The 72,089-nt window shown below is 37.7% G+C and overlaps 4 protein-coding genes across 5 annotated transcripts; 1 reads left to right on the top strand and 3 right to left on the bottom strand.

Annotated features, from left to right (window-relative positions):
* Positions 1-13,124: 13,124 nt before the first annotated feature.
* LOC110915477 (probable GABA transporter 2) lies at positions 13,125-25,298 on the bottom strand. The gene is made up of 3 exons (XM_022160217.2): positions 25,113-25,298; positions 24,900-25,030; positions 13,125-13,313 (listed from the first exon to the last, which is right to left on the bottom strand). The coding sequence occupies exons 1-3, from the start codon at positions 25,294-25,296 to the stop codon at positions 13,125-13,127; spliced, it is 504 nt and encodes a 167-aa protein (XP_022015909.2). The 5' UTR covers positions 25,297-25,298.
* Positions 25,299-38,483: 13,185 nt separating this feature from the next.
* On the top strand, positions 38,484-43,026 carry LOC110915451 (lysophospholipid acyltransferase LPEAT1). Of its 2 annotated transcripts, XM_022160177.2 has the most exons (9): positions 38,486-39,120; positions 39,769-39,888; positions 40,006-40,043; positions 40,541-40,605; positions 40,879-40,947; positions 41,362-41,495; positions 41,561-41,701; positions 42,405-42,468; positions 42,726-43,026. In XM_022160177.2, the coding sequence occupies exons 1-9, from the start codon at positions 38,635-38,637 to the stop codon at positions 42,743-42,745; spliced, it is 1,137 nt and encodes a 378-aa protein (XP_022015869.1). In that variant the 5' UTR covers positions 38,486-38,634; the 3' UTR covers positions 42,746-43,026. The 2 variants fall into 2 exon arrangements, with proteins under 2 accessions (XP_022015861.1, XP_022015869.1); XM_022160169.2 differs by lacking the exon at positions 42,726-43,026 and having other exon boundaries at positions 38,484-39,120; positions 42,405-42,696.
* A 4,019-nt stretch (positions 43,027-47,045) lies between these two features.
* LOC110889639 lies at positions 47,046-47,946 on the bottom strand. Its single transcript, XM_022137204.1, has 2 exons — positions 47,304-47,946; positions 47,046-47,185 (listed from the first exon to the last, which is right to left on the bottom strand). Exons 1-2 carry the CDS (start codon positions 47,944-47,946, stop codon positions 47,046-47,048), a joined length of 783 nt encoding a protein of 260 aa, XP_021992896.1.
* Positions 47,947-48,099: 153 nt separating this feature from the next.
* On the bottom strand, positions 48,100-50,700 carry LOC110889633. The gene is made up of 3 exons (XM_022137197.1): positions 50,024-50,700; positions 49,492-49,792; positions 48,100-49,029 (listed from the first exon to the last, which is right to left on the bottom strand). Exons 1-3 carry the CDS (start codon positions 50,698-50,700, stop codon positions 48,100-48,102), a joined length of 1,908 nt encoding a protein of 635 aa, XP_021992889.1.
* Positions 50,701-72,089: the final 21,389 nt, after the last annotated feature.

Raw genomic sequence — 72,089 nt, 5'->3', positions numbered from 1 at the left:
GGGAGGATGATCCTAGATGATCCTACCCCACCACTTATATATATATATATATATATATATATATATATATATATATATATATATATATATATATATATATATGTGTGTGTGTGTGTGTGTGTATAAATCTTCCACTATTTTTAACATTTAACAAATAAATTAAGAAAATATTTTCATTAATATTAAAACACAATACATAAACTTAAAAAAATCCAAATAAATTAAAAAAAAACATAAACTTAAAAAAAATCTACCACTTTGATGCTTCTTCATGATGTCGTTTTGTAGTTTTAGCAAAGTCGAACGTTTCGGCTTGGGATAACCATCGACATCCATCGTTAATATTTTTCATTCCTTGAGCCGAATCTTTTCATCGGACAATCCATCATTAACATTTCTCATTCCTTGGTAGAATATAATTTTATAAAAGTGGAAGATGTTTATAAAAAATGAGAGAGAGAGATGAGTTGTGGTAGATGAAAAGTGAGAAAATGGTGTAAAAATTGGAGGTTTTATATAGTTTTAGGAGGGATTTGGGTTAAATTTTTGAATTTGAACGTTTGTTAATTTTTTGAAATTGAAAATTTTCTTTTTATTATTAAACGGTAACATCGCCTAAAAGGGGGGGGGGGATTTTGTCTTGATATGGCCCGTCTCCAACGTCTTCATCTCGACGGTCTCGACGAGGACGGGGGGCGGCACGGTGTTGGGTTCGGCGACGGGGTTGGACGTGTGGGGGACGGTCCCCATACCGTGTAGCCTTATCCCACCACCAAGATATCACTAGGCAATAATGCCTTTGTGTAACTAAAGGGATAGCATGGAATTCCAAAAACCGACTTGGTTTATTAATATTGAAGTGAATTAATTAAAGGCTTTAATTGCTAATAATTTATGGAAATCGAAAGCAATTGTTTACAATCATATCCCTTGCTAACGCTTCTTTCTCCCAGCTCTCGCAACCACCCGGTGCACACAATCATCACTGTGATCGAAATCAAGCCGGTGCTTTGGCACACCACCTTCACTTATTGGCACCTCAAGAAGCAGTGGCCACAATCAGTTGTGGCATTTGCGATCACTGATCGACGATTTATCCACCATCACACATTCGTTGTTCCTCATCTTGTGTTTTGTTATGGCTCTGCTAGCTATTGAGGTAATAGCTCTAAACTGCTTCTTACATGTCTTCTGTCTCGTACTTTCTGTTGAGTATGATTATGAGTTCTGGTTTGTTTCTGATGACCAAGAAAATAAAAATAAATATACACACTTAAGAAAATAAATATATATGTTATGGAAGGAATCTATCTATACTTTCTATAAAAGGAGAAATCCAAGTGACATAAGAAAAGCTGATGTGTCAGCTTGAGAGCATGTCCAACAAGGCTTTTCTTATCTCATTATTACATCATAAAGCCTAATATTAAAAGACTTTATAATTCAAAGTTGGCCCACATTTAGATTCCAAAGGTCTGCCCATTCAAAATCTCATACGAACCACTGTCCATTCAAGCCATTATAATCAAAACCATTGCTCATTCAAAGGTCTGCCCATTTAAACGAATGTAATCAAACCACTGTAACCAAACCACTGATGATTAAAAATTCAAACTTCAAAATCTCTGACGATTCAATATTATGGCTCCAAATTCAAAATTCAAAATTACAGTGGCTCCAGATATATAACATATCATCTTCTTCAATCAATTACTCTCTCTAATCAACATCTTCTCCAATTCAAATTCTGGCTCCACATTCAAAATTCAAACAATTCTATAAATAAGACATAATTATCTGGCTGCACATTCAAATCTCTCTCGCTGATATCTGCAAGCGTGTCTCTCTCTCTCTCTCTCTCTCTCTCTCTCTCTCTCTCTCTCAAATGCATCTTTCTCGACTCGAATGATTTAGCCGCTATTCTCCGATTACACAATTTTGTTCGAATGGTTGATGATTCTGTTTACATGTTATCGTTCCGGTATCATTGTTCCAACATCGTCGTATCAATGATGTTGGCCATCACACATCAACCTTTCAATGTCGATGTTACAATATAATTGTTGCAACATCATGAAAAGTTGCATGTGTTACATTCTTTGATGGGAGAGTTGTAACTTCAACCGACGATATGTATCTTCTATCGTGAAATGGTCAGTTGTGCTACACCAGTTGAGAAGAGATCTTTGCATTTTAGGTTTGTTTCTTATTTTTTATTAACTGTAAGATGTATGTTTATATTATTAAAATGAACTACTACAGAGAAAAATATTGAATTTGAATGAAATATTTATAAAGTATTACACGCTAGGATTAACATTGCTAAGATTTCGTAGACTCTAGCCTTTCTCCATGTGATTTCATGCTCTCTTTTTAATTTCAGGTCAGTTAGCATGTTGCAGATTTTCTGATCCTGTTCTAGAAGTTGTGTAAGAAACTCTTCTGCATTCTCCTGGAAGTCTGATTGAGGAGAGTGGAGGACTTCATCGAGCAATGCTATGCTGTTCCAGGTTTTGTTGTTATTAGTGTTGTTGATTATGTCGATTTTCCTGTTTACTTCTTGGTTTGTTCTTTGTTCTTTGAGTGACCACATCGAGAATTGTGTTTTAAGATCGCTGGTGTTTGACCAGTGTAAGAAACTGAACTTTGCCATGTAGATTTTTTATAGGTTTTCTGATTTGGAACTATTTTTGACAGAAAGTGATTTGTAGGACGAGTTGTTGATGTTTTAAATCAAAACGAATCAGCGGCTTTTTATAGAGTTTAAAAAACGCGTTTACATGGAAAATGAATCGTTTAATTGTAGTTTTCATAATATGCTTTTGTTCTTTGAATTTCGATATTTTATCCCTTGGGTTTCTTGGTATTTAATTTTACGGATTTCCCATAAAAGTTGGGGTTTTGAATTAGTTTTTTGCATTAAAAGACTGTTTAATGAAGCAGATTATGTTTATATATATTAAATCTACATGTTTCCATAATTACAAAGTTCAGTATATAAACTCATAGTCACTTCACCTGTTTTTTCATCACGTTTTCCTAAGAAGATATCATACTTTCAGGAAAGTCGAGTTATATAGTTTATTCAAATGGCCTCATTCACAGATGCAAAATCGGATGATTTCAAGCAGCGTTTTGTCAGGCAAATCGAGGAACAGGTGTATGAAGACAGGGCTACTCTTCAAGAGTTGAAGAGATGTTTTGATGGATTGCAGGTTGGTCTACTCACTAGAGAGCAGGTTTCCAGAGATCTTATGCGCATGCCTTCAACTTTCGTTCGTGAGCTTTGTGTTGTTAGTAATATAGAGTGCGGTGATAGAGACGTGGAGTTCATGGCGATGCTGAAGGACATACATCGAGAGGTTCAGCAATCGATGGAGTTGAAGCTAAAGTTTCTTCATTCTTGCTGTTATTGTTAGATTTGAACTTTAATGTTGTTCAGTATGTGATGTAATTTTTGGACTTTTAATGTCATGAATAAATGAATAAATTTTAAACTTATGAATCTATGTTGCCTTTTAGTTTTATTTATTTAGTTTTTTAGTTTGAATTAGTTTAATTATTGGTAAGTCAACACAAGTTTAATAATATGAAGGGTTGGTTTGATGGCGAAGAGATAATGTTGATGTTGTATTGTGTCTGAACATCTGTTTGGTAAGTCAACAGAGGTCTAATAGTATCAATGGTTGGTTTGATGGTTAACAGATTATGTTGATGTTGAATTCTGTCTGAACATCTGCTTGGTAAGTCAACCGAGGTTTAATATCATCAGGGGTTGTTTTGATGGTGAACAGATGAGTGTAAAGATAAAACAAATGTTCAGAATTTGATCATTGATAGTAGTTTTTTTGAAAAATCTGCTGATGATGAAACAACTGTGTATGCTAACGACTGTTTGATTTACCACTGTTGACTAATGACATAAATTTAAATAGTATTAATCTTTGATGGTGAACAGATGAGTGCAAAGATAAAACAAATGTTCAGAATTTGATCATTGATAGTAGTTTTTTGAAGAATCTGCTGATGATGAAACAACTATGTATGCTAACGACTGTTTGATTTACCATTGTTAACTAAATGACATAAATTTAAATAGTATTAATCTTTGATGGTGAACAGATGAGTGCAAAGATAAAACAAATGTTCAGAATTTGATCATTGATAGTAGTTTTTTGAAGAATCTGCTGATGATGAAACAACTGTGTATGCTAACGACTGTTTGATTTACCACTCTTGAGTCTTGACTAAATGACATAAATTTAAATAGTATTAATCTTTGTTGTCGCATCTTCATTTTAATTATTTCAGTCATTCCTAACAGTGGTTGGACTAATAGCAGATGTTAGACTTACCACTGTTGAATTACACTGATTGAAAACAACTGTTATTGAAACTTATGCTTGCCTAAAAACACATCCACTGCTAAATGGTACCATCTGTTATCATAATTTCTGCTTTTCCTAATAACTGTTCATTTACTATAGTGTTGACTGCTGACTGTCATGCATTATGATAACAGAGGTTCTGACGTGGACAGATGTTAGCTAAAAATAAAACAACTGCTGAAAGTTATCATCTGTTGTCATAACTTCTGTTTATGTAACAACTGTTTGACTTACACTGTTTCCAACGACCAACAGAGGTTTCCAAACACATTTTGTTAGACATCTTTTATTAAGTTTGTAAATGTAAATAACAAATTCAATAAGGGGTCTATGTGTAAATATTTTTCATTTGTTGAAAATATGGGAAAACGAAAACACAACCGTCATTATTTCTTTAGCATCATTACACATCAAACATCTATCATCTGACTTCTTTCAAAAATCTCTTCTTCCCAGTCATTTTCTAGGGTTTCAACTTTTTTATTCTCCGTCTTCTACACTTGAATCACTGGAGGTTTTGTTGTTTTTTCTTCAACAACTGGTATGTAAATTCATATTGTAATACTTTATATTGTTTAACCGATTTTAATTCAAAAAAAAAAATTCAAATCCTATCTTGCTACAAATACGATTTTAAGTTTATTGCTATACATTTAAGAAGGCTTTAATTAGGTGTTTGAATCATTTGTTGATAACATATTAAAATAGTTATTATCTGCAGAAAATTTTTAACTCATACTCTGTTTCTATGATTAATTTCAGTAGATACTCTGTTAATACAAAAAGTTAATGTTCATCTTCGAAGCCAACTTTTTAATTTCAATGTTTTAACATCTTTACTGATTCAGGTTTTGTCATGTATACTACATTTGTCAAGTTTCTTTATAACCCAGAATCTTTGAAACTGGTATGAAATGTTTTTATATACATAATTTATTTTTATTGAGATATATATTTAACAGTTGTTATGGTTTATATTTTCTTACACTACTTAAAAATTATATACAGGATGTACCTATAGCCTTTGCTAATCAAAAGTGGGGAGATTGTTGGCAAAAAAAATAAGTTGCGAATCTATCATGAGTCTGGTAAAAAATGGGTTATGAAGGTCAGAACAGAAAATTCAACACCAATAATAACTGACGGTTGGGACAATGTTGTTAAAGATCTCAATCTGCCGAGGGATACTTTGTTGGTTTTTAAAGCGTTAGGTGATTTTGGATTTGAACTTTCATGTTTTGTTGATGGGATGTGTGGTGAATCTTATTTCACGTTTAATCGTTATGCAAGATTTGGTTTTACGGTATGACTATTGATCTTAACTTCAATCTTTTTGCATCTTAAACGTGTCAGCACTTATTCTCATAAGTTACATACTTCACATATAGTATTCATTATTTTTAATTTTATACAGGTAATCGAAGACTGCTTCATTAAACAGTTTTATGTAAACAGCCCACCAAGTGGCAAATTTCAAATCTGTTATAAGGGTTCCTATTGGAATGTTGAGGTGTCTAAGGTTGATACAAACTTTGTATTTGCTAGAGGATGGCCTGAAATGTGCAAGGATGTTGGGATACTTGAGGATGATTTGCTTGTGTTTAGAAGAATTGATGATGTTGTTTTTGAGGTAGTAGTTTATAGAGATGAGATTGAGATTTGCTTTTCAAAGAAAGCTGAATCTGATGATGATAGTGTACTTGAGATATCGAAGGCTGATTATGTTGAGAATGCATTCAAGGTACGTATGTATTTAGCATTAGCAGTAAAAGTTTTAATTATTTTAGCATTATATTAATTATTTCATTAATGTTGACCAGGACATCTATGAGGATGAAGAAGTTGTGTCTGTATGTGAAGGAAGAACTGTTACTCAGGTACTTACTAAATTATTAAAATTATTTATTTTTAATTTAACACATATAAGAATTTAATGTTTTTACAACTATTAGTAATGTTGTTTACTGATGTTACATTTATCCAATAATGTATTATTTAGAAGAAGTTACGAACGAATGTCGAATGCACGTCAAAGAGACGCATGTCTTCATGATTGAATAAAACACAAGATGTAAGTTTACCGTGTTAAAGATTGTTATATTACTATGGTTATTAAAGTCACTGTATGACAACAGGTTAAGAAGAAAGGTAAAGTTACTTCTGAGAGAAAGGAGACGGTCAAGAATATGACTAAGGGAAATGTTGCCTTACCTGTCGACACAAGTGATCATATTGGATGTTCTTCATCTGCTCATAAAGTTAAGGTATCTATACTCACCACTTAATCAGTATATCTTATATAAACTGTTTTTTTTTTTTTTGTTCATATATTCAACATTCCTTTAATTCACATGTATATGTTTACTTTTTCATCAAGGGGAAGAGAGCCGCCAATGTTCAGAAAAAGCTTATCTATAGAAATAAGATTATAAAGACTGCAAAAAAACATTCTGGACATCTTCTCGACCCTGAGTTCTTTCATTTTGATCGCAAAGGAGACTATAGGCTGGTATGCCATTTTTTATAACAAACTAATGATTTTTGTTTATTTGTCTGACTATTATTTTTTTCCACACAATACATGTAGCGTCTTCCTGTTGAAGTTGCCAGACGAGCAGGTCTTTCTGTTGATCTTCATCCTTTGAAAGTTCAAAACATGGTTGGAGTTGGGGAGGTTAATGATGTTAAGTCGGAGTTAAATGATTTGAAGCCACATTATGCGTTGGACGGTTGGCGAAAGTTTATGACTGAGAATAAGTTGAGATTTGGTGATATGTTGCACTTCACATACGTGTCTTCGGAACAGAAGATCATATTAAATCAAGTTACCTCAGTTTAACAACGACATTTAAGTATGTTCTGATATCAGATATTATAATTATGAATTTTTTGATGGTGAAATTGTATGTTTTTTTTTAATTATTAACTTGATGTTTTGCTGCTATGTATAGCTAACATGATAAAACACTGTTATTAGCACTTTATGTTTTATATATAGATGATATCATGCTTCTTTTTGCTAATAGTAACTGCAGTTAGTAGAAACTTGGTTTATTAATCGCAAATGTGACATTCTTCTGCATTTATGGGTTTATGAATTCAGAATAATGGATGGATGTATATGACTGTATTTGGCATGATGATGTTGTGTTTCATGTTGTCACAACCAGGGTTTGAACATCTGTTTGACTTTTGGTCAATAGTTAATGGAAATACAAGAACAAACAGTGGTTTGAACATCTGTTTGACTTTTGGTCAATAGTTAATGGAAACCGATGTTAGGTTCAACAGTGTTTTGAAGAGGAAAACAGTGTGAGAAGACAGTAGATCTGATTAAGTTAAACATCTGTTCAGATTTAAAAAGATGTTTGGCCTTAAACAGATGTTTGGCCTTTAATAGATGTTTGGCCTTTAACAGATGTTTGGCCTTTTATATTAGAGGTTTGGACTTAAACAGATGTTTGTGCTTAAACAGATGTTTGGTCATAAACAGATGTTTCACCTTGAACAGATGTTTTTCCTTAAACAGATGTTTGGCCTTGTATATCAGATAATTGGACTTAAACAGATGTTTGGCCATAAACAGATCTGTGGCGTTAAACCAAACATCTGTTTAAGGTCAACATCTGTTTGACTATTGGTCAACATCTGATTGACTTTTGGTCAACATCTATTTTAATTTTGGTCAACATCTCATTTAGTATTCAACAGAACTTTGAATAACTCAATATCTGTTTAATTTGTTGTTTCGTTTTCTTGAATTCTATGTAATTTTGTAAAGTAGTACAAAAATAAACATTTTTCAAAATCCCAAGTCACCCTATCATTAAATAATTTTGTAAAGTAGTTTGTTCTCAACATAATGGAATTGTTGTTGAATAAAGCTATTAATCACTAATTTATATCAATTTTATAAGTCTGCATTAATTACTTTTTTACTCTCTGTCAATATGGGCTATGCATTGTTTTCTAAGAAACGACCACTTTGATAATAAAAGAAACCACTTTGAGGACACTTGTCATCATATTAGGCCATGTCTTTTGGATAATTATAATTTTAGTTTAATCTCTTCTAATTAATTATAGATAATCCCCCTACTAAATATTATTTAGTTTAATTATTACTTTTATATTTATCTATTTACTTCAAATTTCAAACTTAGTTATCTAATTTGATATTAGAGTAAATTACGATTTTGGCCCCTGTGATTATATCACTTTTACCCTTTTAGCCCAAAAAGAAAATTTTTAACATCTGAGCCCTCAACGTCATTTTTTCTAACTTTTTTGGTAGGGGCCAAAAGGGTTAGAAGAAAAGACGTTGTGTGCTCAGATGTTAAAAGATTCGTTTTTTGGCTAAAAGGGTAAAAGTGATATCACCATAGGGGCCAAAATCATAATTTACTCTTGATATTAACTAAATATTTGAAAGTTTTGTTTAGTTTGGTATCAAATAAATTTTACAAAACTTAACTAATATTATTTATCATTTCTACATTTACAAGTTTTAAATAAATGGTTAAATTTATTGAGACTTCGTTACATTTACAAGTTTTAAATAAAGAGTTAAATTTATTGAAACTTTGTTAACAAATTTTACTACAATATAATAATCTATTTATATCAATATAAATATATATTTATATTATACTATATAATAAAACACTAATGTGTAACACCTATCATTCATTGTAAGCATTACCTTTTTTATTATTTACTATACAAAATTACATTTATTCAACCCGTGTAATAGATGAGGTTTTTTAAGATATAACTTTTTATTATTTGATATATAAAATTAGATTTATTCACTTCGTACAATATACGAGGTTTTTTTAATGATATATATTTTTTATTATTTAGTAAAGGAAATTACATTTATTCAACCTGTGTAATACACATACTTTTAAAGATGTAACTTTTTTATTATTTGGTATATAAAATTACATTTATTCAACCCGTGTAATAAATGAGGTTTCTTAAAGATGTATTATTTGGTAAACAATATTACATTTGTTCAACTCGTGTAAAACAAGCGGTTTTAAAGATATAACTTTTTTATTTGGTATATAAAATTATATTTATTCAACCCGTATAATATGGTTCTTATAGATAAAACTCTTTATTATTTAATATATAAAATTATATTTATTCAACCCGTGCAATAAAAGAGGTTTTTAAAGATATATTGTGTTATTATTTAGTATATAAAATTCATTTATTCGACCCGTGTAATACACGGGGTTATAACCTAGTCTTATCTTTATAAGAAACTAATAGTTTTAACTCATTGATCTTTTTCAAGAAAACTGATAAGCGACACCGAATTTTTGCGGAGAAACGTAAACCATCACGACCACGATTTTATGATATTATCTTGGGTAAATTCGTAGTTTGGTTGCTATAATTTTTTTTAAAAAAAACGTTTGAGCTTTTTGTCAAATAACAACGCATTATGATGTAAGTGGCTATCAACGGGATGTTTATTTTAAACTGTTGTGTTTATGACTACTATTTTCGTATTTATGTGTATGTTTATTGTGATGCAACTATGATTTTCATACATACTTGATACTTTTTCTGTCAAATTATTATCTAATTGATATATGTAAGGCTAATGACAAGGTTACGAGTCAAGTGAACCTTCAAAACCGGTTAGATCTTCTCTCCGGCTATGAAAACATTGTCTAAGTGTTGTGTTTCTGACGCAACGCGCGAACACCCTACTATTACAAGATTAGAACATTAAAATAAACTTGATTAAAACAAAAAAATTTATAGAGTACCTACTTAAAATACTTCCAAAGCTTGACGATTATTATGTGAAATACTCCCTATAGATTTTAACAAAACCAATAAGTATGTCCAATAACCTATAAATATTAACTAGGTTATAACCCCGTGTATTACACGGGTTAAGTAAATAAAAAATCAAATAGTTAATAACGGAGATTTAATAATTTAAAAACGATATTTTAAGACGCTTTTCTAATATTCGAACAAAATTTTGTGCCATGTATGATCAAAACTTGTGATATTTGTCAAGTTTATGAATATGAAAGCATTTGAACCATCTATTAGAAGACAAATGTATCATCTACTTTCTCATGAGTTTTAAAAGTCATGTGAACATACATTTAATAACCTAAGTAGTTAAATAATAATGGTCTTAATTTATTAGTTCTTAAAAATTATTGAAATGTCGAGATTAGACATATAGCAATTAGCCAATTAGATAAACTTATAGCTACAAATAATACTTCAATTAATTAGATAAGTATAAATATTGGTAATTATATATAACTTTAAAATTTAAATATCTAGACGTGAATTGCATCTTAAATAAATGGTTATTTTTGGATAAATTCATTAGTATGATAAATGTAGTTATTATTCTTCTTGTATTTTAAATTACGATTTTAGCCCATGTGGTTATATCACTTTTACCCTTTTATCCCAAAAAAGAATTTTTTAACCAACGTCAAATATTAGGGGGCAAAAGGGTTAGAAAAAAGACGTTAGGGGCTCAGATGTTAAAAAATTCTTTTTTGGACTAAGAGGGTAAAAGTGATATAACCACAGGGGACAAAATCGTAATTTACTCTTAAATAAATAAATAATTTGTTAAGCAAGAAAATTGTTCCCTCCACTCTCGTTATGAAAATTCTTGATATTTGTTTCAATTATTAAGATATAATTTTTAACCTAGTAATTAATATAAATAAATAATAAGATATTTTATGGAACTTTATCCGTTATTTCTTAAATGTTTGAAACATATATCAAATTTAATAATTTAAATTTTATAATAATTATCTACAATTTATATTAAATAATAAAAATTATTTACAATTAAGTAGATGGTCTATAATAATGATAAGTGTTCTTTCATTGAGTTAAAAAAAAAGTAATCGATTTACATGTATAGTCATTCAAGTAATCTGTGATCGTATATTTGAATACATGTGATGTTATCCTATCTTTTTTTATTCCGTTAACATTTTATATAATATATTATTAAATTAAATAATATTTAGTAGAAGGGTTATCTATAATTAATTAGAAGAAAATTAAACTAAAATAATAATTATTTATAAGAGATGGCTTAATATGATGACAAGTGTCCGTAAAGTGGTTTCTTTTATTATATAACTAGGTTTTTACCCGGGATTGCTTCCCGGGCTCGGGAAACTTAGTTATATTAATTACTATTTGTTATTAATACAACCATATTACATCAACCATCTCATTCGATTCAACAACAATGTCCTCAAATCACCAGATTAGATCATTAAATATTAATGTCTTCGTTATAAGAAGACTTACAAACTTTTCATTAACATGATGTGTTTAGGGAGCCATTACATAATAAAATTAAAATATTAATAATATTAGAATGTAAATTTAAAACACATGCATCAATGTAATGTTGAATAGTGCTAACCTTCATGGTAACGCCCACCTGAAACACATGCATCAATGTAATGTTAGAAGCTTGAATAACTCTCATCACATTATTATACAGTTGAAACTTATAATATCCTTTTCAACAGATATCATATCAGATCAGTGAAATTACCATCAATTTTCACCAATCATAGTCATAACATCCTTTTATTATAGATTAAGAACAGTTAAGCATCAAATCTAAACTTTAATATACCAAACTAACATATCCAGATCCCAATCCTATCTTAACATATCATCAACTTCCAAATTCCCTAACTCCGACTATATAGCAGCCTAAACAAAACCCTAAATCAAACAAAAACATATTCCAACCACAATCACCTATTCGGCATCGTTGCAGTCTTTTTAAATGCCTTAATCAGTGAAAGATCCAATTTACATCCACTATTCTACCACTGTCCTAACAAAGACGACAGAAAGTCACTCATAACACCATTAGGTTTCGAGGTCACCGCCGTTGAGCAGCACATTCATCAAACCACCAACAAATACCACGTATAGTCAGAAATGTTGAAAGAAAAAGTACATTACTTATACCAATAGAACTTTTGTAACCATATTTACATTAATTAATCACAAATCCAAAAAGGGACAAAATGCCATTGGTAGATGCTAATTGTCATAAAATATATTACATAAATGAACCAGGATATCAAATCGAGCATTTGGATTCCGAAAAGGAAAGCATACTTGTTTGGACAATTAGACCTTATAGCTATCTAATAAATACACAATTTTACCAATAGGGTGGTCCATTGGTAAAGGCAAAGCCTTTAAAGAACACCTAGGTTGGGAAGGGGAATGTCTTTGATTCAAGTCCCATAGACGACAGGGGATTAAAGAAATTAGCCGTTCAAAAAAATACACAATTTTCTTTAGTTTTAAGGCTTGCCATCCAAGTAAAAAAAGTTAAATATAGGCACAAAAAAGGTTGAATCTAACGTTTAAGCATCAAATGAGTTCAGATATTAATTGATTTCAGAAGTTATTTGGTTCAAGCAAATAAAAGGTAAATACACTAATCAACTGCCAATAAAACCATTTCAATATAAATAAAACTGCAACGTAATATTTTTAACTGATTTCATAAATGATGTGGCAATCACATTGTTTAATAAAGTCTACGCCTCGGACCTAGGTTATTAACCGGGATTACTTCCCGGGCTCGATAAAGTTACTTCAAAATTGCAATTGATTGTTGGGCTCGATAAAGTTACTTCAAAAAGTACTTCTCTATGCAAAGCTTCATCCAGTTCCAGCTTATCATCAGAAGCCAAGTCGGGCTAACACGGGTCCCTCATCTGGCATGAGACTTTTAAGAATGTTTGAGCTAGCTTTATTGCCAAACACATAGTAACTCGAGACTGCAGTGGAGTAGAACGTAACAAAAATCACCGAGTAACACATCATAAGCCCTTTAAACATCTTCCCCATTACTGGTGGAGCCAATGTGGCCTGCATAATTCCATTTCTTTATACATATATAACATGTATTTTGAAATTACCGAGTTTAATTGTAACACCCCGTGTTTTCGAATGTCAAAGTCAAAGTCAAAGTCCAAGTCAACTTTGATTTTCTTTGACTGTAGACAGTCGATTTTGTGTTTTAGTTGTATTATGTGGAGTAAGTGTTGTAATCAGCAAGAACCGAAGTAATCGAATGTGTTTTAACGCGAACCGATCTACGACTGTGAATGATAGGAAGTAACAATGCGATAAAGATAACCAATCAGTAATCAAACCGATCTAACAATCAATCGAACTCGAGACTCGAATTATGCGAATTGTGGTGTTATTATACGTGTGTGTGTGCCTTATGTGTTACTTGTGCGTGCTTACTTTATGTTTGGTGTGGTATTCAAGCAAATCAATCGAAAATCGAATCGAAACTCGTAAAGCAATCGAACTCAATCGAAACTGACATCGAAACGTGACTTATAGAAGATTGTATGTTAGATATAGTGGTTGGGATTAAAAGTAATCTGACTAGGAACTCTATCGTATCCGTATCATCGTCCATCGAAATCGAAACGTCAAAAATCGTCGCAAAATACTCGAAGTGCGTGGCGGATCGAACAGGAAGCATCCTGATCGAACAGGCCAGCCGATCGGCTAGCACCTTGCCAGCTGATCAAGCAGCCCACTCGATCAGAGCTCTCAGCCGATCGGCTGCCACTTTCCTCTTTTGGAAGCCTATAAATAGGGCTGTCATTGTCATACTTTCCATTTTTGGAAAGCTCTGACCGAACCAGCTATCTTCTTCACCTTTCCTCAGATTTCTCTCAATCCCGGTAAGTTTTCACTCTAATTCTTGTACGTTTTTGATCATTACTTGATTCTACACCCTTCTACCTTTCAAAACTTGAATTCTAACCGTGAAATCACCAAGATCTAAGTGTTCTTGGGTGATGTCATCATGGTGTTCTTGAAGAACTTCAAACTTTGACATCATTCAACCATGAATAGCTTAGATCTAACCGATTTCCACAAAAACAAGTTAAGATCCATCATAGATCTAAACATTTTCATGATGTGAAGGATTGAAAGAAGGATTTCCAACTTTCTTTCAACTCTTTTACACTCAATGCTTTCAAACCGATAAAAACGGAGCTTGCACCGGCTAACTAATCATTCGAATAGTTAAAAGGTTCAAGACTCAGATTCTATGAACAAGGTTCACCGATTCGGGTTAAACTCTAAAACCGACATTCCGAACCGTTCACCGGCCGGGCTTGGGTGATTCCTGTTCGAGCCAGGGAAACAAGTAGGAACGGAGGTTATCATAGTTCAACACGTTGTCAAGTTACCTTGAAAGAATGACAAATAAACAAACAGCCAAGTGTTAGACGAAAGGCCGAAATGTTGGCCGAACGACCGGGCCAGCCGATCGGCTAACACATGGCGTCCCACCCTTCCAAACTTTTGAAGTATAGTGTTGACGAAGTAATGTTCGATCGAATGGGTCACCCGACTGGTAAACATTACTGTTCGGATCATGAGATACTATGCTTCAACACTTAATCGTTTTCACAACTCGCTCGTAGTAGGGAATGTCAGCCAATCGAATAGACTGTTCGATCGAGTGACATTCAGTGGAGGACCACTCCTGAAGTTCCTAGCCGATCGAGTAAGCTAGCCGATCGAGTGAGCTAGCCGATCGAGCGAACCGCTCGATCGACCGACTTGAAAGGTAGGAACACTTCAGTGTTCTCAAATACTGCAACGAAAACTTCAAAAGTTCAAATCCTCAAACACAAACACACCAGATGAAGAAACAATCCACTCGAATGGTCCAGCCCATCGAGCCGACCGGCCGATCGAACAGGACTGTCCAATCGGATATACCAGCCGATCGAACAGGCCGTCCGATCGAACCTGCCGTTCGATCGACCAGCCTACTCGATCCATTCACACTTGTTTACTTTTCCGCGTTACTTATCGTTATGCTATCGAACTATTCAGGCTAATCTTACTCTCAGCGCTCCCTTCAATCCACAATCAATCACTGTGAGTATACTCGATCCTTTTTTGCTTTTAGCACTTTTGGGTGTTACATACGTTACCTATCAAATCACAATCAAACACAAACTATTTGAACGCTAACCGAATGCATGTGCTATTTGACTAAGTGAATGCTGTTTATTATGTTTACACGTGGAATGCTATCTACCTGCCTTAGCAACATAGTACTATAGTTTGGACTCAGCACCCGTTCATACGGGGGTTGTTAAGGACAAATACTTGCATGGATTACGGTGGTAATCATGTATTGCGAACCGTCTCGGACGGTCAACCCGCAGTCGTTGGTATCGATGGTCCCATGTCGATAATTAACATGCATCGTTTTCCTCTGTGTACGTGCCTGGTTATGCGTAAACTATTCGAACTCTATATGCTATTACTAAACTTGTGTGCTCACCTTTACATTTTATGTATTGACTTTATTTCAACGTATGTGACAGGTAATTAGGATGCTTACTTGCTAGGAAAGCGAGGCTTGAATAAGTTTGTAGAAGCCCCCAACAAATAGTTGTCTGCCAAGAACAAGCGTCTAAGGCATGGTTTTCTGTAGATCTTGACCTCTGGCATTACAGCCAGAAAGTCAACAGAATAGGGGTCTAGAAGCAGATAAACAATTGCTGTAATAATATTTGAATCTGAGTTGCCGGAACAGAATTACTTGTTTAGTTGTTATCTGTAATAATATGTTTGTTTATTCGGGATACGGTATGGGACGTATCTTTAATTGGATTATATAAATAGTTGTTATGGAAACTTCCGAACAATCTGTTTCGCTCAGTGCCGCGCCCCGATGATTCTGCCATCGGTTGGGGTGTGACAGATTGGTATCAGAGCCATAACTATAGGGAATTAGGCAGACACGACCTAGTCCGGGTCGCTGTCTTAAAGACCTAGACTATAGTTAGGAACCATCAGACCCAGTTTATGTGCCTTATTCTGTAATTCTTCACTATCACTGCGCTCAAATTTTCAACTAAGGTCAGGCGATTCAGTCAGGAAGAGGTGTGAAAACCGCAAACTCCCGACTAAATTTCCTGACTTATGGGGATTCTATTCCTTCATCTCGATATTTTCGTCAATAAACGAGGAGAATTATACCAAATCAGGTGTGAAACCCCCATTTTGAAGAAAGTTCTTCTCGATTTTACTAAAAACAAGGAAGAAATTGCTAAGCCAAGGGGTGAAACCCTAACCTTAGCAGTTTGTTCTGTATTTTATTCATCTCACCAAGGCTTCGATGGACTCCAACGACCTGAACTCACAAGTATGATCTAGGAGGCGCGTGTGGAATACCCAAGAATCGAGGCAGAAACACAACCTCTAGAGTCGGAAGTGATGACAAGTCTACTGTGAATAGTCGAGTTGCCTTGGTTAGACGACGTCTAGTAGCCGCAGACAATCTACCTCTCGATTTTATGTGTTCGATTCTGAGAACCGTAACTGTGTACTCTGATGACTTGTGGATTTTATATGTTTATGTGTGCTTTCTTGTTTTACGCTTATGTTTTGGGATGTTATTCGATTTTTGCTATCAACACGCACGACTCGCAATTGCTGTTCTATCTCAATTCGACATTCAGTTATCGCAACTCTAAGACGATATCATACTATACTATGCTGTACGACTAAGTTAGGCTATACTATACGATGCTATTCGATACGATATTCGAACGACACGCGAACTTTGAAGGATAGGTTTCTGTTTTCTGACTACCTCAGTGATTAAATGCCTAGGTAATTTACGTGTGTCTGTGTTTTGTACTTCCGTGCTTCTGTGTTCTAAGTGTTACTGTGCTTATGTGTATCTGTGGTTATGTGCATATGTGTTTATGTGATACGTATTTCGACGTGATTCTAAGCTTTAGATAGTAGTAGACGTGTGAGGTGAGATTCGATTTCGTTGTGTTGAGACTCGTGACGATGTCTAATGCAGACCATGTCGTCGTCTGGATCCCGACCCCGAGCCCCACTTACCCGCCAGGAAAAGAGGGACAGACGTCTCGCTGCTATCATCTCCAAAACTGTGGCGAAAGCTGTGAGTGAGGTGTATGAGAACGCTAGCAAGTCGTCAGAAGAATCCCGAGCCGAAATCCCTAAGGATTCCAGCAAGGCTGCTTTCAGCTTCAAGCAGTTCAAAGCATGCGGGCCAAAAGAGTTTACTGGCGAAGATGGTCCGACAGCCATGTTTCACTGGTTCGACTCGGTCGAAGTCACTCTGCGCCAGAGCGGATGTCCTAAGCATCTCCGTACTCTCAATGCTACAGGCGTCTTCCAGTCCTGTGCTCTAGACTGGTGGACGGCCGAACGAAACAAGCGCGAAAATGATGCAGCTTACGGGCTATCATGGAAGGAGTTGAAAGCAATTATGATCGAAGAATTCTGCCCTCCTCATGAGCGCCAAAAGCTGGAGGACGAGTTCTGGGGAATCAAGCAGAAGGATGGAGACAATGCTGCTCTCACTGCTCGCTTCAAGCAGCTTAGCATTATCTGTCCTGATCAAGTCAAGACCTCAGATCAAGCCATCAAGAAGTACATCCGAGCTCTACCCGACTGTGTAGCCGACTTTGTTCACGCCGCCAAGCCAGCAACGATCGAAGAAACCTACCTACTCGCCGCTGAGATCAACGATAAGCGAGTAAAGTCTGGTTTCTGGGATAAGCAAACCAAGTCTCTGCATCAAGCCACTGCAACACCCACCGCCTCATCTGCTCAATCCTCCAAATCTTCAAGAAGGAGGAAGAAGAACAACAGCAGCTCCAGCAACAAGAGCCGTGCTGCCGAAAAAAACGCCACTCCCCTACAATCTGTACCAGCTCAACAACAGCAGCACCAGCGTTCAGCTCCAGTTATCAATGCACCGCCAGCAAAGCGTGCATACACAGGCCCTCACCCACTCTGCCCGACATGTTCGTATCATCATCCAGTGGGTCTAGCTTGTCGTTTTTGCGCTCACTGCAACCTCTACGGTCATTTCACTGCGAACTGCCGTTATGGTCCCCATCAAGCCCCAGCTCAAGCTACTGTCAACCAAGCTCTACTCCCTGCCCCTCAAGGCCAACAAGCAGCTCAAGCACCAGCAGTCAATGCTTGAGTCTGCGTTGCATGTGGTGACCCTAACCACTTTGCCAACAGATGCCCGAACAGGGTGGTCAAGCAAGAGCCCCAGCAGCAACAGCAACAACAGCAGCCTCAGCATCAGCAGCAAGCAGCCCATGCCCGAACCTTTAGCATCAATGCCCGCCAGGCTCAGGCGGATAACAACGTGGTTAATGGTACGTTCCTTGTGAATGGTATTTATGCATCATGTTTGTTTGATACTGGAGCCGATAACTGCTTTGTGTCATTTGAATTCGAGAAGCTCCTTAGTCGTAAGCGCTCTTATCTATCCTCGTCATTCGAAGTCGAAGTTGCTACAGGGAGAACTATTGCCGTTAACTCAGTACTCCGTGATTGTACCCTCGAACTCAACAATCACATCTTTCTGATCGACCTTATTCCAATGCAACTTGGAAGTTTTGATGTCATAATCGGCATGGGCTTTCTTCGTGAAAACCATGCTGAAGTTGTGTGCTTTGAAAAGATGATTCGATTCTCGCTCGCGAATGGTGATCTCCTATGTGTATACGGTGAAACAACGTCGGAAGGTCTTAAGCTTATGTCGTGTATTCAAGCCAGCAAGTATCTCCGCAAGGAATACCGAGCCTTCTTGGCCAACATCGTAGTAGCGGAGAAGGGAAAGAAAAAGAAAGTTGAAGTCAAAGATGTTCCAGTGGTTCGTGAATTTCCTCAGGTGTTCCCTGATGATCTTCCCGGACTACCACCAAGTCATGATATCGACTTTCGTATCGACCTCATTCCTGGAGCTAACACCGTCGCCAAAGCCCCTTATCGACTCGCTCCCTCTGAAATGCGGGAACTCTCGAACCAACTCCAGGAATTACTCGAAAAAGGCTTTATTCGCCCAAGCACCTCTCCTTGGGGCGCGCCAGTCCTTTTCGTCAAAAAGAAGGACGGGTCGTTCCAGATGTGCATCGACTATCGGGAATTGAATAAGCTAACCGTCAAGAACCGATACCCTTTGCCCCGAATTGACGATTTGTTTGATCAACTACAAGGTGCAGCATGCTTCTCTAAGATCGATCTACGTTCAGGATACCATCAGCTGCGGATTCAAGAGGAAGACATTCCTAAAACCGCTTTTCGAACCCGTTATGGCCATTACGAATTTGTTGTTATGCCCTTTGGTTTAACCAACGCACCCGCGGTTTTCATGGATCTGATGAATCGCGTGTGTAAGCCATACCTTGACCGTTTCGTCATCGTGTTCATCGACGATGTCTTGATTTATTCTAAATCGAAAGCCGAACACGCACAACATCTACGTTTGGTTCTCGAGTTACTCCAGGGGAACCAACTTTATGCCAAATTCTCCAAGTGCGAATTCTGGTTGGAGGAGGTTCAGTTTCTGGGTCACATAGTGAATAGTCGGGGCATCCATGTCGATCCTGCGAAGATTGAAGCTGTCAAAAGCTGGATTATGCGTAAGAACCCGTCAGACGTTCGTTCTTTTCTCGGACTAGCGGGCTATTATCGACGATTCATCGAAGGATTCTCCAAGATCGCTGTGCCGCTTACCGCTATTATCCATAAGGACAAGCCTTTTGTGTGGGGAAACGCACAAGAGACTGCCTTTCAAACCCTTAAACATATGCTGTGCAACGCACCGATTCTTACACTGCCCGACGGAAGCGACAACTTCATTGTCTACTGTGATGCTTCTAACCTTGGTCTCGACTGTGTTCTCATGCAGCGAGACAAGGTTATAGCCTACGCATCTCGTCAGCTCAAGATCCACGAGAAGAACTATACAACCCATGACCTCGAGCTAGGCGCGGTTGTCTTTGCATTGAAGATTTGGCGACACTACCTGTATGGCACTAAGTGTACGATCTACACTGATCACAGGAGTTTACAACACATCTTTAATCAGAGAGAGCTTAATATGCGTCAACGCCGATGGGTAGAACTTCTCAACGATTACGACTGTGAGATTCGTTATCACCCAGGCAAGGCGAATGTGGTTGCTGACGCGCTCAACAGAAAGAGTTACGTGCTAAGTACCCGAAACATCCAAGCCCAACACAACCTCGAAACCCTCATCCGAGAAGCTCAACATGCTTGTTTTAACGAGCGTACATTGAAGAAGGAAAGGATCTATCACGATGGAGCTCAGTTAGTAAGCAAATCAGATGGGATATTCTATTATCTGGACCGAATTTGGATCCCCAAGCGGACCGATTTGCGAAAGATTATCATGAACAAAGCCCACAAGTCCCGATATTCTATTCATCCCGGTGCAGACAAGATGTACCAGGACCTGCGTTATAAGTACTGGTGGCCGGGTATGAAAAGGGATATCGCTCTATACGTTGGAAGCTGTTTAACTTGTGCAAGAGTCAAGGCTGAACATCAAAGACCTTCTGGCTTACTCGAACAACCGCCGATACCTATATGGAAGTGGGAGAGTATAGCTATGGATTTCATAACGAAGCTCCCGCCCACGCCATCAGGTCACGACAGTATTTGGGTCATAGTTGATCGTCTAACGAAGTCAGCCCACTTTTTGCCTATACGAGAAGACTACAAGGTGGAGCGACTAGCCCAAATCTACACCGACGAGATCATTCGTAATCATGGTACGCCTCGTGACATCATTTCAGACCGCGACGTTCGGTTCACTTCGCGATTGTGGGAAACGTTTCAAGTGGCCCTTGGTACGTCGCTTAATCTGAGTACTGCATTCCACCCTCAAACCGACGGACAGACTGAAAGAACGATCCGTACTCTTGAAGACATGCTCCGAACGTGTGTTATAGATTTTGGTGGTAGTTGGAACAAACACATGCCATTGGTGGAATTCTCGTACAATAACAGCTATCATGCCAGCATCCAAATGGCACCTTTCAAGGCTTTGTATGGTAGAAGATGTCGATCGCCTATTGTGTGGCACGAGATCGGTCACTCGCAACTAACCGGTCCCGAGATTCTACAAGAAACGACTGACAAAATCCACCAGATAAGAGACAACTTGGTAAAAGCTCGGAACAGACAGAAAAGTTACGCCGATAAAAGACGCAAGCCCCTTGAATTTGAAGTTGGTGACTACGTACTCCTAAAGGTATCACCTTGGAAGGGTGTAGTCCGATTCGGCAAGAAAGGGAAACTCGCACCTCGATATGTTGGACCTTTTAGGATTCTGGAAAGAATCGGAAAGGTCGCCTACAGACTCGAATTACCAGAGGAACTCAGTAACGTCCACCCGACTTTCCACGTCTCTAACCTCCGAAAATGCCTTGCTGATCATCATCTAATCGTACCGCTCGACGATCTTCAGGTTAACGAAACGTTACACTTCGTGGAAAAGCCCGTCGAAATCATGGATCGCCGAACCAAGCAGCTCAGGCGCTCTCGCATCCCGATCGTGAAGGTCCGATGGGAAGGCAAACGAGGCGTGGAGTTCACCTGGGAACTCGAAAGCGACATGAAGGCCAAGTACCCGCAGTTGTTTAAATAAATATATCTGAAGCACCAAATTGGTAAATCACGGTGTCGTGTAGCCTTCGAGCCTAATTTCGGGACGAAATTCCTTAAACAAGGGGAGGCTGTAACACCCCGTGTTTTCGAATGTCAAAGTCAAAGTCAAAGTCCAAGTCAACTTTGATTTTCTTTGACTGTAGACAGTCGATTTTGTGTTTTAGTTGTATTATGTAGAGTAAGTGTTGTAATCAGCAAGAACCGAAGTAATCGAATGTGTTTTAACGCGAACCGATCTACGACTGTGAATGATAGGAAGTAACAATGCGATAAAGATAACCAATCAGTAATCAAACCGATCTAACAATCAATCGAACTCGAGACTCGAATTATGCGAATTGTGGTGTTATTATACATGTGTGTGTGCCTTATGTGTTACTTGTGCGTGCTTACTTTATGTTTGGTGTGGTATTCAAGCAAATCAATCGAAAATCGAATCGAAACTCGTAAAGCAATCGAACTCAATCGAAACTGACATCGAAACGTGACTTATAGAAGATTGTATGTTAGATATAGTGGTTGGGATTAAAAGTAATCTGACTAGGAACTCTATCGTATCCGTATCATCGTCCATCGAAATCGAAACGTCAAAAATCGTCGCAAAATACTTGAAGTGCGTGGCGGATCGAACAGGAAGCATCCTGATCGAACAGGCCAGCCGATCGAGCAGCCCACTCGATCGGAGCTCTCAGCCGATCGGCTGCCACTTTCCTCTTTTGGAAGCCTATAAATAGGGCTGTCATTGTCATACTTTCCATTTTTGGAAAGCTCTGACCGAACCAGCTATCTTCTTCACCTTTCCTCAGATTTCTCTTAATCCCGCTAAGATTTCACTCTAATTCTTGTACGTTTTTGATCATTACTTGATTCTACACCCTTCTATCTTTCAAAACTTGACTTCTAACCGTGAAATCACCAAGATCTAAGTGTTCTTAGGTGATGTCATCATGGTGTTCTTGAAGAACTTCAAACTTTGACATCATTCAACCATGAATAGCTTAGATCTAATCGATTTCCACAAAAACAAGTTAAGATCCATCATAGATCTAAACATTTTCATGATGTGAAGGATTGAAAGAAGGATTTCCAACTTTCTTTCAACTCTTTTACACTCAATGCTTTCAAACCGATAAAAACGGAGCTTGCACCGGCTAACTAATCATTCGAATAGTTAAAAGGTTCAAGAATCAGATTCTATGAACAAGGTTCACCGATTCGGGTTAAACTCTAAAACCGACATTCCGAACCGTTCACCGGCCGGGCTTGGGTGATTCCTGTTTGAGCCAGGGAAACAAGTAGGAACGGAGGTTATCATAGTTCAACACGTTGTCAAGTTACCTTGAAAGAATGACAAATAAACAAACAGCCAAGTGTTAGACGAAAGGCCGACCAGGTCAGAAATGCTGGCCGAACGGCTAGGCTGTTCGAACAGCCCAGCCGATCGGACACACCAGCCGATCGACCGGGCCAGCCGATCGGCTAGCACATGGCGTCCCACCCTTCCAAACTTTTGAAGTATAGTGTTGACGAAGTAATGTTTAATCGAATGGGTCACCCGACTGGTAAACATTACTGTTCGGATCATGAGATACTATGCTTCAACACTTAATCGTTTTCACAACTCGCTCGTAGTAGGGAATGTCAGCCGATCGAACAGACTATTCGATCGAGTGACATTTAGTGGAGGACCACTCCTAAAGTTCCTAGCCGATCGAGTGAGCTAGCCGATCGAGCAAACCGCTCGATCGACCGACTTGAAAGGTAGGAACACTTCAGTGTTCTCAAATGCTGCAACGAAAACTTCAAAAGTTCAAATCCTCAAACACAAACACACCAGAGGAAGAAACAATCCACTCGAATGGTCCAGCCGATCGAGCCGACCGGCCGATCGAACAGGACTGTCCAATCGGATATACCAGCCGATCGAACAAGCCGTCCGATCGAACCTGCCGTTCGATCGACCAGCCTACTCGATCCATTCACACTTGTTTACTTTTCTGCGTTACTTATCGTTATGCTATCGAACTATTCAGGCTAATCTTACTCTCAGCGCTCCCTTCAATCCACAATCAATCACTGTGAGTATACTCAATCCCTTTTTGCTTTTAGCACTTTTGGGTGTTACATACGTTACCTATCAAATCACAATCAAACACAAACTATTTGAACGCTAACCGAATGCATGTGCTATTTGACTAAATGAATGTTGTTTATTATGTTTACACGTGGAATGCTATCTACCTGCCTTAGCAACATAGTACTATAGTTTGGACTCAGCACCCGTTCACACGGGGGTTGTTAAGGACAAATACTTGCATGGATTACGGTGGTAATCATGTATTGCGAACCGTCTCGGACGGTCAACCCGCAGTCGTTGGTATCGATGGTCCCATGTAGATAATTAACATGCATCGTTTTCCTCTGTGTACGTGCTTGGTTATGCGTAAACTATTCGAACTCTATATGCTATTACTAAACTTGTGTGCTCGCCTTTACATTTTATGTATTGACTTTATTTCAACGTATGTGACAGGTAATTAGGATGCTTACTTGCTAGGAAAGCGAGGCTTGAATAAGTTTCTAGAAGCCCCCAACAAATAGTTGTCTGCCAAGAACAAGCGTCTAAGGCATGGTTGTCTGTAGATCTTGTCCTCTGGCATTACAGCCAGAAAGTCAACAGAATAGGGGTCTAGAAGCAGATAAACAATTGTTGTAATAATATTTGAATCTGAGTTGCCGGAACAGAATTACTTGTTTAGTTGTTATCTGTAATAATATGTTTGTTTATTCGGGATACGGTATGGGACGTATCTTTAACTGGATTATATAAATAGTTGTTATGGAAACTTCCGAACAATCTGTTTCGCTCAGTGCCGCGCCCCGATGATTCCGCCATCGGTTGGGGTGTGACATTAATGAACTTACTTGTATCTCGAGGACAATCCCGTTTCCAAATATGGCAGCGATTATAGAGATAGAAGTGAAGGCGCTCATAACCATTGAAAACGTTGATGATTCTAATGAATAACCTCTTGCAGGTGCGTCCTTCGATAGCCCTGCATTTCAGACAATAAGTGTTTCTGGTCAACACAGCCCGTTTGCCCAACGCGTTTATTTAGACAGAGGTGATAACTGTACCTGCATGGATACAAACGCCGACCACGATGAATGTGTAGGCTAAGCTCAAGAACAGTGAAGCTAAGTTAACTTGTCTAAGAGAATGATACATCGGTAACTGAGAGAGAACCATCATCACCACCGTCACCATTGCTATGAATTGCCATAGATGAAGGGGCCCGTCAGGAGAAATACTCGAATACATTATCTAAATAAATTAATAAAAGAAAATTTTAACAAAACAACTAAAAATGTTTTTGATTAATATTTAGCTATTTTTTTACCCACCGCGCATTGCGGGGGTGCCGTATGCGACGTCATAAATTATAGACTACAATCAACCCGACCCATTTCCGAACTAAATTTGCGTCAAAACATATAGTAACTCAAATATATTGTCGAATGAAATATATTACACTTGACTCGATTTGTTTCCAAACAAAATTTACGTCAAAACGTAGTTCAACTCAAAGCATACATAAAAATAAAACATTTTATAACTGACCCAACTCGTTTCCAAACAGAAAACGTAAGAAATTAGTTTTAGGGAAAACTCAAAACTTTAGAAACTTGAGAGGATCAAAGTGACATTTACAAATAAAACATTTAAACACAAAAATTAATTTACAAACTAACAATAACAGTAGTCTGCAAACAAAAACAAAAATAAAATAAAATTTACCTTTTGATTCGAGCACGAAGGCTGCATCGGCATCTGAACCTGCGGATAAATATTCAACCACTGCTTTAACCCAACAGTGGTTTAACTCACTGTTTTAACCCAACAGTGTTTTGAAACCACTTTTGGGTTTTAACCCAACAGTGGTTAAACTTACTGTCTTAACCCAGCAGTGGTTAAACTCACTGTTTTAACCCAGCAGTGGTTAAACTCACTGTTTTAACCCAACAGTGGTTTAACTCACTGTTTTAACCCAACAGTGTTTTGAAACCACTTTTGGGTTTTAACCCAACAGTGGTTAAACTCACTGCTTTAACTCAGCAGTGGTTTAACTCACTGTTTTAACCCAACAGTGGTTTAACTCACTGTTTTAACCCAACAGTGTTTTGAAACCACTTTTGGGTTTTAACCCAACAGTGGTTAAACTCACTGCTTTAACTCAGCAGTGGTTTAACTCACTGTTTTAACCCAACAATGGTTTAACAACAGTGTTTTGAAACCACTTTTGGGTTAAAACAGTGGTTTCCTTTGAGATACATCTTTCCTACTCTAAGAGTCAAGTGTCTTATAATCGAACATCTGCTTGGTGTCCAGCTTGCAATCGCATACCAGCTGCATCATACATTGCCTACCAAAAATTTTTATTATGAGCTAGCTGCATTTTAAAAAATGACAGATGATCGATTAATGGCATGACATTAAGACCTTAAATAACACCGGCATCCTTGGTCGCTTGCCTCTGTGAGTCATCGGTTTCTCTGCTGGGCCAGAAGTGACCTTGAAGGGCCACAATTTGATGTCACTCTATACAGAGGCATCACTAAACCTTCTACCGATAAGACGCTTTGCATCTGTTTAGTGAAAAATAAATTAATTAATTGCTCAACTCAACACGAAACAAAATATCTATATACACAGCATATGTTCAATCTTTCAACAGCAATCAATACATCTTTCCTACTCTAAGAGTCAAGTGTCTTATAATCGAACCTCTGCTTGGCGTCCACTTGCTCGCACACCAGCTGCATCATACATTACCTACCAAAAATTTTCAAATCTTCTAGTTTTCAGAAACAGAATCATTTGTGCGAACCTGAATCTAACATGTTTGAGTTCCCTTAAGCCGCATGGAAGTAATTTAACAGTGATGTAGACTCCTGGCTCAACTTGTTCCACCCGCTCGTTCTCCGTATCACTTACATTGCTGATTGATAGCTCTCCTGACACATCAATCGAAACATCCATGGATGATCTTTCTGTTTTAGCTTCACCAATACTTGCTGATTGATAGCTCTCCTGGTGTTGTTGGACTGTCTCCGTTACATTTAAATTTCGTACCACCCTGTTACACCAATAAGTTAATTAACCTCCAAAGATTAATTTCAAATAAATTGTGAATAAAATTTAAGATATAATGTTTTTTCCCACCTCGTCTTCGGATTCTGGAGGTGTTGGAAGGGGACATGCTTTTTTGTGTAACCTTTCGACATTGTAAAGTTCCTTTACTTTGTCATAATTCACTTGCCACCATTTTTGAGCTTGCAAATTATTAAACGTCACTCGGCTAATAAAAACAACTACTAAATCATAAATAAAACCCTTACTCATAAAACAGGCTCCCATAACATCAATGCATCATAATGATTTCACATCTTCAAAGTCCATCTATATGATATATTAAACTATAAAGTGAATGAAATCTTACGGGACCATACGGCCAACGGAAACCATGACTTTGTTGCCCAAGATGATTCCCAGGAACTCCAAAGGACATTGCTAGGAAATGTACCTTATAAAAATGCATTTTTAATGTATAAATCACATGTTTTAACCTGATGCAAACAGCTTCTTTTCTGAAAGATTTGATCTTCATATGAACCCACAACCTGAATAAACTGTTCAACTTTGCTAAGGTCTGGCTGAGAATGAATAAAAAAAAGTAATAAACAAATGTTGAACACTCAAAGACTTAAATGACTAAAAGGTAAAAGCCACAAAGAAATAGAATCAACATAAACATATAACAAAAGATAGTCACCTTGGCTGCTCTAAACCGTCTAGAGCGTTGTTGATTCATTTTTGCTCTTGGGGCAACACCATCTATACCAAATTTTCAAATATTTTAAGAATTATAAGGTTTTGCGATAACTTATCAGTCCTAAAATAGCATTAAAAGGGGGTATTTTAGGGTCAATACTCACCAATAGCCATATAAAGCAGTTTACGTGGACGCACCATCACAAAAAGCCGATCTATGTAGTCAAACATGCATTGAAAAACCTCATTAAAAGAGGTTGGAGAAGGCTGCATGCATGAAAATAATCAAATAAAGCTGCAACATCAAACATAAGATCAAACAAAACAATATCATAAAATAAAAACTTGAGATAAACTAATGATTCAGTTTCTAATTCTGGTCTAGCATCATCTCCTCTTGTTTTTTGAGCTTTTGCTTGAGCTTTGTCTCGTTTTTATCCTTTCGGCTTGTCTCTAAACAAAACATTCAAAAAGTAGACATTAATATTTTTTGACTTTTTCTAAAATATTATTAATATATAAATCACATGTTTTAACCTGATGCAAACGGCTTCTTTTCTGAAAGATTTGATCTTCATATGAACCCACAGACTGAATAAACGGCTTCGAAGAGTGATTTCCCCAAATTATAACGTTTTTTACATCACTTACATTTACATTTACTTTCTCTGCTATCTGGTTTAATGCACGATTATGATCTAATCTTGTGAGGGATGTAATATTCTCTTCTGGGATCGAAGTTGCATATTCTTTCAAGATTAGTGCATTTGTATATGCAGGATCAGCGACCACAAGCACCTGCCAAAATTTATCTTTTATTTATATATATTTCAATTTTCACCCATCAAATAAACAATAGACACAAACCTTGCAATCTGGATCAGCATGCTGTTCCAAAGCCGAAGCTTGAGCTTTATGTATAGCAACATTACTAAATATTAAATCCTTGTTATCATCTTTTCTATGAGGGAATCCACCGAGCATTATTGCAACATCAACACCTTTACAAGCTTCATAACATCAGTTGTCGCAATAACACCTACAAGATACATAAAAAAAATCTTCAAGAAGTCAAACAAAATTCATATTCATATTTTTTAATAAACAACTGTACATGAACATTGACGTGTTGAATATTAACCTTTAAGAAGAGGGAAAGCTCCATCCAGATCTGAATATCATCATTGTTCAAAACAATATAAAACTACAAATCGCAATATTCATATATACCCACATCATTAATACATCAGTCCTAACTGAATAAGAACAGAGATGCGGAAGCATAAAAGAATCAGTGAACAAAGTTTACCTTGTCATCAGAATAATGAAATTAGGGCTTCTATTAGATGTAAGATCACCCTCTTCCACTTTCTAACATTTGCTCGTTCTCTCTCTCTCTGCAAACCCAAATCTGTTCCATATCTAGCATCTAATTTTCAGAACACCAGCAGTCAAGATCTAACACCAAAACAAAATGAAATCACAAATCAAAATCACACATTACTGGAAATCCTCGAAAGCAAAACAATCGGCCGAGATAGAGCAGGATATTAAAAATAAAACAACAAAATCGGAAGAATGCTTGGCTAATAAAAAAATAAACATATAAGTTCAAGGCTTCAAGCATCATCAAAAACCTCCATGTAAGCTACAGCCGCCTCAGAATGTTGGAGGACCCTAGGGTTGAACAACAAAAACATACAGATCTATACATATATCAACGATTAACATATGAGAGATTCAAGATGATTTTAGGTTATTAGATGAAAGGTACCTGGAATCGCAGATCTGGTTTTTGAATCGCCATTTGAATCGCCAAAGAGAAGAGAGAGAAGAGGGAAATGAAATCTAAATTGAGAAGCAAACAAAAGAAGAAGAAAAAGAAAGGGAAGGCACTGTTGGGCGGGAAAAAGGGCATTCAGGGCTCTCTGGTGTTGACACGTGGCCCAAATCACCTTTCATTTTTTATATATAATAGATATAGATATAGATTACTATACAAACTTTACAACTAAATATTATATTATAAACTAGTCTAAGTTCCCGTGTGTTACACGGGTGGCTAATAAGAAAAATAACTACTTTAACATTGTTGACATAAATATTTTAATTATATATACGTTGAAATATTAACGAAAATGATAGAGAGTACACCAAATAATTGAAATACATGAATAGAAACAAAATAAATATTAAGGGGGTGTTTGGGAGTGCTTACTTTAGTGACTTGTTAGTTTATTGACTTTTTAAAAAGTTAAAATGTGTTTGGATCAAACTATTTTGTGAGGGGAAAAGTCAATAAGTCACTCTATTGTAACTTATTAACTTTTCCAAAAAGTTATAAGTTGTTTTGAAAAGCTAAACCAAACATGGCCTAATATCATAAACATATTAATACTGAATTGATACAGATTTGTTGATGCATTGTTTAACACCTAGCATTACAAAAGGAAAAATGGAAACACGCAAGAGCGCTGAATTCAATGACCATAGAAACTTTATCACATCAACCTCCCTTTGACTCTTTGACTACTACATACCCGACTACACACTGAATTCAATGACCATAGAAACAACACCCTTGTATTTCAATAACCTTAAAAAGTAAGAATTTAAAAGCACAACCACAAAGACACCATTATCATAATTGCAACCCCAAACCCATATTATAGCTGCTGCAAGTTTTCAATAAAAGAAAGTCAAAGTACACTAAAAGGAAGTAAAACTTTAAGATGTAAAAACATAAATACAATAACAAAAGCTTTTCTTGCTACTGTCGCTGATGGTGGTGGTAGAAGAGCTTATTCCCATTGATGCCATCATACTCACCACCAGGTCCTTACCCTTTGCAAATCAATCCTTGGTCTACAAAATAGCCATAACAAACTCAGTTTCAAGTAAATAAAATACTAATATAATCTAAAAAACATGTTGACAACCCTTTGAATGAGGTGAATCATGTGGGTCATAAACATTGATCCTTTAGCCTGTTTAGTGACATATGTTGGCTGCACATCTGGAAGCTCCTTATGCACATCTTGCACAAATCGTATGCCTATGGGTTCTTTTCAAAGAGATTTTTTTTCCATTTTTATGTTTCCCGGTAAAGTTGTTTTATACAGGAACGACCTTAAGGTCCCTCAGTTATGAGTTTTTAACTTCTCGCTATGCAAATTACACATGAACTAAATGCAAAGTTAAAAAAGAAAGAAGGGCAACAGGTTTATGCTGGTCATCTTGGCTTGGCCCGTTTCAACCCTACTGAAAATGGCAAGTTTCGATCCAAAGTGATTTTGAACCATGACATGATATGGTTAAAAGAGAGTAAAATGGAAAAAAATGAACCTTGGAATGTTGATGTTGTCATCAAACGGTATAAAATAAGAAAAATTGGTGGACATCATCCACCCTATAGTGTTCCTCCACACTGGCAATGATATGATGGCCATTTTGAGTTTGAGAATTTCAGTAGCACCCTTTTGTGGTAAGAGAACAGTGCGTCTAACTTCAAATGCAGCTCTCTGTTTGTATTGAAAGTATTTTTAAAGGAGAAAACCAATCATAAACAAAATCCATAAGCTTATTATCCGTAGTCTTTTCCAGTTTCCTTGTATATAATAAATTTTTATATTTCATCGAGTCAATCAATATCTGAGACAATTTTTAATCCAGAAAGATCATGACTTACTTTCTTAACGGGGGATTTTGTAAGAACTGGATCTTTGCAAAAACTTTTTCCAAAGCTGTTAGATGATGATTGGCTTCTTCCAACTATAAAAATAATGAATCAAAAGATATGATTGTACTTAATATTACTCAAGCATAGCCGGTAAATTTCTAAATTATAGCCACCAGCATTTGTTTTCCCCTTGAGCAGAATATTCAAAAAGATATGATGACCGAGCATAATTAAGCCTAAAAGATATGATGCTGCAAAATCTAATATTTGTATAAACGAATGGTAAACGAAGCATTAGAGATCAGATCATACCTCCATGATTGAATACTAATGCACTATGCAGATAAAGAAAAAGAATTTGGAAAGTGTCTGGCTAAGCTTCTAAAATTTGGAGCATTATATCTTTTTGGCTTAATTTGCAATGAAAGAGGATATATCATGGAGTAGTTTGCAAAATGTGTAATTAGGCCAAGTTATACTTTAGAGTTGGTCTCATAGTCACAGATATGAAAGTGAAAAGGCCAAATTAGTTTAAAGTCTTGAAAGTGAAATGTTAAAGAGTTTGTGGTGGGTGTGTGAGTTTGATGTTTAAAAAAATTAACGTGTTCATAAAGCATCTTTGGCAAATCATACATATGCCTTCCATTAAAGGTCAAAATAGCAAGAGCAACAATATGCTGATCAAAATAATCACAAACCCGTATGATGACCAAAATTATCAACATAAAAAATTACCAAAAACATTATTATTTTTATGTATTAGATAATTAAACTCTATTAAAAATTACAAAATTAATGAATTGATCATACCTTGTCTTTCCTAATGAGCTTGCATCCTTCAAGAGCACCAGTGTTGAAATATTTGTAGAAGTAGGGGTTCAGTTACCTGAGGGCTGTTTCTGGTACAGGACAGAAGTAGCCTAAGTGATTTCTAGCAAGCATAGAGAAATATATCTTTGAAAGAAACGCCAAATTTATGGCAAAAGTTAAGGATTATTAACACTTTATTTATATATAAGTATTTATAAAGAAGAGATAAAAAGCATTTGTGGGTCAACCTAACCCGGTACTAAAAATGAATCGTCTTAAACTGAACTCGATTTGACTGACGACCCATTAGCCAACCCACCCAACCATGGGTAAATAAGCCATTTTGACCGGTTTTCAAAGATCCAAACGTACATGTAACATTAGAACTAACTCAAAACTCTTGTATAAGCACAAACGAAAAGAAACAAATGATAAGAAGTAGCACATATTTTATTAGAATTAACCAGTTTTGAATGTTGATTAAGAAAGACACAGTTTTGAATGGTGATTAAGAAAGACACTGGAGGTAATAATTTTGACCCATTACGTATGAATGGTGGATTTGGGTTGTTTTCTATCCGAAGCAGGTCAAATAAAAAAGATAAAACTTAAAAGTTCATTTAGCAAGCATCACCAACATCAGGAGTCTACAATGTTATAATCCATAGTTAAGTATAACTTTATTGGTAAATATGTGAAGAAGTATTTAGTGTCAAACCGGCTCATACTGACCCATAGCTAAAAATAAACAAAAAAAAATTCTAAGCAACCCATCCATTTTACTGTGTATCGAGATATAGATTTCGTATATGCACATCATCAAGAACATTGCTTAATATTGTTAAAAAAAGGAAGAATCGTATGTTCACCATGGAGTCATTTGGTAAGAAATTCAAACTCTAATCGACCCATTTGAGTATTCACTAAATAGAGCCCCTATAGTAGATGAGAGAATTCATAGCTCCACTACCATGGTATTTTGCCTCCAAATATTTTGTAAGGACACAAGGTATTAGTTGTCAATGAAATGATTAGTTGAGTTAATTAGGAATATTTTGTAATCACTTGTATATTGGGAATAATGGAATATAAAAAGGGCAAAATGCTTGAAAAAAAAGTTTAAATTCTTCTGATTTCAGCAACCAGTTATATATTAGGCACAAAAAAAAATCTGACTTGAAACCTACCTTGTTTTAATAGATTTACTAAATTCTTTATGTGGAAAGGCTGAACGGAGTCGAAGCACCGATTGTCCTTCATTCCTCAAATGACGAACAACGAACAGAAACTCAATGGATCGAAGCTAATTTTCCTTCATTCCTTGCTTTTTGGCTGACATCAAAAATTAAAAAAAAAAATAGATCAATCGACACTCATGCTTTTCAAACTTATATAGCAATGACAGAAATGCAATTAACAGAAAGAATGCAAACCTTTCTCGACGGGCACATCAACCTTTAGCTCTGTTTCTTTGTCCACCCAAACAAACACGTAATTCGAAAGCTTACATGTTGCCGAATCCCTATGCATCTACAGCCAGATTCACCATTTCGGTTGAAAACCAATTAAAACCAAGCTAATCCACATGTTCCAGTTAAAACTGAAGTTCACGTTTATGTTATTTGACTATGATATACAACTATACCATATCTCAACCTCAAAGTATAATTACACCAATGAAAGAATTCATAATAAGTTAGGAATGGATCAAGCATATGATTTATACCTGAGGAACTTCTTTGCAAGCAGTGCAAAACAACTTCTACTATGGCCTTTTCATTTGCTAATTGGTGCAACTTTGATGCAAAGCAAATAAGGTACAAAGTGATGATGTTAACATAACTTAATATCGGATACAAAAAGTATAAGTTTTGAACAAAAATGGTGGTTTGAATTAGGATAAAAAGATATTCTTCTCGGAGTGTTATTGTAAACATCACAAATTTCAAATTAAAATAGTGAATACGCATACAATAAACATCATACCAGAATTGAAACATTACATAACCTTTGCCGGAAAAAATATGGAGGCTTCAGTTCTCTCAGATTACCTCCGCCACCTGGCACTCTGGCTGCCAAAGGAGCACCTCCGCCACCACTCTGCAATACAACTTCTATCTCCCCCTTTGACACCACCCTGCAACGCCAGCAACTCACACCACCCTTTCGGGGACACCACCGCCACACTACCTACCACCAACTCTTGGTGGTTTTGCTACATCTCTGGATTGAATTTTCATAACAGGCAACTACTGATCCTTAATAATCATATTTCAGCAAAACAAAAAATAATTAGTTTTATTTATCCACTCATTGATGTAATCTATTTTTTAAGTTTCAAATTAGATGAAAAAAGCTTACTTAGAAGGGTTGCCAGTTGTTGTTTGACTTCCAATATCATAATCAGATGCCAACGGGCTAGGTTGGCTCGAGTCAAGTGGATCATCACTATCACTACAACATTTACTAAATACAGAAGCAGAAGTGGTTGAGCCTAAGGTCTTTCTTGAAAACTTTGACATCTAGCCACAAGTGTGTTCTGAATGCAAAAGGTTCGTATTTTGGAATACTAAACAAAAGATAAGTCAATTAGCTAATATGAAGATACGACCAAAAGATAAATTACGTACTTTTTTAAACATTATTGCAAAATGTAAGTCCAAGAAAACTTGAAATAAAAGTTCAATAGAAAAATGACGAAAAAGGAATGTTCAATTTTATTGCTAACGATCAGAATTTTGACTTGAACATATTATGGGCCTCTAGTGTATTTCTTGTTTCCAAGTGGTAGCATAAGTGTTTGACCATTTGTTAATTACTTTCTCAAAACCAGATTCCAGGTACAAATGAATCGTGAGACCGTTGCTTAAACAGATCCATTGCTTATATTGTTGTCCATTTTTAAGGTATAAATTGTGACCTCTTCTATCAGTAACATAAGATGCCTAACAATCTTTTCAGTTTCACACGACATTTCATCGAGCAGTTGGTGTGCATTTATCAAAAACATTATAGAAATCCAATATTTGATTCAGTTGAGCCCCATAATAATAAGTTTAAATAAGAATCATCCTAATATGAAGCATTCATTGATTTAATTTAAACATTTTATTGTAAGATCGAAAATAATTAGAACCTGCAAGGATGATAGTCATTCAATTCTTTGAGTGTAGCAGGTATATCAGACGACACTTCTCCACCATTAGCATCTTCTTTCAACATCTCTGTTATGCATACCAAAATCAAATTAAGAAAAATAACTACTTTAACAATTTCTTCATTATCAAAGTTTTTATTTTTTTTCTTAAATCTTGTTTTGATACATTTTAATGCCTACCAATAACCAAAACCCAAAAAAAATCACATTTATATAACTACCCGTGTAACCAATCATCAAAAAAACACATAAAAAAACATGCAACTCCTCCACCATCAAACCATTTTAACTTAAAACTTGTAACAATACCTTAGGGAAATGCGGTTTAAGTCACAACTGGAGTCGTGTGTTAATTGAACACCCTACCTACACATCACATTGATTGTTTAAGAAGACCGGAAGAAAATGAAAAATAACACCAAAAACAAATCACATTGATTGTGTAGAGAAACATAATGTAAGTGTAATCAGCCATAAAAAGAGCTGAATTGGAGGCAACTGATCAAACACCAGGTAGGCAACCACTTTCTTAGACAGTTCTGGCCCGTTTAAGAGGCAACTTAGACCCTGGATTTGACATAAACACATAAACAACTTCAAAACACAATATATGAAATAATACATATAAAATGGGAGGCAATTGATCAAACACCTGGTAGGCAGCCACTTTCTAAGACAATTCTGACCCGCTTAAGAGGCAACCTAGACCCTGAATCTGAAATAAACACAAAATCAACTTCAACTTCAAAACACAATATCCGAAATAATACATATAAAATGGGAAGCAATTGATCAAACACCTGGTAGGCAGCCATTTTTTTGAACCCACTGCAAAAACACAGCCATTTTTTCAACTTCAAAACACCTGGTACACACACAAAAATTGTAATTAGAACAATGTTATATTCAAAAAAGCAGAACAAAAATACAATTTTATTAAATTTTCAAACTCTGTAACAACATGGTAGCATAAATCTGTCTACATAATCAAAAAATAGCGATTAGGGTTTATGATGGAATGAAAGAACTATAAAAATAACAAAAGATGAATAACCAGAAACAAATAGAAATCAATTACGGTGTCTAAGAACAACAATAAACAGAATATTACATCAATCAACTGGTAAAAATCTCACATCTAAAAGAATTAACAGATCCGTTAACATCAACAACAACAACATACAAATCATACAACAAAATTGGGGTTTTCTAATAAAAACTAAAAATCACAAACAAAGGTGGAATATACTTACCGATGCCTGTATTTGGATGTCTGATGATGAACAAAAAACAGAGCACGCTTCTTCAATGATCGATTGAAACATCCGATTAAAAGCAAGATTTTGTATATATGCGATACAATTGGAAACGGTTCCATAATTTCAATCGATTATTGAATAAGATTAAAACCTTCCATATATAATCTAAAGAAGGCGGTTCAAGAATTGAAGGAAATTGAAGGAAATAGAGAGGAGAGGAAAATGCCGCCCAAAATCACAATTCTCTGGCCAAAGAGAATAGCCACCTCATAGTCAAATAGTCAATCTTTATTTTGCTTTAGTATAATAGATAGATTATAAACCTATAAATAAGCAACATATCTTTGTTTATGGTGTTTGTACTCTTGGCTTTGGGAGTTTTTTAAAAGAATAGAATTTCCATTTTTACCTTTAAAGTTTCAATCTTTAACAGTTTAAGTTTAAAGTTTCAATCTTTGTTAATTTAACCTCTTTGATTTGTTTGATTTTCACTTCTAATTCAAAAGTTTCCACCTTTTACAATTTAATCCATTTGATTTTTTTACTTTTAACCCAAAGTTTTTCATCTATTGCAACTTTGGTCTTTTATGCTTTTAATCTTTCACAAGTTTTTTGTTTAATGTTCGTTCTAGATTTTCCAAATTAACACGTCGCAACGTGTGTGTGGGGTTCAACGTTGTTTCATCTACTTTTTCCCATTTGATAGACTAATTGTAACACATGTATTTTTCCTCGTTAGACTAAGGGGCTGTTTGTTTGCATCTTATTAGCCTCTTATTAGTCTCATGTCTGACTGAGTCAGATATCAGCTTGTTTGTTTCATACCTCTTAAAACTTCCCAGCCTCTTATTATAGTCTGACCGAGTCATACATGTGGAGTAGTCTGACCAAACTCTGAATGATACTTGTGACAATTGTGCCCTAACAAAAAAAACCCATCTTCTTCCACAGCCCATTCCTCTCCTCTCATCCACAAATCTCCGCCACTGTCACCTCCTCTGCTCCTCCACATAGCCACCGTCTCCTCCTCCACTGCTCCTCCACAGCTCCTCCACAACGCCACTGTCACCTCCTCCTCTGCTCCTCCACATCGCCACCGTCTCTTCCTCCTTCTCCGACTCTTCTCTCTCTCTCTTCTCGTTCCCGTTCCCGTCCTCTCCTCAGGTGTTTGCTATGGAGAGTACAAGGAAGGTGTTTTTAGAGAGAGAAGCAGAGAGTGAAGATGGGTTGTAAGAATGTTGATGACTTGATGGTGATGAGGTTCGATGTCTATGTTATTAGAGAGAGAAGCAGAGAGTGAAGATGGGGAAGTGTGAGAGACAGATTGTAATCGATCAATTATTTTCTTCAATTGTTTGCTGCTACTTTTATCAAATAGGTACATGTTCTTATCAATTAGATTGTAAGCAATAATAGAAGAAATGGAACGAATTTGGTGTAATCTGGATCGAATCTAGAGAGAGAATAACTTTTGTTTTAAAGCCTGGGTATTTTGTTTTGTTCAGGGATAAAAATGTCATTTTATACATCATTCAGATGTGCAACCAAACAGCGTTTTATTGGTTCAACACTTACTGGTTCAGACCCTCTTATCCATTCAGACCTCTTATTCATTCAGCACTTATTGATTCAGATGTTACCAAACAGCCCCTAAAATTATAAATACTCATCTCAAACCTATCATATAGTTATCCCTAAACTCTTATGGATAACTTGCATAACGAGTGAAAATTATTTATGGTTTAAAATTTATTATTTTTATTAATAATGATAACAATATTAAAACCGTAATGGTTGAGATCACGGACTCACGGTGGGTACTTCCCCTATCATCTCTCAAACTAATCTAACTCCACCGCTTCCCACCACCGCGATCCACCACTCTCCCCCATCATCATATGAACCCCAATCACCCATCATAAATGGCTTCAGAACTCCAAGATTTATCCTCAAAACCCCAATCTCACCCCGATCCCCACGATCAAGACGACCACCCTCTTCTCAGCCCCACCACACCCACCACCCCCACCCCACCCCCACCTCTCCCCACAATCGAAGAACTCGAGAAGAAGTACGCGGCGTACGTTAGACACGATGTTTACGGGACCATGGGGTGCGGAGAACTGCCGTGGACAGAGAAACTTTTGTTGGGTTTTGCTGTTGTGACGCTGCTGCCGTTGCGGGTGGTTTTAGCGACAACTGTGGTGGTCTTGTATTACTTGATTTGTCGGGTTTGTACTCTGTTTGTGGTGCCCAATAGAGAAGAGGAAGATGGGCAGGAGGATTATGCGCATTTGGGTGGGTGGAGGAGGAGTGTTTTGTATTGGTCGGGTCGGGTTCTTTCGAGAGTTATGTTGTTTGTGTTTGGGTTTTATTGGATTCAGGAGAGTTGCAGGGGGTTAGATCAGGTGGGTTTGTTGAGATTATGTTAGTTTGCTTGTAATTGTTGTGTTTTGTTTGTCTAATTAGGGGTGTTTGGGAAACAGTATATTAGGGTTCTTGTGTTTTGTTGGTTTAATTACTAATTAGGGGTTTTGGGATTGTTTTGTTGAAGAAAGTAATGTTTTTTTTAGCTTTTGAGTTGCATTTGATTGTTTGTGTTCGATCATGTTTTCGTTAGGTGTTAAGCTTTGTAGCTTTTTCGGTGGAATTGTGTGATTTTGTGCCTTTTAGAAATCGGATATTAGTTACGGGATGTTTGTGATTGTTTAGTAACAAAATTAACATTTTTTTGGGGTTTATGAGTTTACGTTAGCTTGTTTGTGATTGCTTATTGAAAGTTCGGAATTGTTTCATTTGAAAAGAGTTGATGGGATCGGGCTTGAGTACGTCTGAATTGCAACTTCGTCAGTTGTCAATCTGTCGAATTTTCTGTTGGAATTGTGTGATTTTGTGCCCTTTAGAAATCATACTCTAATTACGGGGTGTTTGTAAATTGTAATTGCTCAGTGAAAAAAAGTAACAGTTTTATAGGGCTTGACTACGTTCAATTCGTTTTGGTTCTTGGTATATTTTGTAATTGTGTTATGATTATCTTGGTATTTTTCGTTCTTCAGGTGGATTGCAACGAGCAATCGGAGGAACTTGAAAGGCCTGGAGTACTAGTATCAAACCATGTTTCACATATGGATATTTTGTATCACATGTCTTCATCGTTTCCGAGTTTTGTTGCCAAGGTATGTCTATTGACGGAACAAAAAAAGATAATTTTATTCAAGGTTGTGTTGTTTTTACCTGTTCGGATTATTAGCGACTTGTTTTCTTATGTTATTATTTTATTACAATTTTTGAAGAGATCGGTGGGCAAGCTTCCTCTGGTTGGCCTTATAAGGTTGGTTTGAAATTTGGATTACACCATCTTTTTGTTCTATTTGTGTACTTTTTTCTTCGGTTTTTATAATATGTGGAGTTGTTGTTTTATTTTAGAGTTAAATGCCATTTTAGTCCCTGTGGTTTGGGTCATTTTGCCAGTTTAGTCCAAAGGTTTCATTTTTCGTCTGTGTGTCCAAATTCACCGTTGCCATTTTATTCCACTGGGTCAACTTCATCTATTTTTTTCTGTTAACGAGAAGGGCAATTCGGTCATTTTATATCTAATTCTATTAACTAGAAGGGCAAGTCGGCCATGTAGAATGACCGAATTGTCATTCTCGTTAACAGAAATAATGGATGAAGTTAACCCAGTAGACTAAAATGGCAATGGTGAAACCTTTTCGGACCCACAAGCGAAAAATGAAACCTTTGGACTAAACTGGCAAAATGACCCAAACCACAGAGACTAAAATGGCATTTAATTCTTTATTTTAAATTACCGTTTTCGTTTTTCAGCAAATGCCTTGGTTGTGTTTATGTTCAGCGGGAGTCAAAATCATCGAGTACAAAGGGTGTCTCAGGTATTTAATTATTTATATGTTTAATTGTTTTTGATGTTACTTCACTGACCAGATCGTATATTTTGGTATCATTTATCAAATGCAGATATTGTGTCTTTTGTTTTTTTTACATTATCTTTTTAAAAAAATTGTGGGATACTATTTTTATACGTGAATACAGTGATATTTTATTGAAAATATATGCATATCTCGGTCTACCTTTCTGTAGTTTTAAATTTTAGAAGGAATGTTATTAATGTAATTTGGTTGCATTGTTTTACTTGATGAATGCAGCGGTCGTTAACGAGAGAATTCAGGAAGCTCACAAAGACAAGTCTGCACCAATGATGATGCTCTTTCCAGGTATGGGACACATTTGAAAAATAGTTAAAAGTACACAAATGGTCCCTGTGTTTAACTAAAATTTTGGATTTGGTTTCTATCTTTTCAAAAGTACACAAATAGTCCCTGTGGTTTGCACTTTGTAACACATTTAGTCCCTAGCTAACAAATCTAAATGTTTCAGCATGTCTAAGTTAGAGACTAAATGTGTTACAAAGTGCAAAACTACAAGGACCATCTGTGTACTTTTGGTAAAAGTTGGGGATTAAATACGTTACAAAGTGCAAACCACAGGGACCATCCGTGTGCTTTTGGAAAACTAGGGACCAAGTCCAAAATTTTGGTCAACCAGAGGGACCATCTGTGTACTTTACTCAAGTGGTTATTTTTGGCACACACTATTATTATTTAATTTTATTTGTTTATTTTGTATAGAAGGGACAACTACAAATGGCGATTACATACTTCCATTTAAAACCGGTGCATTTCTGGCAAAAGCTCCTGTTCTTCCGGTTATTTTGAAATATCCGTATGAACGATTTAGCCCTGCATGGGAATCAATATCAGGGGTGAGTTTTTTGAAACAGAATTCTCTCATATTTTCCCGAATATTCATGTATTCTTCAATTTTCAGGCACGCCATGTGATATTGCTGTTGTGTCAATTTGTAAATTATATGACAGTAACAAGGTTACCGGTTTATTACCCGTCACAAGAAGAGAAAGATAACCCAAAACTATATGCCGAAAATGTACGGAGATTAATGGCCCGTGAGGTATTTTTTTTCCTATTTTCATTTAACATTTTGTAATGTTCAATATGTGCCCACTTTCTTTGTGATATAAGCTTCATTAAAAACAAAGTGGTATTAAAAATGAATTTTACTTGTTTATATAACGAGAACAAATAATTGCATTTTAACCCTATATATTTAACTATTGTGACTTCAAATCACTATAATAAAGTTTTTAATGTTTAAATAAACAGATTTTGTTTTAACTTAAGTATTTGATTTTTTAGCGTCAGCTTCTTGTTTCAAACTCTATGTATAAGGCTGAGCTCAGCTTATTTATAGTTTTCTCAAGCTAGAGCTTGGCTTGTCTTTTATTTATAAATTACTTAAATGTTTTATTTATAAACATATAATAATTTATATATTTTTATATTGATAATCGTAATTTTAATATAATAAAATATATATTCTTATCATAGCTTTATATTTATTTTTGTCATGTATTTTATATATATTTTTTTGTTATATTTATACAAATAAAAAGCTCGCGAGCCTAGTACAAAGCGGTTAGTGAAGCTTGACTCTAGCTCCAGTCTAGGCTCGAGCTGGTTTAATCTGACTGGAGCCAAGCTGTTAGCAAGCCAATCTCGAGTTGCTCACAAGCGGCTCGGCTTGTTTACTCTTTAGCACACATCCAAACACCCTGTAATGTTTTATCATCTAATAATTATTGTTGGTTGTTCAGGGGAAGCTAATAATAACAGACATTGGATTGGCGGAAAAGCGAGTATACCATGCGGCACTCAATGGTAGGTTGCGTCAGAAAGAAGATTGATAGGCCCTGAAAAATGCTAATTTAGTACCCGTTTGGTGTACAGTTTGAAAACACAAAGCAAACCATTGTTCAAGGATGTTTCGCGTGTGTAATGTTAGGAAATTGAAACCGAATAAAGTGTGTTGTCAACGATGATTCCGGGATTTTTTTAACCAGACTTTCTAGAAGCCGATTAAGTGCATCTATCGCGGTTGTTCGTTCATCTGAATCATCTCTTTTGTGTTTATGCAGGTTTGTTATGTCAAGGGTAGACTGAGATACACAGATACAGATGCATCTGTAAATACATTTGTTATTTTTATATTTTTTTTAGAAAAAAGTTAATGATATAAGTAGTGAAAATTTAAAAAAAGGGTGGTCTGAACAAGTGACATAACTACTTGGAAAATGTATCACTTGGAAAATGTATCACTGGATTTTGGAGTGGCTATGGAAGGTGCATCCCTGCTGATTGTTGCTGCTGAAGGTCCAAATATGTTTATATGAAACACCTAAAGTTGGCTTGATTGTTAAGATAAGTTAATATGCTAAATGTTAATTCTTTGAGAACTAAAACAAAATAATGTTTTGTGGAAAGGGAGAGGTTCAAAGATGAAGTTTATTTTGGCTAGCAACGATAGGAAGTAATAGATTATGACATGTGTTAAAATTTAAAATAAAGAGTAATGGTATTTTAGTCAATTTTATCCAATCTTCTCCTTTCCTCTTCTCTCTGTAAATTCAAAACCCATAATTTCAAAACCCATCATCTTTAACCTTTTCTTCACTTTCTATCTCAATAATCACTACATTATAGTGGGATTTTTGTCACCAATCAATGATTCAAACACTCAATCAACGTGTTCTTCAACTTTTTTTAAAGAACGCCAGTTTAATTTCATACAATATCTCATTTTTTTCATGTGATTTTGAAGCGAATCACTCGATTCGATCGCTGATAAGTGTTTCAAACATTCAAATTTCGTCAATCGGTGAAAAAATCTGAAGAAATCGGTTTAGATCTATGTAAGAATATTTTGAATTGCATTGTTACGATATGGGTTTTTAAATTGAGTCATTGCGTTTTACAAAGTAATCTTGGCGGGGGACCGGGGCAGCGCCTCTGGGAGCAGGGTCGAAGGGGCAGAGCCCCTGGCGGGAGTCGAGCTGACCATAGCTAATAAATGACAAACTAATATGATCATCTTGTTTTTGATTAAATTGCTTTAATAAAACTGCATCAGATAAATTTTCTGAAATTGCCTCATTTCGTAGACAGTTTTTGATCTCCTACTTCCTGGTTCAGACAAAACATACCCTGGTTCAATGCGTTTTAGATAGAACACTTTCTTTTGTGTTTTTAGGCCATTGCGTTTTAGAAAAAAAGACATTTTTATATGTTTTTTTGTCCATTGCGTTTTAGAAAAATACATTTTGAGGTGTTTTTAGTCCATTGCGTTTTAGGTAAAACACATTTTTATGTGTTTTCAGTCCATTGCGTTTTAGAAAGAATACTTTCTTTTGTGTTTTTAGGCCATTGCGTTTTAGAAATAAGACATTTTTATGTGTTTTCTAGCCATTTTGATTTAGAAAAACACATTTTTGAAGTGTTTTTTGTCCATTGCGTTTTACGTAAAACACATTTTTATGTGTTTTCAGTCTATTACGTTTTAGAAAGAACACTTTCTTTTGTGTTTTTAAGCTATTGCGTTTTAGAAAAAGGACACTTTAAGTGTTTTTTTGGCCCAGTGCGTTTTAGAAAAAACACATTTTGAAGTGTTTTTAGTCAATTGCGTTTTAGGTAAAAGTTAAAACACATTTTATGTGTTTTCAGTCCATTGCGTTTTAGAAAGAATATTTTCTTTTGTGTTTCTAGGCCATTGCGTTTTAGAAATAAGACATATTTTTGTGTTTTCTGGCCATTGCGTTTTACAAATAAGATATTTCTTTATGTTTTTGGTGGATTGCGTTTTAGAAAAAAGTCATTTTTTACGTTTTTTGTCAATTGTGTTTTACGCAACTGGGTTTTCGAATTTTTTTTCGAAAATATAGAAATAGTATACTCGTTTTAAAGATTAAAAAAGCTCATTTTTTGTGCAATTTTTATAAAAAATAATATCGTATGAAAAAGTTATTAACGTTTAAAAAATGGAGGGAAATTGGAGGAGAGAGAAACTATTGTCCTGAATTAACTAGAATGCCCTTACACAAACTCACGCGCCTCTTTTTTTCTCTTCAACATCACTCATTTAATCTTAGCCCTTGATTAAATCAATTGATGGTCAAGATTACTTGCTAGCCTTTCTAGCAAAAAAAAACTTCCTATTATATCCTAACCGTTTGTGGAAAATAGATTAAGATATTATGTTTTTGAGAACTAAATCATAAAACATTTGACGTTGACTTCTATTTGTCGCTTAAGGGTGGAGGCAGTCGTTCAATCACTTTAGGGTGTTTGAGTTATTCTCTAGTTAATAATATCATGTCATGTCAAGTCTCCATTCCACTCCCCATTTTGCACTCAATCACCGGCAACGGTCAATCACATGGAGAGTGGTAAACAATTTTAAAAAAAATGTGATTGGTTGAAAAAGGGTGGGGGCCCACTATTAACCCCCTCTCTCTCATCCTTCCCTCCTCTTCCCGCATTGGTGAGTAGTTACCGATTTAATTATTCACCGAACACCGAATTGAAGTTGGCATCCCATAACCGCTCGGCAAACTTGGTCCCCGATCAAAGTCCCCGAGTTGATACCGACCACACTAAGGGTTGAGAGAGTGGTCACCATTCGAGGAGTGTTTAACTTATTTTCTAACCAATAATATCACGCCATGTTAAGTCCTCACTCCACTACTCATTTTTCACTCAATCACTAGCAATGGTCAAACACTTGGAGAGTGGTAAACAATTTTTTTTTTTTAAAACAAATTGTAATAGGTTGAAAAAAGGTGAGGTCCACCATTAACTCTCTCTCTCTTCTCTCTCTTCTCTTCTCTTCTCTTTCGGTGTCTCTCTCGGTAAGTTGTCACTGCCTTTGCCTCTCCCCGATCACCACTCCACCCCTGACAATGGTTCCCCAATCGATAACCCCTCTCCCCGAAGCTCTCCTCAAGACCACTCCCTCCACCCTAAAGGAATCTCCTACTAAATTTGAATGGCTGTTAAATTGTATTTCATATATCTTTTTATAAAGGCTAACTCATTTTGTAACACGTATTTCTAAATCTACACTTTTATCCACGTAGGACTAGAACTTTAGCTACTTGTGTAATTGTGATGGGTCATGGGGCAAGCCTTTAGCCTCAGGAATTGAGTTTCCACATGAACCACCTCATTTCAAGCACAAATGCATGCGCAACGAACTTAAAAACTTTTTTTTACCAGCGGCAGAGTTTGACTAAAAGTTCCGTGGAGGCCGAAAGTCATAGGACCAATTTTTTTTTCCTATCGCTATGTTTCGAGTTATATGTTCAGGTCGATGATTCGGTTCGGGATGGGTCAAACAATATTAACTCCAAATATCTAATTAATCTTCATTCAAATTTCAAGGACCGTTCTTACACATAAACAAACTAAATATTGTTTTACAAACAAATACCTAAAAAAATTATGATGATGCGAGAGAAATGGTAAGTACCTAGAAGGCTTTGCTAATAGCCTCGTTCTTCTCGTTTAAAACCCTCTTCAAGTTTAACGAACAAAGACCTAGTTTCAAACTTTATTAAAAATCCACTTCAAGTTTAAAATCAAGTATAAAACTTCACTAATAGCCCCGTTCTTCACATCTTTTTTAAAACTCAATACGACAATACCTATAAAAATTTTTGACAAGAAAATTGGTATGGGCCGGGAATTGTAGGCAAAATAATTGGTGGTGACCTACCTCTATATTTATAAAAATTTCATATGAAAAATCTGAAACTTAACACTACTAACCGAATTATCGAAACGTGGGTGGGGGCCGAGGCACCCCCCGCTCCTTGTAAGCTATGCCCTTGTTTATGACACTCGTTGATTTCAACAACTTCCATCTCAGACTTCTATTGCAAAGTGGTGGTAGCATCTTTCTTACCATCCCACGAAGGTTGTAACCCGTAAAGGACTGCAACCACGAGCAGGTTTCAGTGGGTGGATTTTCTCATTCAGGCCCGCTTTCGTCACCGTTGGCTTCTTTAGAGCATTCACATCCATGGCATCAAATTCTGTGTGTGATGTTTTTAAAATATAAAGAGAACAAAAAGTGGTTGTGAGTGTAGGAGAGAGAAAATTTTACTGTTCTTCTGTATATTTGTGGGGGACATTGTTCACCCCCCTATAATTTTTTAATATATTTTGAAAGTGGTTGTAAATGGAAGAGAGAGAAAAGGTCATAATAAAGGTATAAAAAATATTATTTAATTGAAAAGGAGAGAGAAAATATAGTGTTTTTTTGTGTAATTTAGGGTGAAAATACAGTGGGATAAATGTGAATGCTCTGAGTTGTTATTGCTACTGGTTCTTTCTTGGCTGCCTTGAGAGCCTTAGGCCTTAGTCAAAATTGGGAGCCAGGAGGACTGTAGTACTTGGGTAACCTAATTAGCTTTTGCTTCCCTGACCTCCAGCTCCAAATTTGACTTTTCCCCATGATTCTCTATAGAAGGATACTTGTTCTCGATTTCCGAGTACTCATTAACCACTCCATGTTGCCTTTTGTTGGCCTTTTTTTGAACGGCTAACAAAATTTATTCATTAATCAAAGGGCTAACCAAATGTTAGCCCACACCAAAAGTTTACAATTCGGATTACAACCCTTCTAATCTATATCCAATTCCTTGAACTATCGAACTTACACCATTCTTCCCAAGTGATTCCTCTTAAATTCGAGCGATTGCTTATCCATAGGAACGCCAAGTGTTTTATCTCATTCAGTATCCGATCGATACTGACTTCTTTACTATTGAAGATCACATCGTTTCTACTTCGCCAAACAACCCAAAGTGCCACCTGCATGATAGCATACACAAGCTTCCTCCATTTTCCACAACCTTTAACATATTTGTGCCAATCTAGAATGTCTTTAATTCGGAAAGCAAATATACTAGATATCCTACACCACTGTGATACGAAATTCCATACACATTGTGCCACATCACAGCCCACGAACAAATGATCCGCATCCTCATCATACACACCACAGAAACTGCAGCGAATCTGACCCGTATTCACATTTCTGCGAGCCAAAGCTACTAGCATAGGAACCCGATCCAAGGATAATCTCCAGGCCAAAAAATTCATTTTGATTAGAATCCAATTATTCCATACAAAGTCGTTACCCAGATTCGCGAATCGATTCAATTGTAATGTTCTTTTGAGACTTTTGACTGAAAAAACCGCCGAGTCATCCGGTTCCCAAACCCACCTGTCTTCCCCGATCCCTAGCATCACGCTTAAAAACACCGCAGACATATTTTGCAGGTCTGCAAGTTCCTCCATCATCGTCGGCAGCCTTATCCAATTAAAATTCAGCACCACCCTTCCATCCGCAACTCTTACACGATCCGATATCTTGGCATTTTTGACCCTTTCCAGAGCAAATAAATTCGGAAACATGCTTTGCAATGGTTCTGTTCCTAGCCAGCATTCTTTTCAGAAAACAACCGATATCCTATTCCCCGGAATAGCCCGAAAACAAGTAATCAAATTTATACCATACCTTTCCAATTCCTCCGACACTTTAGCGACTTGTTTCCATGGCCCAGCCACTGACAACTTCCTCGGCACCAAATTCCACGTCCTTTCATTATGATGGATGCTCCATATCACTTTTCGCCATAAGCTCTCAGGGTCTATTTTGAACCTCCACCACCACTTGGCAAGCATTGCCAAGTTTGCATCCTTTAACGATCCAATACCTACCCCACCTAGTTCCTTTGGCGTTATAACACTTTTCCACGCAACCCAACTCATCTTGCCTTTCTCCGAGGTAATCCCCCATAGAAATTCCCGCCACAATCTCTCAAGTTGATCAATTACTTTTGCCGGAGCTCTGTATAAAGAGAAATAATAAGTAGGGAGTGCACTTAGGACCGACTTTATCAAGGTCAACCTACCACCAAAAGAGAGTGTATTTGCCTTCCAAAGAGCTAATCTTTTCCGAAAGACATCAATGACCGGCTGCCAGTGTTTACTTAGATTCATATTAGCACCCACTGGAAGCCCCAAATGTTTAAACGGAAAGGACCCTACCCTACACCCCCATAGTAATGCCATGTCTTGTATTCTTTCATTACTACCATTCACACCAATAACGCTACTTTTATTCAGATTTACCCGAAGACCCGATGCCAAGAAAAAACACCTTAATAATCTCCTTAGATTTTTCAAAGTGTCTATCGACCAATTTCCAACAAAGATGACGTCATCAGCGTACAGAAAATGAGATAAGACCGTACCGTGGTTTATGAATCGAATACCTTCATAGAGCCCAAGGTTACATGCCTTCTTCATCACCCCCGTTTGAGCTTCCACTGCGATGATGAAAAGGAATGGTGACAATGGATCGCCTTGTCTCAAACCCTATAACATACAAACTCCTGTGTTGGTGACCCATTTACTAACACCGAAGCCCTAGCGTTAGTAACTGTAGCCATGACCCATTTCCTATAAATCTCCGGGAAGTTCATTTGAACCATTACTGTTTCCAAAAAAATTCTAATTAAGTGAATCATAAGCCTTTTCTATATCCACCTTAAAGATGAAACCCTCCTTTCTACTCGACCTCAACCACGGGAACTAGCGGCCCATCGAGAATACTCCTATTAGCAATAAAGCCGTTTGTTCTTCCGAAATTAGTTTGTTAATCACCAATTTCATTCAGTTCGCCAGTACCTTGGATATTACCATATTTATACACCCGACGAGACTGATTGGTCTATAATCCCCTAACCCACCCGGGTCCGTACACTTCGGTATAAGGGCAATAAATGATGAAGTGCAACCCTGGGAAATGGTTGTATTCATCATAAATTCGTCGAACACCTTAACAAAATCAGCTTGCAATGAACCCCAGCAACGTTTAATGAACCGAAAATTTGCACCATCCGGGCCCGGTGCTTTGTCCCCCACACAATCCCAAACCGCGTCCTTTATTTCTAATAACGAAAATGGCGCTGCCAGGATCTCAGCATCCTCCTTCGAAATTTGATTCAGATTTGGGCACATCAACCCTGGCCGTTTAACAACCATTTCCTTACATTTTTCAGCAAAAAACGAGCATACCGTGTCTTTAATGAGTGGTGGGGCCGTCTCCCATGCTCCATTAATCATAAGACCATTCAACCTGTTAGAGCATTGATTGGCATTGACTATGTTATGGAAAAACTTCGCATTTTCATCACCATCTAAGGCCCACTTGACCCTAGACCTTTGCCTCATCCATGGTTTTTATCCTATCCTCCTCCATGATTACTTTCTTGCACTCAGCTCTTATATCCAATTCATCTGGGGATAGGATTCTATCCTCTGCTTGCAATTCCAAAGCCTCCAAAACTTCTAACTTTTCCTTATATACCGCATCCTTTCCGCTTTTATTACATTGACCCGTTCCTTTATTCTGAATTTAATCCATTTTAGTTTAACTGCAAGCCCCAAATCCGCTGGCCCTTCAAACCAGAAACTACTCAGCGATTGTCGAATGAAATCCATAACACCGGGCAGATCCAACCAAGAATTAAAAATTCTAGTGGGTATAGGGCCGAAATCAGGTGATGTAAGAGATTGCAGAATCGGACAGTGGTCCGAAACTACATCTGATAACGCAACAACTGAGGCAGTCGCCCATTTATCTCTAAATTCCCTGCACACCAATAACCGATCCAATTTGCTTTTATGAATACCATTATCTGAGTGATAGGTGAATTTTCGTCCACTCTTTTGATACTCCACCAAATCTATTGACACAATGAACCGATTAAAACGATCCGCATTTGCAGCCACATATTCTGAATTAAATCTTACGCTCGGTTCCCTAACATCATTAAAATCCCCACCAAATATCCACATACCTTCTAATGACCTTCTAAGAATAACCAACTCCTCCCATAGGGCTCTCCTTTCTATCGGGTCATTGTATGCGTATATATTGACTATGTTCAAAATTTCCCCTGAATGTTTCACAGACCCTTGTACCAGAATGAACCTTTGGTTTTTTATGATATCATTACATTCAAATACAGTTGGATCCCACATGCAACAACATCAACATGTGCCATTTCAAACTTAGACCTCCCCTAATATTTGCCAATCATGAAATCTGTGACACCCCCCAAGTTTTGTTTCTTGAATTTTTAGAAAATGGACCCCATGAGATGTTTTCAGACCCTTGATCCAATCAATTTTTCTCTGGTCTTTGACCCCCCTAAGATTTACGGACATAAAATTCATTGGAAACCGTGTTGTTCCCTAATGACAAGCTCACTTACCTGCTTATCGAAGCCATCTAGCTGAAACCCGAGCACCGATCCAACATCCAATGTATTACTTACTTCCTCCTGAACCCCCTGGTCATCCATCTGAAACGAGCCGCCTTTTCCGGGATTCTCTTCCGATTTGGACTGTATTTCTCCTTCACAGTGATTCTCGTTGCTACCATCTTGCCGATCGGCCATGTGTACACCCTCATTATTTCCACCAGATTCATGTTCTATAATAATCGGTACACCAGAAGACAGACAATGATTCTGGAATTGTCTCCTCGTTTAGATCGAAAGACCTCTCTAGATTGCGTATATGGCCATGTGTTGGACCCTCCCAACTTTCTTCTTCTGGGCTCTCCATTTGTGGGATCCTAGCCCTTCTTGGTCTCTTTCTAGATTTTGTACCTGGGCCCTGGCCCAATTCAGAATGAGGTTCACCATCTTCATATCCTGTTTTATTTCTAACCTGGGCTCCATCATCAGTATTATTCTCCTTACCCAAATTCTTGGAACCCTCATCCGCCGCCTTAATTGATTCCCCCTCCAAATTCCCATGCTCAACGTGCATGGGTGATGATTTCCCAGACTCCCACCCATCGCCTTTCGAACCTTCCTCGTTCACGCCACCCTTCACTTTCGACCCTTCAGTTTCCTTTGACGTCTTCTCCGGTGACCCCTGACCTACCCCGTCTGGTGATTCTTTCCGATATTCCCCATCTTCCAACTCCTCCTCCATGCTGTTCTCGTTTTCTTCAAATTTTGATTTCACCGGCGAAACTATCTCCGTAAGGATTGAACCGATGATGTTTGATTGAAACCACCTACTATCGGCTTCCATAACATTAGCTCTATACCTGTTATTTCTCCAAACAACCTCTACTTCCTCATTTATAGGACCAAAGCTCTTAGTTAAGACATGACATCCCCCAACAGACACGTCTGTCTCAGCCCAAGAGAATTCAGAACCTTTGACAATTTTACCAAACCAAGCACCAATCTGATCATAGATCTCATAATCCCGAAACTGGAACGGTAACCCAGTTATTTTTAGTTCCACCACACGTTCAGTTTCGACATGTTGCCCTTCCCATAGCACTGCATTATCAAAGTGTTCCTCCCACAATTCATCCTTTCTTTGCAAAAATTGCACTGCCATTTCCTTATCTTTCATAACAATCATGAAGTGGAGCCCTCCTAAATAGCACATAGGTGCATCAATATAACCTCCTCTATTCAGCATAGTCCTCAGATAACTGATTGCCTTCACATCTTTTGCTACTCCAATTATAGCTCTTCCTAGACAGTGGGCATTGTATACTGGGAGTTTTTCTCTTAGTGTGACGACTTTCTTGCTACTCAATGACTGGACTTTTTCCCCCGTCAAAATATCCCTATATGAAACGTTCTTAGAGACACTGGTCTGCTGCCAGTTTTTAACCATCCTTGGTTCCTGTTTTTGGTGAAATTTAGGAGGCATCGGTACTCTGCTCGCCTGCTGTGGTTGGTTTCCAAACCTCCTTCGATCTCGATCATAGAGTGCCACTGACACATTAATCTTTGCTTCGTAAATCTTTACCGTATTCAACCCAGCCAAAACGTTCTTAACATTTTGCACTCCTCCAAACCTAACAAATCCAAAGAAACTTTCTTTTACATCCCTTTTCTTTGCCACATATGCATCCGTAACCACCCCAAATGGCTGACAAACCTTCCTTAACAGTGTTTTAGTAACACCACCTAGAAGATTTGAGACGAAGAATGTAGTTTCCTGAGCACCCTTTGTACCCCCCAGCTTGCTTCAATAGGGGATGTCAATCCACTCACTTCCCCCTCTCATGTTCCCCATATACGCCATTATTCACCAACGGCCGGCGCACAAACTTTCCACCAAGGGAACACAGCCCCAGCAGCGAATGGAATCAATGAAGTATCAAGATACACTGGAAGGTAAAGTTTGAAACACAACCGGTATGTGATTCAGGTCAAACCTCACACCCTATTTCGATATCCACCTCTTCGTCGAGCCACCAACGGTCTGTTTCCGGTTTCCTCCTACTTGTGATGCTGACACCAATCCCGAACGGCGAATGAGAGTTTGAAAAATCACGTTAGGGGTAAAGGTCAAGCCCAGGATAGCGACCTCAACCGCTAACACAACTTCCTTCCCTCCGTCGAGCCAACCGGCGACGGTCCGTTTTCTAAGTCCGGCGACTTTTCAGTTTCTTAGAGAGAGAGTCTTTCGCCTTTTGTTGGCCTTCCCTTACATACGGTACGACCACCACCGCGCTTACTACTTCTTTATCCTACCATTCAGTAATGGGTGGAACACCAATGTAATCGTGCTAGGCAATGATTCAGAGTGCTATGAGTAATGTAAGCAACTAATAACAATGGCCAGTTGCCATTAACATTTCACCTTACCTTTTGAGTTCTAAACGTTTCATTTCATTAACAACATTAGCATTCGGGCCTCTATCCTAACAAGCATGGCATACTATACATACCATACTCTATGTATCTTCTCGTGGCATCAAGTTACCCATACTTGCATCCTTAACTTAGCCGCATTCTCAATTTAAGTCTAGATATCTACGGATCGCCTGGATTTCTTAAATTATTGCTCTTTGGCGAATGGTTCTTAAGTCTAGATACCAACTTGAAATGCCCCAAAATCCAAGGGTCTCGTATGTTGGATTTACTCTTTGGCAAATGGTTTTTAAATTGATAATTTAAAACACAAGTAGCGGAAATTCATACAATCCAACACTCAAGTCAAATACAAAGCATAGTCTAATTGTTTCAATTCAAAACATAACATAGATAATCAGGATGCCAAACGTTACACTAATTAATTAAAAACATTTTATGATAGTCATGAAGGCTAAAAGCCAAAACTGTTCCATTTCCTAAGACTTTCTTTTTCATTAACTTTTATACTTTAACTTTCATGCTTTGCCTTATAATGCTTTACCAAGTGTGCTTTTCAAAAAAAGTGTGCATTCCCTAAAAAAAGCTGTCTAAAAAGGGGCCTATAACTCACTTGTGACGTTATGCTATAAATCATTGTAATCCGAAGGATCCTACACTTGGACTCCTAAGTCAAATTTGGTAAAAAGTCATTGGATAAATGTTAACATATCATCCCAATGAAATCATTAGCAAAACATCTATTTAAGCTAAAGAGTTAATTGTTTTCGTCTATGTGGTTTGTCAAAAATCACTATTTCAGTCCATTAGTTTAAAAATTACGATTTCAATCCTTGTGGTTTCACTTTCGTAACCATTTCAGTCCTTGTGGTTTCACTTTCGTAACCATTTCAATCCTTTTATTTTGTAAGTACAAGGACTGAAATGGTTACGAGGTGGACTGAAATGGTTATGAAAGTGAAACCACAGGGACTGAAATCGCAATTTTTAAACTAATGAACTGAAATAACGATTTTTGACAAACCACATGGATGAAAACAGTAAGCTAAAAGTCTATACTGAGCTAACACATCTACGTTTCTAACCTACCATCACTAAGGCATAAAACATTACTTGGATGTTCTGTTGGGATTTATGGTGTACAATTTTTTTTAGGGTAAATTACACTTTTCGTCCTTTATATTTGTAGCGGGTTGCAATGGATGGCCTTTAACTTCAATAATTACAGTCACAGTCCTTTATTTAGAAAACCCGTTGCATGTTTTGTCCTTTGCCCCTAACCTAGTTAAAATTTCAGTTAACTATGGTATGTGCATTTGAGGGCTATTTGGTCATTTTACATGTTAAAAAAATATATATTATAATAAGTAAAATAGAAATACTTTAAAATAATTAACTAATTATTTAATATATATATAATTGTATTATTTGACATAACCTTCACATCTAAACCACGACTATCACCCATCTCCACTACCCAGCACCACTGCCCCACCACCACTGCCCCACCACCACCAGCACCCCAACCCTCTAACGACCATGAGCACCACCACCCCCCACCACTACCCAACCCTCAGTTCTGAAACCCTTGTAGATCTCAACCTCAGATATGCACACCCTCCTCAATCGTCGATCGCACAACATGCAACAACTCTCCAAGTGTTATCGCGACCGTTATTGGGGATAAATAAGGGAAATTAGGGTTCGGTACCGTTAGTATTTGTGGAAATTCGGTATGAGTACTCATTATTAGGGGTTAACGGAGGAAATTAGGGTTCGGTACATTGTTGCCAGTGACGTCACTTTTAACAAGTGTATAAACCGTGTGAATTTCTTCTCGAGAGGTTTGCAATCTTTGTTTACATATACATAATTGTATAGTTTGTGTTTTTGTTTCTAAAATTTATAGTGGGTTTAATTGATTTTCAATTATGGAGTTTGATTGATTCCTGCCTACATGTTATGTGTGAATTTTCATGTAATCGTTTGATATGTTAGATGTCGCGTAGAAGAAGGATATAATAATGCTCAATTTGCGTCAAAGTGACAGTAATTTAGGTGTGGCAATGTTGGTAGCGTTGGCATCAGATGAAGAGAGAGGGGGTGTGAGGTGCTTGGTGGTGGTGGCAGGAGGTGCCAGTGGCGACGGCTGGTGGTGGAGATAGTTGCTGGTTTGTTTAGAGAGAGAGAGAGAGAGTTCAAAGTGTGTATGTGGGAGAGAAAGAGAAAGTGCGGGGGAGAAAAGGGGTATTTATATATGATGTTATTTTCTTTTAATTTATGTTCTAAATAATCAAGTAAAAAGACTAAATTATCCTTAAGTGAATAGACTTAACTGAAAATTTTCACCTGGTTAGTGCTAAATGATGAAATGTGGACTGAGTTTTCCAAATAAAGGACTATGACTTTAATTATTGAAGTTAAATGTCATCCATTGCAACCCGCTACAAACATAAAGGACGAAAAGTGTAATTTACCTTTTTTAAATAAAATCATATTTTATTTATTTATTTATTAATATCTCATATTAGTAGCGGCAGAAGGTTGTACACAATTTAATCCAACTAAATAATCATGTTAGTGATTTAATTGCGATTGGTATAAACTATTAACACAACCGTAGGTCGTTCGAGAAAATCGTACCTTTTGTTGAATATCGAATAACATACATGATGGAAGAAACGAACGTTACACTAGTTCACGCGTTCACAAAACCTAAGGCACTTGAATTAACTCTTGACATAGAACTCTTGAACCCGTAACTCGAAACCCGAACACAAGAACCCGAGAACTCTTCAAGGTCCAAAACCTGTTGTAACCGCTTTAACGGAACACACACTTGAAACCCGATTTTCCGATCTCCCCGAAAACGGAAACTACGGGGCTAGCCGACCGGATTTGGGTGGTGGTGTGAGGCGGGCGACGATGGTTGGTCAACAGGGGCAAACCGTCGAGGAGGGTGGCCGGTAGGTGGTTAGCAGCGGCGACTCGCAGTGGTTCCGGCAGAAGCGGGTGCGGCGGCACAGTGATTCCAGCCGGGATGGGTAGAGCCAACAATGATGTGGTGTGGTTGTAGGTTGTTTTTTTCTCACAATGATGTAACTTATTATGGTTAAGAGACCCTTGTGTTTATACTACCTACACATATTGTTTTGTATTCAATACAAATACCCATTTATAATATTTATCTCTATAAATATAATAATATTATATATCTAAAAATATTATTCATCATTATCCATTCATTATTTAATTAACTATTAATTAAATATTCAATTAAATACATAACTAATCATTTTACAAATAATTATTTTCCATAATTATAAAATATTTATATCCATTTTACGCCAAAACTGCCAAATCATAAACTATAATATTTAACTCTTAAATATTATTCCTTGTTAATCATCCAAAGTGTAATGTTTTGACTTGTACCTCATTAGCAACGTTAATTAATCGATATTCGGACATCTAAAACCCTATTAAACTAATCACAACTACGATGAACAATAATCCATCAACGTCAATTATCGCAACTCCACTATTTCCCACATGCTTTAACAAAAATGTAGACCCATTGGAAAACATTTATATCATCCGTAAAAGCACTTATGCTAGCCCCAAAAGAAATACGTAAAAGGGGACAAGAACTCACCTGCACATAATACTCATATCTTGGAAAACTAGAGAATCCGTAAGGACAAACAAACCCTAATAAGCGCTCACATAACCTGGACCAACTGTGTTAATTAAAGCTTCGAAGGCGGATTCCGAGAGTGGCGCGAATGATGATTCTGGAACCCTGGCTCACGTGTGCTTTAACCATTCTTGTACTCGTTCTCTGATTTAAAGTGGTCTAACAAACTACTCCTAGTTTGAGTGTCGCCACACGTTTTACCGTAGTTCGCATCAACGAGGGCACCAAAATTTTCAACTCCTTTCTCAACGGAGAACAAAAATCCTTTGGGCTTTGATAACAAACAACTCCCACTTAACTTCAGATTTATTCCCATTCATATATCTTTATTACTTTCATGAGGTACAACATTATATGAGATCAAAGAACAAGTTTTGGCTAAAGTTAGTTCAAGTATGTCCCTTAGGTCTAAAGATAAGAGGATCGTACCAGTTTCAAAACATCTTATAGTTTCAAAACATCTTATGACTAAGATCCATAAAGATCGTTGATGTGCGTGAAGTGTGTTATATTTTTGATGTATATTTAAGCCCTTTTTACACTTTTAGCCAAGTTTTAAATTTATAAAACACGATATTCACTAACACTAAACACACATATGGGCAAGTGCACCCATAGTTGACGTAGTATAGCGTTGGTAAGATACCGAGGTCGTCCAAGGACACAAGAGCTTTTAATACCGGTTTATCCTCAACGTCTAATCAAATCAAAAAATGAGAAAAATGTTTTTTAAGCTAAGGAAATAAAAACTAACTAAATGCTGAAAAATAAAAATAAAATAAAAACAGATAGACAAGATGAATCACTTGGATCCGACACGTGTATTAGTATAACCTTTGATTATTTTCGCACTTTTGCACTTGTTTAAGAGATTATCTTAGTTATTGTAGTAGGCCCCTCTTTTGAAGGCGACGTTACCCTCAACCCAGTAGTTTGAGTCAGCAAGGATACAATCCTAAAGGGTCGGATTATTGAAAGATAATGAATTAAGTTATTAATGCAAATTGTGGTAGGCCCCGCTTTCGGCGGTGACGTTACCCTCGGCTAAGTAGTCTGAGTCAGCAGGGATACAGTCCTAAATAGCCGGGTTATAGTATTAGTAGTAGTTAACTTATGAGGGGGTCAAAGAGTTTGGATCCCCGCCATCCAATACCTATGGGCATTGAAGGAGATCCTACTAAATTTGACCCAGGTCCCAAGCAGGACCTCTAAACGCTGAACAAGGGCAAGACCTTTACCAAACCATTCCCTTAACCCCCGACCAGGTAGCCAACATACCTCCATATAGACCGTGGAGATATGAATGGTGAAAATCTTTTATTTTATATAGACAGTAAAATAATGCCAAGACACCACGGACAAACGATAAGGAAAGATCACCTTCAACATAAGCAACTAGTTATTAAAGTCATTAATACAAAACCAAATAAAAAGTGCAAAAGATTAAAAATAAAAAGTATTATACTAAACACTTGTCTTCACCAAGTGATGTAAGAGACTTAGGCAAACATGGCCTTGATTGTCAAGAACTCTTACGATCAATCTTGGATCCCGAGACGACTCACACACTCTACGATGGACAATGGATGATGGTGGTGGATGATGGTGTTATGGTGGTGGTGGGTGGTGGATGAAGTGTGAGAGAGGTGGTGTGCCAAGGGATGAGATGGAATGAAACCAAGCACTCCTATTTATAGGCTGAACAGAAGGCTGGGCACGGCCCCGTGTCCGCTGGACACGCCCCCGTGCCCGTCTGACACTCTCTCTCCTCATTAATTGTAATTCGCAATTACAATTAATGCGCCTGCTGTACTTTCACCACGCCCCCGTGCCCGCTGGACACGGCCCCGTGGTGGGCAATGGAAGCTTCTATAAGTTTGTCTTTTATGCTGCTTCTTGGGCACGGCCCCGTGCTGGCTGAGCACGGGGCGTGTTCAGACTTCTGCTTTCTCTTCTTTGCCTTGGAGGATGCCGTTGAGGGTCCGGGCAGTCTACTTTTATTCTTTTTCTTGTATTTATGCTAGAATTAGTTGTGTTTTTGCTTCTTTTGTGAATTTGAGCTCATTTCATCCTGAAAATACAAAAGAAAGACAAAAACACTCTTTTTCCAACATTAGTACTTAAAAAGGGTTAGTTTTATGTCTTAATTGATGTGATTTATATGTTGTATTTTACACACATCAAATACCCCCACACTTGAACTTTTGCTTGTCCTCAAGCAAAACTCTTTAAATGTGGCTTACACTCCCAAATGGAATAGGTAGAAGAGAAAGTTTTTGGCTTGTCATAGAGTGTCGGGAATCCAAGATCTTTGTAAGTTTTATTTTTATTTATTTACAATCCTATTCGTTATGATTTATTTAGAACGTTTCACAAGATAAATTACTTATTCGGGCATAGCATGCCTTATTAAAATTCTATTTATATACAAGTTCACATACCTCACGGGAGATCACTCAACACTCGGCCGAAGGTGTAATTTTTTTAGTGAATCTCTCGAGAGCGGCATGGAACTTACGCCTTCCATAGGCTTGCCAAGCAATCAATCCTCCTCCTTTTTAACTTTTTACCTTTGTAAATATCAAGAGGACTTTTTGGGTGAAGGGTTAGGCTTGGGTTAAAGGTGGGTGGTTGGGTTAGTGGTTAGTAAAAGGGCGAAAATCGTAAAAAGCGTCGGTTTTCGTGACACACCTTGTTTTTAGTGACTTTTTATTTTGAAGTATTTCTCCAAACAAGCTTTTATATAGCTTTTGTTTGTTTTTGACTTCATCAAATTTTTTTTTGATAAGTCACATAAAATAGCAAGCTTACGAAAAACCGAGCTTGTTACTAAAATAAAGGGTGAAAAATAAAAAAAAAGGTTTTTGGTGGGTAAAAAGGGTTTTAGTGTAATGAAATGAAAGGTTTAGGCTCAAAGGGGCTAACTAGGGGGATTTTGGGTAGGTGGTAAAAAAAAATGAAAAATAATGGTGTAGAAAGAAAAATATGGTTAGTCCTAATGCCTCCATCACTTACTTACTTGGGTTTAAGTTGGTAAGGACCGGGAATGTATCGTCGTGGCAAGTTCTAGAGTTGTAAGAACCAAGCGGCTATTCACACAAGAAACGAAAAATGAGCATTTAGTCTAAAGATGTATATTTGTATGCTCAATAAAGGCTCAAAACTCACTTTTGTGGGAATGGGTTTTTAATGCGATCAAGTATATATAATCGAATTTTTAACTAGACTTGTTATGCCGTTTCGTAATTTTCTTATGTTGGTTCTTTGTTATCACGACGCTATCGGTTGTAAATTTATAAAAATATAACCTTTTTAGAACTTGTTATTCCCAAGTTAAACCAAGACAAGTAAAAAAAAATGAAAAGTTTTTGAAAAAATTTGGGGTGTTTAGCGGTTCCAATAGAGTTTTGTGTAAGGCTTGTAATTAGGATTTGCAAAATTCAAGGTTTTAGCATCCCCCCCACACTTAAATTACACATTGTCCTCAATGTGTCCCAAAAATAAGGTTTTCGGTTGATTAGAATGTGTAAAAGTGGGTTAAAAAGCAAAGATTTATGTTACTGGCATCCTGGACACGGCCCCGTGGTGACCGGGCACGGCCCCGTGGTCAGGTGCCAGTAACAGAAATTAAAGAAATAAGACAGAAGCCTGGACACGGGGGCATGTCCGCTGAACACGGCCCGTGTCCAGTTACCTGAACTGGGTGTTTTTTCTGCAGGTGGCTCAGGACGGGGCCGTGTTGGTTGGGCACGGCCCGTGTTGAGCCTTCTGTGATGGAGATTTGTGTCGGGTTGCTCTGTTCTTTGTGCATGGGGCCATTTTTCTCGTTCCCTTTTTCATCCATTACCACCATGAGCGTGTTTTATTTATTAATAACCATTAAACCTTAGAAACCATCATATCATTGCAAACATAGAGAGACATTACATAAAAACTAAAGATAAAAATACATAAATATTAAATCATGGAGTTCTAGCCCTATGTTTTATTTTAATTAGCAAAATTTCCAAGAAGCTACTAATCTTGGTTAGATAAGGCTTTTAGAAACTCCTTTTTCCGGGTGTGGTTCCCCTCATATGTCGGCGAGCCACTCCTCCACCTCCCTTGGAAGGAGAAAAGAGGGCTCATTTGCATTAGTTTGAGGAGTTTCGATTTCCGCTGGAATTTCTTGTGGGTGCTCCATGGAAGGTTCTGCGGGAAAGTCTTCCCACCCGGTAGGGTTGTTAACCCCGATTGCTAAGTTCCAGTCTTGTTGTGGAAGGACTGGTTCCATTGGAGGTGCTACAAGAATGTTTAACCTTTGGTGCAAAAGGTTAATTTCTTGGAAGCTACTTTCGAGTCCCACCGTAAGATCGTTAATACGGTCAATTAGGACCTCCTCTACTGACGTCATTTCGTCGAGAGGTTCCCTCAATGCTATCACATAGTGCACAAGCGTAGCTTCAACGGAGGGCCTTCTTCCCCTTCGGCTGTTTGAGGAATGAACGGATGATGTTTCGCTGTTTTCACTCGCCATTCTACGAAAAATAAACCGAAAAACAGTTTATGTGATGAAACAGTTCCTGGACACGGCCCCGTGCTCATTGAGCACGGCCCTGTGTTCATCTTTCTGCAGAATTTTTTAGCAAGGAATCTTGGCTTTTTAAGTTATTTTCTGAATTTATGTAGGCTTTTTGGACATTAATAACTTTTAAACAATGTTATACAACATGTTTTTACCAAGATTTCATGAATAAAACTCATTGTTCCCTACCACAAAGGTTGAAGAATTCAAACTTTTTGATGGTAGTTCTTGAAGAAAGATGACAAAGAAGGAAATGGCTAGAAGAGGAAAGGACAAGATGGGATGTTGGAAACTTCTTTTAGACTTACCTAGGATTGTTTGAGAGAAGATTCCTTCAAATCTCTGCCCCAAGTTGGTCCAAATGTGCAGAATTTTTGGCTGCATTTATAGAAAACGACAGCCTTCTGGACACGGCCCCGTGTTCGCTGGGCACGGCCCCGTGTGCAGGTAAAATTCTGACACAGTTTGTCCGTATTCTGACGTTCTGATCAGAAGAGAATCTTTTGGTGAACACGGGGGCGTGTTGGCTGGGCACGGCCCCGTGTCGAGTGGACTGTTTTATGAAGTTTGTTTCTCCTAAGGAGCTTATTTATATCGGGTGGTTCTTGATTTGTTGGAACAACCCCAAAGTGCCTAAGATACCTTAATTGTCCTATACTAAGGCGAGAACGCAAGAGGTTATCGGTGAGGGTAATTCCTATTTTCATTCTAGGTGGACAAGTCCAACCCTTTTCCGGGCTCTTGTTAAAGAAGGTGTATGCCGAATCGCTCAGGTCTATGTATGCATCGAACGAAGTCGATGGGGAGTCCTTCATGGCACAATCAGCACAGGGACGACTATCGTCCAAGTCTTTTCTAGGTATGAAGGTATTTTCGGGAGCAACGAGGTTGTCGGAATGCGGTTCCAACATTTCCTCATGGTCATCATCTTGGGGCGGATCAATAAAATCCTTCCTAAGTTCTTTTGACCAATTGAGAATTAGTTCTTCTAGTTGAAATAACTCATCAAGGAGCATTTCCCCTAGAATATCTGGCTGGGCGCATTCGAGGGAGAGATAGTGCTTATTTTTACTTTCGCCCCTCTTAAGGTTATAAGGAATCGGTGGGTCTATATAATGGGGCCTATAATTTAGAAAATAACATTTTAATTCTTCATGTTCGCCTCCACATAATCGACACCACATACCATAAGAGTGCCGAAAGTAAAAAGAATTACTATCACCCATGTTTGTGTCAGAAATTACCAACCGCCGGGATCTAACGGTTCTGTTTTCAGTAAGAGAATCTTGGGCACGGGGGCGTGTTGAGTGGACACGACCCCGTGTTCAGCTTACTGTCTGACTTAAAACAGGATTGCCAGTTCCAATGATTGAGCCGGGGGCGTGTTCAGCAGGCACGGCCCCGTGCTGAGCTATGCAGAAGCTGAAAAACTAAGAAAAATCCTAAAAATTAAAAAGAAAAATAAAAATATGATTAGGCCGTTGATTCCTAACTTTCTTAAAATCCTTGTGTCCCCGGCAGCGGCGCCAAAAACTTGATGTGCGTGAAGTGTGTTATATTTTTTATGTATATTTAAGCCCTTTTTACACTTTTAGCCAAGTTTTAAATTTATAAAACACGATATTCACTAACACTAAACACACATATGGGCAAGTGCACCCATCGTTGACGTAGTATAGTGTTGGTAAGATACCGAGGTCGTCCAAGGACACAAGAGCTTTTAATACCGGTTTATCCTCAACGTCTAATCAAATCAAAAAATGAGAAAAATGTTTTTTAAGCTAAGGAAATAAAAACTAACTAAATGCTGAAAAATAAAAATAAAATAAAAACAGATAGACAAGATGAATCACTTGGATCCGACACGTGTATTAGTATAACCTTTGATTATTTTCGTACTTTTGCACTTGTTTAAGAGATTATCTTAGTTATTGTAGTAGGCCCCTCTTTTGAAGGCGACGTTACCCTCAACCCAGTAGTTTGAGTCAACAAGGATACAATCCTAAAGGGTCGGATTATTGAAAGATAATGAATTAAGTTATTAATGCAAATTGTGGTAGGCCCCGCTTTCGGCGGTGACGTTACCCTCGGCTAAGTAGTCTGAGTCAGCAGGGATACAGTCCTAAATAGCCGGGTTATAGTATTAATAGTAGTTAACTTATGAGGGGGTCAAAGAGTTTGGATCCCCGCCATCCAATACCTATGGGCATTGAAGGAGATCCTACTAAATTTGACCCAGGTCCCGAGCAGGACCTCTAAACGCTGAACAAGGCCAAGACCTTTACCAAACCGTTCCCTTAACCCCCGACCAGGTAGCCAACATACTTCCATATAGACCGTGGAGATATGAATGGTGAAAATCTTTTATTTTATATAGACAGTAAAATAATGCCAAGACACCACGGACAAACGATAAGGAAAGATCACCTTCAACATAAGCAACTAGTTATTAAAGTCATTAATACAAAACCAAATAAAAAGTGCAAAAGATTAAAAATAAAAAGTATTATACTAAACACTTGTCTTCACCAAGTGATGTAAGAGACTTAGGCAAACATGGCCTTGATTGTCAAGAACTCTTACGATCAATCTTGGATCCCGAGACGACTCACACACTCTACGATGGACAATGGATGATGGTGGTGGATGATGGTGTTATGGTGGTGGTGTGTGAGAGAGGTGGTGTGCCAAGGGATGAGATGGAATGAAACCAAGCACTCCTATTTATAGGCTGAACAGAAGGCTGGGCACGGCCCCGTGTCCGCTGGACACGCCCCCGTGCCCGTCTGACACTCTCTCTCCTCATTAATTGTAATTCGCAATTACAATTAATGCGCCTGCTGTACTTTCACCACGCCCCCGTGCCCGCTGGACACGACCCCGTGGTGGGCAATGGAAGCTTCTATAAGTTTGTCTTTTATGCTGCTTCTTGGGCACGGCCCTGTGCTGGCTGAGCACGGGGCGTGTTCAGACTTCTGCTTTCTCTTCTTTGCCTTGGAGGATGCCGTTGAGGGTCCGGGCAATCTACTTTTATTCCTTTTCTTGTATTTATGCTAGAATTAGTTGTCTTTTTGCTTCTTTTGTGAATTTGAGCTCATTTCACCCTGAAAATACAAAAGAAAGACAAAAACACTCTTTTTCCAACATTAGTACTTAAAAAGGGTTAGTTTTATGCCTTAATTGATGTGATTTATATGTTGTATTTTACACACATCAATCGTTTTGAAGCGAGTTACGTCTGGTGTCATTCTTTGATGAATATTGGATTTCAACACCTTGAGCCTTTCATCTCATGAAACAACCAATCATTCAATATAGTCTTTGTTCAGATTGATTCAGATGATAGATAATGATTGACTATAGACATTTAGAATACACTTATTCAAGGATTGCTTAAATGTACAAATATCAAACATTGAAACATTTATTTATAATACAATTAACCATTAAATGAGAATAAATATATATAATGTTATTTTTCAAAAGCAGCAAATACAAATTAAGATCAAGTCCATTCTCTAGCAATTCTAAGCCCTATCTTCTCAATATGCTCCTCTTGTCTAACAATAGATATAGGTTTAGGGAAGGGGTCTGCTAAATTTTGATCCGTATGAATTTTGTTTATAACGATGTCTCCCCGGTCCAGTATATCTCGTATATAGTAGAACCTTCTGAGTATGTGCTTCGTGCTATGGTGTGACCTTGGTTCTTTTTCCTGAGTTATGGTACTAGAATTGTTTCACAATATCTCCATGGGTTTCTTTATGCTAGGTGCCATGTCAAGATCAGCAATGAACTTCTTCATAGAAGCAGACTTTTTTTTGCAGCATCCGATGTTGCTATGTATTTAGACTCGTTGGTGGACTAAGCAAACACACTCTACTTAGAAATCTTCCAATTGACCGCTCCACCAATTAGAACAAACACATAACCTAACTGCATTCGAGAATCATCTTGATCTGTCTAGAAGTTTGCATATGTGTAACACTTAACTGATAGCTACTCTTCTAGTCCTCTATAAAGCAAGAACATATCCTTAGTCCTTTTCTAGTACTTAAGAATGTTCTTCACTACAATCCAATGATCCCTTCTGGGATTCAACTAATATCTACTCGTCATGCTCAAAGCAAACGAATCATCAGGTCTAGTACATAACATATCATATATGATAGAATCGATTGCAGAAGCATATGGATCCAATTCCCTGTTCTTCTTTTCCTTGTCCGACCAAGGGCACTGATTCCTATTCAGTATCGTTCAATGTGCCTTTTGCAATGATCTTCGCTTATAATCATGCATTGAAAACGTCAAAGGACTTTATCATTGCATTTACTTTGACTTAAACCTATTATCCACCTTTATCTATCTCTATAGCCCTTTATTCCCATAACAAATGCAGCTTCGCCAAGATCCTTCATTACACTTTCTTAACCAAGATTTAATGTCATTTTGCTTAGGAATATTGTTTCCAGTGAGTAATATGTCATCGACATATAGTATGGAGATGCTTGCTTCAATCCATAATTTGATTTATGTAACTTGCATACCTTATCAGGATGCTTTGGATTTACAAAACCTTCAGGCTGAACCATATAAACATCTTAAGTAAGAAGTCCATTAAGGAACAAAGTTTTGACATCCATTGCCATATCACTTAGTCATGATATGTGGCAATGGCAAGAAGTATCCTAACCGACTTAAGCATGGCTACCAGTGAGAAGGTTTCCTTATAATAAATTCCTTGAGTCTGAGTAAAGCCCTTCACCACTAACCTTCCTTTAAAGGTTTGCACATTACCATCCATATCGGTTTCTTCTTGAAAACCCATTTGTTTCATATTATCCGACTTTTGAGAGGAATATCAACTAAGTCACAGACTTGGTTGTATTTCGTGGATTACATCTCAGTGTTCATAGCCTCAAGTTATTTCTCAGATTCTGAATCTTCGATTGAAGCTTTGGAAGTGCTAGGCTAAGCCTAATCAACTATCATGATGTCTTGAGTCTCGTGAAGTCCGATATACTTATCGGGTTCATGACGATCTGTAGTACTTCTAAGAACACTTGGTGTCACAACTGTCTCTTAAATCCTCTCATGTTCAAGTTCAACAACTTTTGTTGACTTGTTGTTTCAACTTATGGTTCGGTTAGCTTGTGGTTCGGTTACTGGTGGTGTCCGGATCTCATCCAAATTTACAAGATTTTCTCCATTTCTGATAGAATTTCGTCCTCCAAGAACTCACCTCTACGCTTTATGAAAACCCGATTTTCAGTTAGATTGTAGAAATAGTATGTGACAACTCGTATTCAAACCTCTTTCTTTGTACCTAATGTAACATGCTTGAACCTTTGTGATTACATGAACTTATTGATTAATAGATCGTTATGTGAATATGTGTAATGTATGCATAGATATAAGGTAATCGTACAACATCACTCAGTCGCACAACCCACTCGGGCCGCACATCCCCCTTGGCCCACTGTGACTCGAATTCGAACCATAAGGGCAGCCCATGTATGGGTTCGGCCCACTCCCTTCTTATACGCATACAAGCAACCACCCTTAGGGTTTGGTTTCTCATTTCGTTGCAAAGCAAGGACACACACACAAACCCTATTCATTCCCTTCTCTCTAGAAGCCGACGGCAAACATCCCCTTCCCTCGAAGACTTTCTCGTTCGGATTACTTCTCATCTTATTGTATACCCGGTTAGTGTTTGTAATTATCGATTGTGTGTTAAATGATGTTTTGATCTATTTGTATTACATGGTGATTTAAGGATGGTATATGTTTGATTGTAATGTAAAATTGATGAGATATGGTGTTCATGAAATAATCGGTTCACATGGGTAGTATATTTGGATCATTATAGGGTTGATAATTGTATGATCCTAAAGAACCGAATGTATGATTGTCGGCTGTGATGTGTTCGTATTCGGATGATTAGTATGTTTTGTCAAGAGTAATTGCACGTTAAGTTAAGGATTTTAGTGTTAACCCTACTATTAATTCGATGAAGATGATGATGAGTTGTTAGGATATTAGGGTTCATATGAATTATTGATGATTGCTTGATTTGATCGATTATTTGTTAGATGGAAACTGTTAGAATTGATTTGCAAATAAAAGGTGTAACTACTGTCCATAAATTACGAATAATAAGCCTGATCGCACAAGGCTTCCTTGATCGTACAAGATCAGATCACCAGACCTGATCTGGTCGCATAAGCCGGACGCACAAGACCAATCGCACAATATGATCACACATCTGGGGTACTAGTAGATAAGCACCTTGTACAAATAGCTTTTGCATGATCGCACAAGACCTTGTGGATCGCACAAGATAGTGCTGATCGCACAAGGCTTGGGCCATACACATACTATTACACGGTTGGGCCTCAAAGCCCAATCCCAATCGCACAACCCAACCGGATCGCACAAGTCGTCCGGATTGTATAAGACTAATTGGATCGCACAAATTTACTTTCGGTGAACTGTTGGAGCTGTTTATATGTTGGGCTACTATGTTATTTGGGCCGGGTGGGCTACAACAAGTGGATCGTACAAGACGGTTGGACTTGTGCGAGCCCATTCTTTTGAATCGCACAAGTTGTAATATTTGTTTAACTGTTGGGCCGTGTATATCATGTTGGACTGGGCTAGTTTCCAATCGCACAACATGTTGTGGATCGCACAAGGCTGTGCTGAATGCACAACATGTTGGGCCGCCTGTTTATTGGGCTTTACCTTTGGATCGTACAAGTATCAGATGTTATGTAATTGTTTGCTAATATGTTAACGTGCATTATGTGTTAGCCATGATCAATGCGTGTTCTTAATCTGCTAGCTTATGTGAAACTTATGTGCTTTACTTGAAACCAAAACCTGACTTGTATGGTAACCATGTTAGGACGTGGTTGACCACATATAGCTCAAGTGACCAATTTGTTTATCTGCCGAGCAAACCAAGGTGAGTTTACACAGCCAAGGCATGGGATTCCCAAGGGTCGGGAATGGGTTAAAGATACTGAACGATGAATACAAACTTGCGTATCCCCCATACAATAGGATACGTACGATCATAAGACCATCAACTCTATCACCTTAAGTCCCTCAATTATTGTCACACCCCCAAAATCCACCTGCGGAGTACTACCGCTTGGAGGCGTGACTGACCAGGATCCAGCCACCAATCATATTGAACAACCATATAAGTAGTTATAAGATCTAACCAATACAACTGGTGTTCAAACAAAACATAGTTTAAGTTGCAAGCGGAAGCATAAGATTTAAAACCAAAACATAAATTCAATTGTTTCCAAGTTTAACATGGCACGCAGCTATCCATATCCCACAACGACTCTCCTCCATGCAAGCTCCAGCTAAGCACCTATGGTCCTGCAAAGCACGTAGTAACGAGTCAACAACAAGTTGAGTGAATTCACAGTTGGGTGTTCGTTTTAGTTTGTTTCGAAAACAGTTTCCTTTATCTGGCAACCTGCCGCGGGGGTTACCCCATAGTTGAAAACGTGATTTGTTTATTCCTGGTTATTCTGGCAATCCAGCCGTGGGGGCTACCCCATGATAGTTATCTAGCATTTCGGCCGTGGGGGCTACCCCATGTATACACTAGACTCGTTACCATATCGACTGCTGACTGTAGTCATGTTTATGTGCCCTGAAACTGTCAATGTCTATGATCATTGACGTGCCCCAGATCCATTAGTTCACGCCCGTCCTCTGCGGCACGGTGTGAGGTTTGTCAGACCTAAATAGCGCTATCTAACTAATGACCCGCTCGCCATTGGCCCGGCGATTAAGTCGATATAAAAGGAGGGACTTCGTGATAGAGTTTTGGTCTAGTACGAGTTATCTGTCCGTGAGGACGAGGAATTACATTCCTGCACCATTGCTGTCCTACCCAAGGAGGACGAGGAATCTACGTTCCTTAACCCCATTCCCAACCCAGGGAATCCCATGCTTTGTAGAGGGTGTGAACTCACCTTGGTTTGCTCGGCAGATACACAAAAAGTCAATCAAGTTTTAAGTGGTCAACTACGTCCTAACATAGATACCATTCAAGTCAGGTTCGTATCCAAGTATTGCACGTATGTTCTACACGTATACTAGCAAGTTGCCTACAGGTATTATTCATGGCATACACGTATAAACATAGCGGTTTACAATAATACCTACGAGTTAAACAGTAGCACGTATACAAGTAAGCAAAGCCCAAAAGTCCGGCCCAATCCTAAGCCCGTAGCAATGCAAGTCCAAATAGTGCATGACATACACAATTAACAATACACAGAAAGCCCATACATTCGGCCCACTAACCTAGGCCCGTAACAGCGTGAAAGTCCAAATAGCGTACACGTGTGCGTATTCTCGAGTCGAGACTGTGCGGTCTCTAGTCGAGACTGTGCGGTCTCGAGTTGTAGCTTACAAGTTCTCGAGTCGCAATCTGAGGAGGTCTCGGGTCATGCATGTATTGGTTTCGAGTCGAAATTGGACTCGCAAGCATAGCCTCGAGTCGTGATGTTTGTGTGCTGATGAGGCATGGTCTCGAGTTGAGACTAGAGGTTCTCGACTCGCAACCTTGTGTCGAAACCGTGATCTCGAGTTGACATATGGTGGTCTCGAGTCGAGACCGACCGAAGGTCTCGACTGACACACCTGTTACCAGCCGGCATTTGTACTAACCAATGGAAATCCGATTTCATGCAACAGTGTGTACTATCCATACAAACATGTTTTCTTGTCTAGCAATTAGCCAAAATGGATCAAACATATCAATTTCAAATATCCAAATCATATTCAACAAGTTCTTCACATATTCATCATGTTCTTCATTAAAGTTTTCATCTTGCACACTTGAATAATCAAAATAAGCATAAACCACAATAGTTATACAACCTAGTCATCCATATCCGATTAATACATGCATCTATAGGATTTATCATCAACATTCAACCATTTTTATGTTATCTAAAACACATCCTACATATCAAACATGAACATGTGTATTCCTAATCAAACAAGCACCTTTATCAAACACCAACAATAGTCATAATGCATTCATCATGGATAACAACAATCTTAATATCGGTATTTCAAGAAGGATGTGTAAAACTTAACAAGCAAATGCATATTATCATACAACTCATCACACATCATCAACCGAAATAAAAGCACTTAGCATGAATCACTAACCGGTTGTGAAAAGGCACCGAGATAGTAAGGAAGATGAATAAAAATGGAGTTTCCGAGTGATGATCCCGAGCTCGATTCGAGAGTCCTAGTGTTTCCGGTTTGAATCCGAGAATGAGGGAAGAAGGTTTGTGCTTCTAGGGTTTTAGTGAGAGAGAGAAGGTAGGAGTGTGTGTGGATTGCCCAAAGAATGGCAAGGTTAGCTCTCCCTAAGGATTATATACTTGTTCCACATTGGTGCACCCTAATGGGTTTCGGATGAGGTGCACGGCCCAACCGGCCCATATGTTGCACTGTTCACTCGAGACCGCATGGTCTCGAGTCGGGTTCTTGTGTCTCGGGTCGCATACATACAAGCATACATATAAACATAACATATAATCACATAGGACGTTCACATATATCATTACACCAACACGTCAACTAATCACATAACGTTTCAAGTAGGTTACATCGAGATACAATGAAAGGTTCTAAATTTCGAGTTGTCACATCATCCCCAAGTTGAAAGAAATTTCGTCCCGAAATTTGGTAAGCACTCACTGAGGAAGCTAGTTAAGTTGTATGGTTTTCCCGGTTTTCCTGGGGTGTCACATCCTCCCCCCGTTGATCTGGAATTTCGTCCCGAAATTCCGTAGCTTTAGTCTTAGTAGTGGTTGTACTGTTTGCGAACAGTTGGGGATACTTTTGTTTCATCTGATCTTCGCGCTCCCAGGTGAACTCTGGGCCACGACGTGAGTTCCAACGAACTCGAACGAGAGGTATTCTAGTGCCCTTGAGGACCTTAACTTCCCGGTCCGTGATTTCAACTGGTTCCTTGACGAATCGTAACTGCTCGTCGATAGTGAGTTCCTTCAGAGGAACTATGTGGGTCTCATCTGACAGACACTTCTTCAGATTCGACACATGAAAAACGTTGTGAACTGCACTGAGTTCTGCTGGTAAGTTCAGTCTGTAGGCCACCTTGCCTATTTTCTCGATGATTTCAAATGGTCCGACGTATCATGGGTTAAGTTTGCCTCATTTGCCAAAACGAACCACACCCTTCCAGGGTGAAACTTTGAGTAGTACCCGCTCCCCAACCTGGAGTTCAAGTGGTTTCCTGCCCTTATCGGCGTAGGCTTTCTGACGGTCTCGAGCTGCCGCCATGCGTTGTCGTATTTGAGCAATCTGTTCAGTAGTGTCCACCACATGTTCCGGACCAGTGATTTGACTATCCCCCACCTCTGCCCAACAAAGAGGTGACCGGCATTTACGCCCGTAC

This window comes from Helianthus annuus, chromosome 2 (genome assembly GCF_002127325.2).
Source record: "Helianthus annuus cultivar XRQ/B chromosome 2, HanXRQr2.0-SUNRISE, whole genome shotgun sequence".
In the NCBI taxonomy this organism is placed as follows: domain Eukaryota; kingdom Viridiplantae; phylum Streptophyta; class Magnoliopsida; order Asterales; family Asteraceae; genus Helianthus; species Helianthus annuus.
The sequence above is the reverse complement of the archived record's forward strand: the minus strand, read 5'-3'. Positions and strand labels throughout refer to the sequence as shown.

Excerpts from the sequence above, each read along its gene's own strand:
- LOC110915477 (XM_022160217.2), bottom strand. The coding sequence starts at position 25,296 with ATGTATTCGAGTATTTCTCCTGACGGGCCCCTTCATCTATGGCAATTC. Across the intron at positions 25,031-25,112 it reads CGGCGTTTGTATCCATGCAG|GGCTATCGAAGGACGCACCT; the intron begins GTACAGTTATCA and ends TCTGAAATGCAG. Across the intron at positions 13,314-24,899 it reads GGATTGTCCTCGAGATACAA|GCCACATTGGCTCCACCAGT; the intron begins GTAAGTTCATTA and ends GGAATTATGCAG.
- LOC110915451 (XM_022160169.2), top strand. The coding sequence starts at position 38,635 with ATGGCTTCAGAACTCCAAGATTTATCCTCAAAACCCCAATCTCACCCC. Across the intron at positions 39,121-39,768 it reads GTTGCAGGGGGTTAGATCAG|GTGGATTGCAACGAGCAATC; the intron begins GTGGGTTTGTTG and ends TTCGTTCTTCAG. Across the intron at positions 41,702-42,404 it reads GGAGATTAATGGCCCGTGAG|GGGAAGCTAATAATAACAGA; the intron begins GTATTTTTTTTC and ends TTGGTTGTTCAG.
- LOC110889639 (XM_022137204.1), bottom strand. The coding sequence starts at position 47,946 with ATGGAGGAACTTGCAGACCTGCAAAATATGTCTGCGGTGTTTTTAAGC. Across the intron at positions 47,186-47,303 it reads AATCACTTGGGAAGAATGGT|CCGTTCAAAAAAAGGCCAAC; the intron begins GTAAGTTCGATA and ends AAATTTTGTTAG.
- LOC110889633 (XM_022137197.1), bottom strand. The coding sequence starts at position 50,700 with ATGTGGGATCCAACTGTATTTGAATGTAATGATATCATAAAAAACCAA. Across the intron at positions 49,793-50,023 it reads ATAAAAGCGGAAAGGATGCG|GTTGAATGGTCTTATGATTA; the intron begins GTATATAAGGAA and ends ATGCTCTAACAG. Across the intron at positions 49,030-49,491 it reads TGCAAGCTGATTTTGTTAAG|GGTTTGAGACAAGGCGATCC; the intron begins GTGTTCGACGAA and ends TGTATGTTATAG.